Here is a 71,515-nt window from a genome sequence, read left to right on the forward strand (position 1 = left end):
CCCACAGTGGTCCCACCGAAGATGCTCTCAGCTTCCCTACAGCATGGGCAGACCTAGTGAGTGTGTGTTCCCTGTGCCCCCCAAGCCCCCTTGGCCAGGTGACCTTAGAACACAGCAGTTCCAGATATCTTTCTCAGTGATCCAGTTTGTGTGCATATGGGGCTGGGGGGGAGGGGGCTATTATATGAGGAGAAATTACAAGGAAAAGTGTATATATGTGGGATGAATGGAAGAATTTCAATGGAAAGAGTGTATGAGAAAACAGAGGCACAGAGAAGAGGTGGCTTCAGGGAACAAATGGTGAGTGGTTTCATGACAGGGGAAAGTGAGAAGGGAGTGGAAAAAATTGGGACTGAAGGCTGGTGAGTAGAGGACAAATGAGTACGGGCCTCATACACCCTGCTAAAGGAGTGCAGACCAGTGGGGGAGGAGGGGGCTTTGAAGCCAGGGAGTAAACGCATACTTTGGACCCTGAATGGCCCTGGCGAGTGGCAGATGTGCTGGAAGAAGACGAGAAGGGAAGCAGGGACCGTAGGCGGAGGTTTTGGCAGTGCTCTTTCTGGGACACAACGGGGGCCTCTACCAACATAAAGAGCTCTGTGTGGAGAGAAATTAATGTATTTGAAAGCTACGAGGGAGAACCACTCATTAAGATTTGGATTTAGGGAGTGAGTGAGTGGCGGAGGTCAAGGCTTGGGCCCCAGCCCAAAGAGATGGAGAGCACTGGCTCCAGGATGTGGGGTGATGGGTTCAATTTTTTGGACAGGTTGAGTGAGAAATCCTGGAGGACATTCAGGTGGCAGTGTTGAGAGATGCTGGATGTGCTGGCCTTGAACCCAGCAGAGCAAATGGGTGGAGATCCACATTTGGGGTCATAGGAAGTGAACACTGTTGGGGGTGGACAAGTGGTTCTAGACAGAACCCAGAGGAACACAGGCAGCAAAGGAGCCCGAGAGGAGGAGAAGGAGAAAGTGGGCAGGGCAAAGCCAACTGCAGACAAGAGAGCTCTGGGAGGAACAGAAAGTGTCAGTGATGTCTAATGCTGCCAAGCAAGATAAGAACGGAAAAAACATCTCCTGACCCCATGATGCAATCAGAAAGGCACAATAACTTAGTAGCTCCTGCCTTGTCTCTTCCTGGACCAACTCATGGCAAAGGAACATAGAATCATATTTCCTCCTTTCCCCCGAAAAACATGATTTTTGTCTCCAAGTTTTGGGCTCTCCCGAGGGGACAGGACTGGCCTTTGTAGTCTGAAGGTCCTGGTTTACTGGTAGAGGGAAGTGCCTTTCCAATGATCTTTCCAGAGAGTGTGGCTGAATCCTATGGGACAGGAAGGGATGGGACCATGGACTCTGAGGCAGAGATAGGAGCCACCTCAAATAGAGTCCTCGGAGGCCCCAGGGCCTGGAAGGAAATGGCTGCAGAGCCTCTGAGGAGACTCAAGGACCAGCCTGGGGGAGCACTGGGCAGGAGGGAGCACAGCCTGCAGTCTCCAAAACGTGAGGCTCACATGGGCCTTGGCCCTTGGAGGGGCCCAGAGCAACCAGCCAGGCTGAGGACCAAGGCAAACCCTGTCCTGCAATTAAAATCTGCCATGATTTAATTCTGTTAAAGGAACTATTTTTAAAGTGAGACGCTACTTAGTTTATTACCTTTTACCACTGTTTACAAGAAAAAAATTCTTATCTAATTAAGATACGGTTAGTATCCAATCAGTGACTGTCCAACACGACCGACCCTACGAAAGCTGGAGTGTGGCCAGTGAGGTGGGGAAGGAGAGGAGGAGAAGGGAATGTTGGGGGTGGGGGGCAGGAGGGACGAGCCACTTCCTCTTCCACTCTTCTGTTCACACCCTGATGACAACGGTGAGTAGTAGCCAAGGGAACGGTCAAGTGGAGTGAGCGGGCAGTGTGGCCTCGCTGTGCCCATGACTCCTCCTCCGTACCTCGTACACATGGGTTTCACGGTCTTACAACATGGTGGTGTTGAAAGTTTCAGTTTCCATTTCTTGTCATTCAGGGTAAATGAAAGGTGCAGGAAACCAGAACCCTCAGCCTGTGCAGCACTCTGCCCAGATGTCCACTTCAGTCCTGGGGACAGGGCTGCTGCCCCCCTCACTGGGAACCGCCCTCAGCCACCAAGACCCACCTGCCCATGGGGTGGCTGAGGCCGATGACTGGCTGATGTGGGACTGCAGAGGCCGGGGCCCTTCTCTCACTGTGGGGATGGCGCTCAAGGACCACCCCGGAGCTCCACACAGGATCGGCTGAGACCTCACATTGTGCTGAGGTGTGTGCTGTACTCGCATCGTGGTGGCTCCTCCCTCTGCCCGGTCCTGCCTCGCTCACTCCCTTACACGCGTGCCTCCTGGAAGCTGCCCCAACAAGACCTCTGCCCCTGAGAGCTCTGGATTACCAGGAACGCAATCTAAGGCAGTCTGATTCTTGGTTTCAACTTTCTCTTCCACAGAAACTCAATTACAGATGCCAGTAAGTAATAAAATGTCTCTACCTTGAATTGTGTTACTTTCCCTTCCCCTGATCCATCTCTGACATCCAAGTAGATGGTCCCTCAAGGACCTGAAAAAAAAGACACTAGGAGGAAAAGGGAGGAGAGGGGAAGAGGCCTACACACGCCTCGTCTGGCTAACTCCCATTCAGACTGTGGGCTTAGAAGACTCCCACTCCGGGAAACCCTGCCTGGTCCCTCTGGCTGGGCCAGGTGCCCCTGCTGACAGCTCCCACAGCTCCTATGTTCTCCCCTAGTACAGCACATGACTCCCTGAATTATAACCAGGTATGCACCTGACCATCTCCCTCCGGAAAGTCAATGTCACGACGGCAGAAAAGAGGTCTACTTTGCTCGCCATTTTCTCCAGGGACCTGGAAAAGTTCCTGGCACTTGGGAGATGTGTCCTGCGGCGTCCTGGCAGCAAACAAATGGCACATGCAAATAGGGCAACCGAGGAAAATTTGGTAAAAGGACTCTTTACAAAGATTTAGACAGGGCATGGGGAAACCACAGGACATAGTGCAGTACCTGATGCTAGTGAGAGCAGGCCGCCATTCCTGCTGCTAGGAAGAAAGAGCACAGGGCAAAGGAGGGGGCAGGGGCTGCTGTCTGACAAAAGCTGCTCACAGGTCGAGACACATCAGCCCCGCCGGGAAGGTGACGCCTGAGAGCCACCAGGAAGGATCCAGGGAGCTAAATCCCTTGACCTCACTTTCTAATCTCCTGCCTAAAACTCCCCATTGGCCAAACGCAACTGAAACTCAGAGGACAGAGGAGTCTGCTATTACAAGATAAGGCTCCCTGGACATAAATCAAGGTGGAGGAAAGTAGAGAGTACATACCGAAGAGCAAAAGGAAGATTTATGAGACAGTAGACACTAAGTACATGGGAAATGAATAAATGAATGATGTTTTTCAACAAATACGCATTGAAACACTACTCAGTGGATATTTATCATTCTGATCACTGTCTTCATGTAGATAAATCAAAGGCCACTAAGTGTAACCCCAACCTGTGGGCAGACAATAAGGCCTTAGGCTATGTGAGATGGGCATCTGGAACTGAGAAGTCCTGACAAAAAGCAAGCGCTTGGGAAAAGGTGGACCAGAAGAAATTTGTCCAGAGGCAGATAACAATAAGTAAGCTTACCTGTTTTTGCCTAGGCTCTACGTGGTAGGGGGAAAATCTCTGAGAATCCAAAACCTGCACCTCATGAAAATCTGAGGTTCAATTTTACAATACCCTCAAAATGGGAGACCCCAAAACAGGCCAGGAAACCTCATCTCAGGCCATTGATATCTTAGTGCTCCTGGCTGAAACAAATGCAAAACTCCTCTGGAAGGGAGTGTTCCCACTTCAGGTCACAAAAAAGCTGCTGCAGAGAAAATCATCCCCAATAAAGATGAACTCACATTGAGACTACAAAACACACAAGGAAATGGACCACCATGAGTGACAGCTGGCAGGCCTAACAACTATAGGATTAGAACTCTGAAAGAGTTGATTAAATCATGATTTGATTAAAAGTATTTTTATAAGGAATCAAAATCCTAAAAAAGGAACAAAATATTATTACCAGAACCCACTCAGTGTATACAAAGGTATACTCCACTCTAACAGAATCTGTCTTATTGCCCTAACTCAGCACACTGTCTTAGAGTATGAAAAATCCTAGAAACGCTTCTGGAATATGGCGGCTTTTACTCAGTAGGTGTTTCCCCTCTCTTTTCCTAGGGATACATACTCACCCTCTGAGTCCCCTTGTCTCCTAATTGAAGAGTACTGAAATAATTCTCAGGACTTAACGATTTCCCTTCTTTCTTCAGTACCATATCTGTAGTAAGATTAGGTTTAGGTACAGCTCAAATGTACCACAGTTCAAAGTTGTGGTACAAGATTGTACCCTATTTCTTGTTCAGTCGCTACTGGCAAATTTTTAGAATTTTTGTTGAAACTATTTTTCAGTCATTTTACAAGGCAGTGGAGGAGGAAGAGTCCTTGACCCTACTTCACTCTGCCATCTTTACTAGAAAGCCCCACACTAATGTTTTTGAGATTCTATAGGGGTAAGCACTGCTTCAACTTGGGCAGCCCTAGATGTAGCTGTGTTTGTATGCTGACTTCAGAATTTTGTTGGTGGGGTTGGTGTTTACAGTTGGGCGGCAGGGAGATACTGGACATTTGCCCCAACTCAGCAGAGCAACTGATTACATTTCACCACACGATGTTGTTGGTGACCCTGGGAGACTAATCTCAGGGGAACGGTGGGTACAGAAACCAGGCCGGAGGGGACTCAGTAGGGAGTAAACAACGTGAAGCAGCTGGACAACTAATGAAGGCTGCCTGGGAAGAGGGAGAGTAAGTAGTTACAGCAATGTGTGAGGTTAAGGGTGGATTTACAGTCTTTATTTAAGAGAGATACCTGAGCCTTTTTTTTTTTTTTTTTTTTTTTTTTTTTGCGGTACGTGGGCCTCTCACTGTTTTGGTCTCTCCCGTCGCGGAGCACAGGTTCCGGATGCGCAGGCTCAGCGGCCATGGCTCACAGGCCTAGCCGCTCCGTAGCATGTGGGATCTTCCCGGACCGGGGCACGAACCCGTGTCCCGTGCATCGGCAGGCGGACTCTCAACCACTGCGCACCAGGGAAGCCCTACCTGAGCATTTTAAAATTTTGGAGAATCCAATAGAGAAAGAGAGGCTGTAGCTAAAGCAAAACATGGAAACAACTAACGGAGGATAGACAGAATGAGATCCAGAGTGCAGGAGGAGATGCCAGCCTTCAATATAAGAGGAGTAACTCTGTCCGTGGAAGAGGAAGAATGTCAATATAAGAGGAGTAACTCTGTCTGTGGAAGAGGAAGAACGGAGAATTTGAAGCTGGGGACCAGGGAGGTGAGAGAGTTTGAAAACTGTAGAAGGTGAGCTCATCTCCTGAGCATAAATGCAGGTGATGGGAGTGGGCATTTGAAGAGACGGGAAGAGTTTTAAATTGCTCAGAGTAGCCAATGGAAAATGAGAGAAAGTGACAATTTGAGATATTCAGAAGAGTTATGAGGGAAACTAGAAAAATCTCTGGAAGCCAGTTGAGATGGGAGACCATAAATGAGTGATGGATCTTGTCTTCATGGCTAAGTGGTTTTAACCAGCTATTCTCAGAAATACATTCTCAAAGAAAAAATGGCAGGGAGTAGCAGATTAATGGATTGATCTAAGGCTGGTGGTCAAGGTAGCTCAGGGTACTGACCAGAGAATTACTACGTGATAGACTATTAGATCTCAGCTAGACTAGGGGGATGCAACCACAGGAGGGGCTGAGAGGCAGAGGCTGGAGGGCTTGATGAAGAATTACGACAGCCTTGGAGAGAGACCAAAGGGGTTGACGTTGTGATCAGAAGAGTGAGCTATTTTACTGTGAAAGTCCAGTGGTGGATCAATTTAACCTACCTGAAATCTGACCATGAGTGTGGACGATAGTGGAGTGAAACTGAAGGCCAGTGAGGCTGAGTAAATGAGCTGAAAGCCCTGGGCCCTGCATGGGGGTCAACATGGGCAATTAAGTCACCAGGATGATGGAGAAAACTGGGGTGAAGAGAAGCTCCTTATCCAGGTACACTAGTCTTAATAAAAGAAGGGGACAATCAGGAAGACAGTGGTAATGATGAGGTGGAGCAGAGGGTAGTGGCTGGAGACCACAGTAGTCTCTTATATACGTACCTATTAGATCTTATTGGAGTAATGGTCACCAAGTGGCACTGGGGCCAGGGACGTCACCTTCTGATCCCCAAGAGTGAGGCGGGTGAGAGAGAGAAGGAGCATCCTCAAGGGACAACAGATGGTAGGAACATTAGGAGGTGAGGTGAGGTGGGGGCAGAGGAGGCACAGAGGAGAATGGCAATGAGAAATGTGAGAAGGTACCTGACCTGAGGCTCTGGCTGAAGATGGTGAGGATGGGGGCACGACGACATCAAGTGGTCTTATGTGTTCCAAAAAGATTGACCCCGGCAGACCCCAGGTAGACGGTGGTTAAGAAGATGAGAGGGCTTCCCTGGTGGCGCAGTGGTTGAGAGTCCGCCTGCCGATGCAGGAGACGCGGGTTCGTGCCCCGGTCCAGGAGGATCCCACGTGCCGCGGAGCGGCTGGGCCCGTGGGCCATGGCCGCTGAGCCTGTGTGTCCGGAGCCTGTGCTCCGCAACGGGAGAGGCCACAACAGTGAGAGGCCCACGTACCGCAAAAAAAAAAAAAAAAAAAAAAGATGCTGCCGAACGTATCATTCTCCAGTAAGCAAAGGACTCAAGACTCTCTAGAGACTGATGTCTCCCTTCCAAGGCTGCGTTAGCCCAAGTTCTTCAAAATATAGACGCTAAGATGGGACGTGGCATAAAAGAAATGTATCAGAGGAAACGTCTCTGAGAGAGATTGCAAAGGGAGGTGGGAGAAGCTGGGAAAGCTGCCAGATCACAATGCAGGTCTGACCACAAGGGAAGGAGAGAAGGAGGAAGTGAGGTTAGGGAGAAGCACCAGTCCATCTCCCAGGAATGGGCCTGTCCCAGTGCCCCTAATACAGCCACTGACTGGGAGCAGCCCGTGGCCGGCATGGCCTCAGCATGGATGCAAGGACGTATTTCAGAGTGAGGAAGTTGGGATCCTCAGTCAGTTATGCTCATTCCCATGGCCGCCACACAACACAGCAATATTTGTATGTCTGAGGCAACATTTCTTGAAATACAGCCTGCAGAGTCCTTGGTCCATAAGTAACTGCATAAGAATTAAAAGGGGATTCCATGATCAAACAATACTGGGAAATGCTGCATACTTTCTCTAGGATCCTAATGCTTATTAGCACTTGAAGAGTTCTGAGAAGCACTGCAATAAAGAAACTTGCTTTATATTTTCAGTCCACCTATTTTTCAAACCTACTTGAGTGAAGTCCACCCCCACTTTTTTTTTTACACCTTTCAGCACAAAGCAGAATAAACCAGACATGAATTCAGAAAGGTTTTTTAAGGATATAGTTAACTATTTTTCTTCCAGCAAGTACATATAAAATCTGTATTTCAGGGTTGGTCATCAATACAATTGTTTTTTGGAAGTATCATTTCCCCCTCGCTGCCCTCCCAGGTAGCCCAGGTATTGAGAGGACTAAGCACTAAGGTGACATTTTAGGCTTACCCAAGATGTGGGAGAAAATGTGGGGGCAGGATGAGACATTCTCAGAATCCCTAAAATGATAACATGTAGGTATAGGCCCCTTCAATCTACTGCTCAGTACCAAACAACAAATCCAGAGGAAAATTGTTTTCTAAGAGTAGGTTTTACACACTTTCCATTAAGAAGTAGTGCTATTCAGGGAGATCAGCTCGGTGCTTTGTGACCACGTGGAGGGGTGGGATGGGGAGGGTGGGAGGGACAGGCAAGAGGGAGGAGATATGGGGATGTATGTATACGTATAGCTGATTCACTTTGTTACACAGCAGAAACTAACACACCATTGTAAAGCAATTATACTTCAATAAAGATGTTAAAAAAAAAGTAGTGCTATTTAAAAATTATAATAGCTGCTATGTGGGAATATCATTATCATAGATTTTTTTCCTATACTTACCAAATTTTCTGTAATGTAATATTTGCTAATAAAAATTAGTTAGATAGATAATCTGAGAACACTGATATTTGATGAAGCCATTTTAAGGGATAGATAAATTATTGTAATTCTAAAGTTCTGAATACCCATTTCTCAATAACAAGTTAGACCTCTGAAAATGTCATCACACTAGCATTCAGCATTCTAGCACCCTCCCATCCCTTCGCTCAACTAATTTAATGTTGTATCTACCAATCAGCATCCAGTCAAAAGACAGGAATCATACCAGTAATTTGACCAAAGAGCATTTACTACAAAGAATTATTAACTAGTCAAAGGGGATTAACTGTCTAAGGGAGTAGGAAGCAGAGGCAGGAAGCGGCCTCTAGACTGAGGCAGGGCACCCGAGAAGGCACACATAGGAGAGACCCTCCCTCCCAGGCCTGCGATTCACACCTGTCACACAGGGTGACTGCAACCCACTGGATGGTCAGGGAGTCTGTCAAGGGGAGGCCCTTGGGGGCTGGTGAGCAGGAAACTGCCTGCAGGGGTACCAGTGAGACCCACAGGAGGGTGGGCACCACTCGGTCTCCACACAGCACTGTCAGGTCATCCCAAGGAGCAAAAACAAACAAACAAACAATAACAAAATTCTGTAACCAGAATGAGAAGCCCCTGCCTCTTCCTGTGATTCTCAGAGTCTTCTACATCAGCTGGCAAAGGATAAATGTTTATAGGGTTCAGCTCAAGGATCACAAAGCAAGGCAAGGAAGGATGGATTAGGAGCTGAAAGGCAATAAATTACTAACAGGTGCACCGCATCCTTTGCTTGTTTTTTTTACTGAGGGCCAATGTAACATGAAGAATATTTCTGCATCTCCTGTAAAATTATTAATAAAGTCATCACCCAGTGTGTTTTCCAACCTCCCTAATATAAGAAATTAGTAACAAGAAAAAAATGAGATAATGGAGTATAAATGACTGGGCCTAATCATTTGCTGCTTCATCTTGTCAGAGCTCATCTTGTCAGCACAGCTTTCTCTGACTATCCTACGTAAAATGTGAACCCCCAAACCACCCTGGTCCTTCCTAGTCTCCTTCCCTGCTTTGCTTTTCCCCACAGAACTTCTCTCCTACTACCCTACAATTTACTTACTTATTTTCTTTTTGTCTGTAATGTAAGTCCCATGAAGGTCAGGATGTTTGCCTACTGATGTGTCCCCAACACCTGGAACAGTGCTGGGCACATGCTAGGCACTTTACAAACATTTGTTGAATAAATGAATTGAATAAATGCGTGATCTACATGTATGGGGGAATGAGAGTTATAACATGACAGTTTCCTAGAATCAAACTGGGATTGAGCTTGAATAGACATTTTTCCAAAGAAGACATACAGATGGCCAACAGGCACATGAAAAGCTGCTCAACATCATTAATCATCAGAGAAATGCAAATCAAAACCACAATAAAATTATCATCACCTCACACCTGTCAGAATGGCTATCATCAAAAAGGCCACAAGAAACTAAAGTTGGTGAGGATGTGGAGAAAAGGGAACCCTCCTACACTGTTGGTGGGAATGTAAATTGGTACAACCACTGTGGAAAAGAGTATGGAGGTTCTTCAAAAAACTAAAAATAAAACTTCATATGACCCAGCAATTACAGTCCTGGGTAGAACAAAATGAAACCACTAATATGAAAAGATATATGCCCTCCAATGTTCATAGCAGCATTATTTACATTAGCTAAGATGTGGAAGCAACCTAAGTGTCCATAAACAGATGAATGGATAAAGAAGATGTGGTGTGTACACATACGACGGAGTATTAGCCATAAAAATGAATGAAATTTTGCAATTTGCAACAACATGGATAGACCTAGAGAGTATTATGCTTGATGAAATAAGTCAGAGAAAGACAAATACTATATCTTATTACAAATACTATATCACTTATATGTGGAATCTAAAAAATAAAACAAACTAATGAATATAATAGAAAGGTACTCACGGATGTAGAGAACAAACTAGTGGTTACCAGTGAGGAGAGGAAAGGGGAGAAAGGGCAAGATAGGGGTAAAGGATTAAAAGATACAAACTATTACATATAAAATAAACAAGCAACAAGGACATATTGTACAGCACAGGGAAATATAGCCATTATAATAACTTTAAATGGAGCGTAATCTATAAAAATACTGAATCACTATGTTATATACCTGAAACTAATATAATATTGTAAATCAACTATACTTTAATTTTTTAAAAAACTGGGATTTAATTATAGTAATAAAGAGGAACTCAGACCCTCAAAGGTAAGGTTTGTGAGCTACATGCCAAAGCCACAGCATGTGGTAAAGTTTCACCAATAATGATGACCCTATTACAGTTCCAGATATTAGAATGGTAAATAAAACTTTCCTCTTGCCTCAACTTCAGACCTTTAAACCATTCCTCCCTACCAATTTAGAATTTCCAAGAATTCCAGTCTTAGAGATCTAATACACAGTACAGTGATTATAGACAACAAAACTGCATTATAAACATTAAAATTGCTAAGAGAATAGACCTTAATTGTTCCCACCACCAGAAAAGTTGATAATTTTGTTAGCTAACACTATCATGGCAATCATATTGCAATATAAATGTATCAAATCAATACGGTACACCTTAAACTTACACAATGTTATTTGTCAATTATATCTCAATTTTAAAAAAAAAGAATCCCATGGTCTGGGTGTGTATAAGCAGAATGCTGGGAATCAAGCCAAAATAAAATAATTCAGAAAGTGAAGGCCATACAAATATCAGGAAGTTAGGGTGATCCTGAATTTACCAAACAGTGCCTTCTTTAGGAAACTTCAAATTTCACATGATTCTGTGACACAGGTGAGGCGCCTGCTTGCTGCCATTTTCCTCCACTAAACCATATAATGCAGTGTGTATGTTCATGGGGTTTTTCAAGTTTCAAAGTTTGACTTGACCCTCAGTCCCCTGCCTGGGACTGACCAGTGAGTTATCAGGCAATAAAGCACCACGAGCCACCATCACTTCCTCTGTCAAAGTTCTGGGGGTACTGGCGTGGCTACAGATAGATAGCCCAGCCGCAGGGGGCTGAGCCCCAGGAGGAAGGAGCAGGGCACGGTGGCCCTCACTCACTCACAGAAGCCATACTGCGGGGCGGTGGGGGAAGACTTGCTGGGAAACATTCACAGCCAGGTTCCCACCAGCACCAACCCCTCCCAACCCCTCCATACGGAGGAACATCATGAGTTTCCCTCTGAGTTAAATTTAATGCTCGATCACATATTTGTCCAGGCCCTTTTAATGTTTATTTTTCCTTTCCCTTAATAGTTTCCTCAGTTCTACTTCTATTTTGGCAGGTCCACACTCTGCACCAACTACCACCGCAAACATATCTTTGGCATTAACAGATGTCGTTTACCCAGCAAAATGAACGCTAAGCCAACATGCAAGACTGGTCCTCAAATTAGGTCCATCACAGGTACAAAGAGTTGATCCAGGAGGAGTTCATACAGATTTTCCAGTTATTTCAAGTTCTTTTTCTCAGTTCATCTTTCTTCCAAACCGCCCCCATCCCCTTCCTCCTCCCCACGCCCTCCTCCCACCACTCCAAATCTGGACTCTCAGCTTCCTTTCTCTCTGGCCTTAAACGTCACCCCACCCCAGCCTCAAACAGGGGTTGAACTTGTTCCCCTCACATTCTCTGCACGTGACTTGATGGAGCCTCTGCATCCTCACCATGGAATTTTCCTGTGTGGGGCCCTCCTTCTAGGAGCAGGGTCAGCTCCTAACATCTTGCCTAACTCCTTGGTTCCCTCACATCTATTTCCCCCAGGCACTGGTACTGAGGCTCCGTCTCTGCACCACCCCCTTCCCAACTGACATCACTCTGTAGCTTCCACTGTCCCCAGAGCGGACCCTACTGGGGCCCCATTCCTCAGCCAAAGCACACAGCGTCTCTCAAAAGGGACAATGAAAACCCAAGCAGTGGTTCTCACTGCAAGTTCCTGAAGCCCCATATGCTAATGCTGATGAAATGCTACATGGGAGCGTCAGGCTCCTGGGCCTGGACACACAGTCATCGTATGTGACACTTCTCTCCTCTGCTGCTAGCCACCACCTGCTCAGAGTTACACATCAGAGCACTTTCCTACCACTCCCTATCACTGAGAAGCAGCAGTAACTTAGTTCCCTTATCTAGGGCAGCCAGCAGGACGGCCACAGGGAAATCAAAGGCGGGGTACGGGGTGGGGGTGGAAGCAGCAGGAGAAAACAACTTCCCAGTTTCTCTTTGCAGCTTAAGAAACTCTCTGGGGGGTCTGGGGGAGCTTTCAAGTTGCTTTATTTTGGTTAGTCCCTGAGATGTGTGACTGGTGGAACACAGCCACCAAGGGGATAAACAGTGGTTTCCCTTGCCCCTAAGGGTCAGGGGCCAGCTGTTCCAAAGGAAGCCAGCCTTTCAACTGGCCCAAACGGTTCCCACAGCAACTCGGATGGTAGGTCAGGAGGCCATACCCTCCCCGCCTAGGAACTCGGCCAGTGGTAAGTCTTCAATGTATTTAACCAGTTATGTCCATGTTGATGCTTAGGGTGGTTTCGCTTTTGCAAACATTTATTTATATCCTTCAAGGGAAGAACTCAGACCTCTCCGCCTGTCACAGGAAGCTGTTACGGAGGGTGAGCAAACTTTCTAAATGCACAGAAATTGCGACTGACACCAATTTTGTGAAACTAAACCTCAGTACTTGGTTCTCTTTAATTGTGTTTTTTCCTACATTGCTTCAGGTAGGCAAGTCTTGTTTCTACCAAGAGAATGAAGTTATATGAAGAAGGGTAATGCTTACTTTTGTCTGCCTGTGGTAGCTCGCATACTACTAAACACCTAAGTGCTTAATGAAGGGATGAATCATAGCAGCTGCTCTCAGGATATAGGGCGTGTTAAAGAAATGTTTATTTTCAGTCTTCTGTGTTGTAGACCTGCTCTGGCTAAAATCAGACACCAGAAAAGGGCAAGTATGGCTGCCTGGGCTCTAGCTCTGTGTGCCGTTTCCTCCAGGACCACACAGCTGTATGAAGGGAAAATCATCTTTCATTTCTCCACAGGGCAGCCTGAAAATGGCTAATTACACGTCAGCACCAGAGGATGATTATGATGTCCTCATAGAAGACAATCTGAGTAACAACGAAATAGAACCATGTACCCCATATGAGCCCAAGATTCTCTCAGCCCAGCTGGTGCCTTACCTCTACACCACGGTGTTCACGGCTGGCCTCCTGGACAATATCTTGGTTGTGCTTATCCTGGTAAAATACAAAGGACTCAAGCAAGTGGAAAATATCTATTTCCTCAACTTGGCAATTTCTAACTTGTGTTTCTTGCCCACCCTGCCGTTCTGGGCTCACACGGCCTCACGTGAGGGGGTTCTTGGTGACCCCCTGTGTAAAATTCTCGTGGCACTCTACTCCATAGGCCTGTACAGTGAGGCATTTTTCAACGTCCTTCTGACTGTGCAAAGGTACCAGGAGTTTTTCCGCATGAGAAGGCTTTTCTCAGCCTGCAGGATGGTGGCTGGCAGCATCTTCACAAGTGCTCTGGCGTGGGTCATAGCCATTCTGGTCACTTTGCCTGAACTTGCTTTTTACAAACCTCAGATGGAAAGCCAGAAATACAAGTGCTTCTTTACCAGACCTCACTTCCTACCAGCTGATGAGACATTCTGGAAGCATTTTCTGACCTTAAAGATGAACATTTTGGGATTTCTTTTGCCACTGTTTTTTTTTGTATTTTGCTACGTGCAAATGAGGAAAACACTAAAGTGTGGGGCGAGGAACTGTGACCTTTTCAAGCTTGTTTTCAGCATAATGGTTGTTTTCCTTCTGATGTGGGGACCCTACAATATTGCGCTTTTCCTGTCTGCTTTCAACGAACATTTCTCCCTGCATGGCTGTGAGAGTAGTTACAACCTGAAGAGAAGTGTCCATATCATGAAAATCATCGCCACCACCCACTGCTGCATCAACCCTCTCCTCTACGTGTTTCTCAACAAGGCATTTAGGAAACACTTCTGCCAACTTTGCCATCTGTGCAATGACACTGCACCTCAACCCACTGAGGAACCTGCCCAAGGCACATCAAGGGAAGAATATCACCTTTCCACTTAAATGTAAACTAGCTCCTACCAAAGGCGGGATAAATAAACAATAATTTCTCCCTCACTGCATTGTTTTGTGCAATAGTTTTTACACATTTGTACATAAAATAGGCTCCAGGAAGAAAAGGCGGAGGTGAACAAACATTCACCAAGCGCTGAATTTGTCTCAGGTGCTGTGCTAGGTTCTTGACAAACGTGAGCTCCTCCGTGCCTCACTGACTGCTCATGGTGTAGGTGGAATTAGTCTCATTTCCCTGAGGGAGGAAATTGAGGCTCAGAAATTTGTCTAAGATCACACAGCTAGAGAGTGGCAAGGCTGGGACACAAACCCGGTGCCATTCACTCCAGAACCTATGCTTTGTCCAGCATGCCAAACTTCTAAAATTCAGGCAAGAAGACACATAAAGCAAATATGCACTTTTAAAACCAACTGGACCACATTCCAAATTAGAAGCAACCCATTCACACAAAACTAATTTATCAGGCACATTTTCTTTCAGGTAATTGAAAGAGATGGCTAGCTGGAGGCTCTGGATAAAAAGAGAAAAAGGGACTTGCTCTGTGGAAAGTTCTCTGGGTTTTCTTGGCTATTCGCCACACCCCCCAAAGTCCCCAGATACCCCTAAGGCCCCCAGATACCCCCAACCTCTGAGCCTCCCAAGGTTTCTAGCACTTTCTGCTATTTAACAATAGCAAATGTATGATTCTGTCTAGAAATGTTTAACACAAGGCATGTTTTGTCCTTTTCAGTGTAACGTATACCTCAGGCCTCACTGCCTGTGACTACAAAACATCACAATAAGAGTTTGCCTGGGGCGATCCAGTGCCCATTTTCTGTTACATATCCGAAGGAGAGGTGACAGGTGAAATACAGGATGCCTGTGGACCACAATCTCTCACCTCCATCACTGAGGAGGGAGGAGGAGGTGGCACCTGGGGGAGACCCTGTAGGGAGCACAGTCTATACCAGTCACTGGCTCTTCCGTGTCCTCACCGGGTGCTATGGATGAACTGTGTCCCGCCAAACATTCATATGTTGAAGCCCAAGCCCCAGTGAGATGGTATGTGGAAATGGGACCTTTGGGGGGTAATTAGGTTTAGATGAGAGGGAGTCCTCAGGATGGGATTAGTGCCTTATAAGAAGAGACACCAGAAAACTTGCGCACTCTCTGCGCCATGTGAGGACACAGCAAGAAGGCAGCCATCTGCAAGCCAGGAAGAGAGCCTGCACCAGAAACCCCACCATGCCGGCACCTTGATCTTGGACTTCCCAGCCTCGAGTACTGTGAGAAATAAATTTCTGCTATTTAAGCCACCCAGTCTATGGTATTTTGTTGTGACAGCCTTAGCTGAGTAAGACGGGGCTCACCCTGAATGACATTAAATAGCAAATAAAAACACCATGACAAGTCAAGAGCAAGACTTCAGCTGAAAGTACCCCAGCAGACATGAAAAGAAGAGAAGAAGGGACAGAGATATCTTCTTCACACTCATACTCACCAGATATGAGTAGGTCTGGACTCTCCATTCACTTCTACCACATACGGGACAGAAACCTCAGGCAAAATGACATCGTTTTTGGATGTTTATAGACACAGTGATGAATTCACAGAACAAAGCCTTTCAGAATTTTCAGAATGAAAACATGGAGCATATAGAGAATAAACTCTTACAGTGACTGAGAGTGAAATAGTTATTGAAAATCAAACGTTTGTGATGGCTGATCCAGCTACAATAGCCCACACACATAAGTAGTATATCCAGCAAGGTCTTCTTCCCCTGTCAGAAGAAGAAGACAGTTGTCCTAAAGATAAAAATGATTCATGCTTGCACTGTTTACAATAAAAGCAGCCCAAGTGCCTATCAAGTGCAAATCGGATGAATGGATACACACACACAATGGAATAATACTCAGCCATAAAGAAGAATGAAATTCTGACATTTGCAGAAACGTGGATGGTCTACAGAATATTATACTACGTGAAGTAAGTCAGACAGAGAAAGACATACTGTATGATATCACTTATATGTGGAATCGAGAAAATAACACAAATGAATGTACATGCAAAATAGAAAAAGACTCACGGATATAGAAAATAAACTTGTGTGGGTTTCCCTGGTGGCTCAGTGGTTAAGAATCCGCCTGCCAATGCAGGGGACACGGGTTCATTCCCTGGCCTGGGAAGATCCCACATGCTGCAGAGCAACAAAGCCTGTGTGCCACAACTACTGAGCCTGCGCTCTAGAGCCCGCGAGCCACAACTACTGAAGCCTGAGTGCCTAGAGCCCATGCTCTGCGACAAGAGAAGCCACCGCAATGAGAAGCCCGCACACTGCAACGAAGAGTAGCCCCTGCTCGCCAGAACTAGAGAAAGCCCACGCACAGCAACGAAGACCCAGCACAGCCAAAAATAAATAAATTTATAAAAAATACTGAATCACTATGCTATACACTTGAAACTAATAATATTGCGAACAACAATATTTCAATTTAAAAAACAACACATGCTTTTCCACTTTTCTACAAACTACTGCATTAGAAAACTAACAATCAGTAAAAAGCCAAAGAGAAGGTAGCTAGCATATTTAAGAAAATTTGACAGTGTTTCTGTTTTTGCCTGTAAATTATTTTCTAATGCAAAAAAAAATTTCCTATCAGGTCAAGATAATTCTGACTTGGGACATTTGAGAGAATGACTGAAATCTCATGAGAAATCTCTGATTCATCTCAATTTATGTATTTGTGGGTACAAATGGAACAAATTTTAAAATGGTAAACGTGACTGATTTAGTAAATGAGAAAGCAATAAAACCTGAAATTGAAAAAAAAATACAGGATGCCCAGTTAATTTTGAATTTCAGTTAAGCAACAAATAATCTTGTTCTTTTTATTTTTTACAAATGTGCTGTGGCCACATCAGCCCAAGTTATCCTCCCTCCTAAGAGCTGCTCACCCTTCCCTGGTCTTAGGCTCCCACACCAAGCCTGAATTTCAATAGGACTTTATCCTTTACCAACTGCCTTCACAGACGTATTTGCACCACATAACAGTCCTTCAAAGAAAACGGATTATCATCAGCCTCATTTTACAAGTGTGGAAACTGAGGCTTAAATCTCACAGCTCTCAGGGGTCAGAATCTGGGCTTGACATTTTCTGCTATCAAATCCCATGCTCTTTCCTCTCCTCCACCCAGTACTTCCTGGCTTGTCTACAGAACTTGGTTTATAGAGTGAATTCCTGTATATTATTGCACCAGATTTTTCACAACAGTCCAAAGGACTGGGGGAAGGCAGATCCAAGGATTGCTGCTCCCCTAAGCCACCCATTTACAGACCCTGTGAAAAGCAAAGCTCGCCAAAGAACCATCTCTGGCACATCTAACAGAAGAAAATCTTTGATCTAAATTTCAGACTCTGAATCCTTTGATTTTTCCCTGTGGTGTGGCCTTTAGCTATGAGCGGGGCCATGAGTCACCTCCCTGGAGTCCCCTGCCATGCCTGCTCTGGGAGAAGGTAGGAAAGGGTGTCTCTCTCTTCTTGTGGGACCCAACACAGGCCATCTAGCCTCCCTGTGCCTCAGACAACTGGGAATAAGACACACACACACCCCACACACAGGGCTGCTGGCCAGGATGAGGGCTTAGTGAGCAGCACACTGACTGGCCCACAGGACGCTGCTCACACACCACTTTTCCTCACACCCTCCACAGATGCTGCCTGCACCCTAATGGTGCTTCAATTTCAGTTCTGATGGGCCTCCTCGTCCCGTCAGCCTCCTGCTGCTGCTCCAGGTAAATGACTATGTTGACAAAAGGATCTGGGGACATGTGGCTCAGCCCCAGCTTCTTTGTTTGAAAGTGTGGTGGGGAGGATCAGACCATCTCGCTTATATCACCTATGACAAAATGTGTTTTCCTCTGCCCTCAACCACGTGGTCAGCTCAACAATTTTTTCTTGTTTTTTTTAACATCTTTATTGGAATATAATTGCTTTACAATGGTGTGTTAGTTTCTGCTTTATAACAAAGTGAATCATCTATACATATACATGTATCAGCTCAACAGTCTTGCTATGAGTCTGTGAACAGCCATCCCACCAGAGCCCCTGCCCACACGCTCCTTCAGGCGTCCATCTCTGCAGAACACCTGCCACACACTTCCTGGGGGTGCACCCAGCTTGCTCACCATGGCTCAGGACCGTCCCCAGCTGCCCCGTGCAAACAGACGCTCCTTCCTCGGCAAAGCACACAACCCATGTCCCCAAGCTCACGCCGGTTCCAGCAGATGACTATCTGCATGCATACTCACTGTCTCCACTCTTTTGTCTCTGAAGGACTCCAAGGCAGAGTCTGTGGGATTCATCTCCAAATGGACTAGAGGAGATGCGACGTGGTGATGGATGACGAGGTGGCCAAGAGAGAGACTCCAGCCAACACAGGTGCTGTTATTCCCCCAGAGAGGTGATACTCATGCCTGTGAGGGAAGGCAAGAAGGAGGAGTTGACTGCCAGTGGGTAGTGGGAGCACTTCCTTAAAAACGAGGCTTAAAGACATTCCAGAGAAAATTGGAAAAATATGACTATAAACAAAATGTCAGATGACATAGACTTACCATTTTCAAGGGTGACAATAAAATTGCGATTATGTGGGAGAATGTCCCTACTCAAGAATTTAGGAGTGAAATGTCATAGTCACAACTCACATTCAGATAATTTAATCACACACATACACACACCAGGTGCATACAAAAGAAGCAAGGAGGAAAACACATCAAAATGTTAACACCTGTCAACTCTACATGGAGGGTATATGAATGTCCACTGAACCCTCTCTGACCCCCACTGCACAAACGGAAATGTTCATAAGACCAAGTTGACGGGCAAAACTGACTATGATTTTATCTGGATAAAAACAAAGAAGAAAGATTGACCCCAAGTACAAATTTTAAAAGTTTCCTCCCTTCTGGTCCCTCATGGCTGGGGTCAGACTCAATCTGTAGGAGAGTCGTAGAGAGAACAAGCCCCAACCCCTCATTTTACTTACAAAGCTGAGTGCAGAGAAGGTAAAGGACTTATCCGAGGTCACACAGCCACACAGCAGCAGAGCTGCGACTTTGCTCTAGACGTCCTGCAGCACATGCCACTTCTTTCCCACTCAGGACTGACCTGTAATTATTTCTGGAGACAATGGCGGGCTAAATGATTCCGAATACGCTAAGGCTAACAGCTGAGAAAAAAGTATGCAGACTCAGTCCGTTTCCCAACGACCTAAGTACACACGACGTTCCTCCTGACGTGATGTGATAGGAAGCTCCCAGCACCACAAGGTACTGGCTTTTCCCTCAAAACTAAACGCGCTCTGCTAGGGAAGCTGCCGGCGGGCGTACCTTCCCGCCCTCGTGCAACGCCCCACTCCGCGGAAGCACCGCGCAGGCGCAGACAGCAGCTTGGACTCCTCCGCTGCACCAATAGTCCCGGCACCAGGTTCCGAGCGGCCGGGGAAGTGCGGTGGATGTATCGCTGCGCCGGATGTATCGCTGCGCCGGAGCAGCTCCAGGCCTCACAAGACCTGGTGCGTTGGAAGGAAGAGTCGTCCCCGTTGTACTTCTAGAGCACTTCCAAGAACTGGTCCTGCACTTCCGACAGAGGCAGAGCCCACCTTGCAAGAATGGATGAAAGGAGCCAGCTATGTTCCTACGCCAGGACAAAGAGCAGCAGCCAAAGGATGGACGCATGCGCAAAGAGTAGCGTTTACTTTTTTTTTAATAGTTGGAAAAAATCAAAAGAAGAATATTTCATGACATGTGAAAATTATATGAAATTCGAACTTCAGTGTCGAATTTCAGAAACTTTATTTTCAATAAAATAAAGTTTTATTGGAACACGACCACACCCATTTATATATGTATTGCCAGTGGTTGCTTTTGCACTACAATGGCTGAGTCCAGTGGTTATGACAGAGATGCTCTGTGGCACTCTCATGGCTTCCCACTGCTGCTTGGTGCATTGTAAATTACAGGCAGTTATAATTCAATAGCATTTCAAGTACCAGACTGTGATGTTGTGATACAATAAGACATATACCTCCGGTCTTCAGCCCTGATTGATGGGGTGATAGGAGTGTCCTTTGTTATTCATAATAAACCCTCTTCCTGAGTTTCAGTCAGACATGAGTGTATGCTGATGAGGTGACTCTTGGTGCTTCCCTAGATAGCTTCAGGATGGGAGCTGGTTCCCAGAACCAACCTTGCGATGAGAGGATTGGAACTTTCAGCTCTGCTTCCTGACTTCCAGAGATGGGGGAGTGGCTGGATAATCACCAATGGTCAGTGACTTAGTCAATTGTGTCTATGTTACGAAACTTCTATACAAACCCTAAACTACAGGAATCAGAGAGCTTCTTGGTTAGTGAACACATTCATGTACTGGAAGAGTTGCACACCCCAACTCCACGGGGACAGAAGCTCCTACACTCTAGACCCGTCCAGACCCTTAGCCTATGTACCTCTTCATCCGGCTATTCTTTTTCTATCTTTTATACGATCCTTTAATATAAATAGGTAACAATAACAACAACAAAAACAAGTGTTTCCCTGGGTTCTGTGAGCCATTATAGCAAGTTATCAAACCTGAGGAGGGGGTCGTGGGATTCCCCAGTTTACAGCCAAGCTGGACAAAAGTATAGGTAACCTGGGAACCCACTACTTGTGATCAGTGTCTGAAGAAAGAGGGCAGTCTGTGGGCCTGAGCCCTTAACCTTGTGGGTCTGTGTTAACTCCAAGTGGTTAGTGTCAGAATTGAACTGACTTGCAGGAAACCCAGTTGGTGTCCACAGAGAATTAGAGAATTGTTTGGTGTAGAAAACCCACACATATTTGGTGTCATAAGTGTTGTGAGTAGATAGACATAGAGAACAGACTTGTGGTTGCCAAGGGGGAGGGGAATGGGAGAGGGATGAATTGGGAGTTTGGGATCAGCAGATACAAACTATTATCTATAGAATGGATAAACAACAAGGTCCTACTGTATAGCACAGGGAACTATATTCAGTATCCTGTGACAAACCATAATGGAAAAGAATATGAAAAAGAATATCTATATAACTGAATCACTTTGCTGTACAGCAGAAACTAACACAACATTATAAATCAACTCTACTTCAATATAAAAAATATAAGGTTGTAAGTAGAGAGAACAGTTTATCTTTATACACATAGAGCCAAACCACCTTTTTTTTCATTTTTATTACCAGTGCATATTCATCATATTAAAACAAGCAAAGAAGAGAAAAGTGAATTTTGAATGTCACACTAATAAGACACTATGGATTGTGGATTATTTTGTTATCAAATTAGATGCCAAAGCACTGTATTTATTATGCAATGAAACTATAGTTGTGCTAAAAGAATACAATATGTGTTGACATTTCCAGACTAAGCATTCATTGCACTATTCCAAACTCATAGGGGAAAAATGGTCAGGAAAATTACAAATTTTAAAGTGAAATATCTCATCACAACAGAATTTCTTCAAGGGACTTCCCTGGAGGTCCAGTGGTTAGAACTTGGCACTTTCACTGTTGTGGGCCTGGGTTCAATCTTTGGTGGGGGAACTGAGATCCCACAAGTTGTGCAGCACGGCACACACACACACAAAATCTTCAAAACAAAAAATGAAATGAAGCTGCAAGCAAAGTAACTGTCTAAATAGCTCATTTTTTAGCCAAGCAAGAAAAGCCATTTAACTATATTGAGTAAATGAAATCGTTTGATTGCAGCTGTAAACAAATGTGCCCAGAGAAAATTAACTTAAGACTTTAGCCTTTCACTGACAACTCTTGCTTAAAGAGCTGAAAACATTGGGACAATATCAATAGTCAACTAAGAAATAAGACAAATGATTTGGAGTGGCTTTCCTTGGCTTTTGATGAGTAAACAGGTTACAGATGCTGTTAACTATTGTCTATTTGAGGAATCAGTGGTGAGTTTGAAGTGAGTAAAGAATTAGCCTCCAGGAATAGTCCACATGGGATAACTACAGGCAAGAATATTTTCCAGAAAATTGAGGAAACACTAATTCAGTACAATCTGAAGTGGAATCTGCTGAAATGTATTACAGTTGACGGTTGTTAAAATCTGTGTTGGGCAGAAAAAAAGCTTAGAGTAGGGACCGCGCAGAATGCAAGCTTTCCTTGAATACTGTAAGGAACTTGAGGTCTGAGGAAGTAAAAGCAGGGACACCAAACACAGCCCCACACTCAATTCAGTGTCAGGGTGAAAGAATGTGGGACCAAAGACCCCCCTCATTGATGCTACAGCCGCCTGACTTGCTTTGGGCCATGAAATGATGGAAATGATATGGCCTCTCCTAGAAGGAAGCTTTAAGAGTTTTTTTGTGTTACCTCCATATATCTTTTATTTCCCCCTCTGTCTACAGGCCAGTGTGCCCCAGGCAGGGGCTGCTGGTTCAGCCTGGGTCTCAGAATAAAGAGATGAAAAACAGAGTCACTGATGACCCATGACAGGTATGAATGTGAGACAGAAACAAACCTTTGTTGTGTAAGACATTGACATAACTTAGCATGAGTTAACAGATACAGTGATGTTAGATTTTGAAATTTTTATTTCAGCCAGAAAAGGGGATTTCATGGGCCTTTAATTTCACCTAAGTATCTTATTTATACAAGAAGGTTTATATGGTTCAAATATTATGTTTTATCTTGCTGGTATTATGACTAATATGGCTACACCATCAAATGCTCCCTCAGTAAACTTCTAGTTTACTAGTGAGGCTGGACTACATATCTGGGCCATAATTCAAAGTAGCAAAAAAGGGAGTTTTCATTCTAGGATTATGGGACCATAATTAACGTCCCGATCTTTCTTTCCTGACAGATTTCAGAGGCTTCTGCAGGCAGCAGAAGAACTGCCTATCTCATTTTTTTTTAACATCTTTATTGGAGTATAACTGCTTTACAGTGTTGTGTTAGTTTCTGCTGTATAACAAAGTGAATCAGCTATACGTATACATATATCCCCATATTCCCTCCTTCTTGCATCCTCTAGGTGGTCACAAAGCACTGAGGTGATCTCCCTGTGCTATGCCTGCCTATCTCATTGATACTGGTCAATGCTGGCCATTCTTGTCTGCTCTCTGCCTTTGAAAGGGAAGATTCACCCTGATTGACACAGGTTTGTCTGTTGAGTCCAATGAGCCATTGGAAATACTAAAAACAGGAAGATGATCCTTTCTCAGGGAAGAGTTACTAATCTAAGGTAGGACCCCAGTGGGCCCTGTTTACTGGTGGGGAGAGTCTGTGCATTAGCAGCTAAAACCCAGCCATTTGGTTCTCTCTTAATTCCCTTCCCTGGCATCAAGATAGTGGGTCAGAAACTCTGGAGAAGAAAACTATGGGGAACACACTTAAAGGACAAAGCGTGGACCTTCAAAAAGGCAGAAAAAGGAAGGAGGAGCAGCAGCATGGAACCTGAGGAAACAGAACTTCAAGGAGCACATGTCCACAGGATCAGAGACAGTAAGGGGCTCAGGGAAAAGAGATGTGAACCCTACTAAGCTTGGCCATTTGGGAAGGTGGGGCTGTCCTATTCCAGAACCGCTTCAAGGGAGGGAACAGGTTAGAATCAAACTACAGTGGGGTGAAGAGAGAATGACCCAAACACCCACCTGACTTGCTGAAGTGAAGGCAGCTTTAAAGAGCTTGGCTGAGAAAAGTGGGAATAAACTGGTGACCAGAGGTTAACCGGAGGTTGAGGGCCAATAAGGCCAAGGGATAGATGTACAGTTGTCCCCTGTACCTCGGTATTTGCAGGGATTGGTTCCAGGACACCCTGTGGATGCCAAAATCCAAGGATGCTCAAGTCCCTTATATAAAATGGTGTAGTATTTACATATAACCTATGCATGTCGTCCCATATATTTTAAATCATCTCTGGACTACTTATAATACCTAATACAATGTAAATTGCAAATTCAAGTTTTGCTGTCTGGAACTTTCTGTGATTTGTTTTCAAATATTTTCAATCCTCAGTTGGTTGAATTCAAGGATGTGTAACCCATGGACATGGAGGGCCCACTGTGTTCCACATTTTCCTATGTCTATATTTGTACATTTACTATACCTGATGCTATTTACTTAAAATAGCAAATACTCATAAATCTTCTTAATACCCAGCTTCTTCCACTAATCCCTGATTCCTACTCTCTATTCCTTCCCCCGCCTTAGAAACACACACACACATGCACATACACACTCAAACACACACACACACACACACAAACTATATGAGGGACCAACAGGTGCCCTTGAGGAAAAGAGTTGCTTGGCCTGACCTTAGACTCCAGACCATCAGGCACTAAGCCCAAAACTGCCAGAAAGAGTGGGAGTGGGACCGGGAATACAGGGAAGGAAAGGTTCCACTGGGCAGGTGTTTGGTCAGACACATGATTTCAGTATGAAATTCTAGAAAAGATGAATGGCACTTTATAGGGAATGAAAGTCAACATCATTTCTAATTTTATTTCTTGTTAAGATGATAGCAGGGATCTGTGAAAACTGATGGGCTTGGCAAAATCTGCCCTCAGGAAGGGAGAGGAAGGGAGAAGGATCAGGGCTGGAAGCAGGGAGGGGCTGAGGCCCCCGGGGAGGCGGGGCAGCTTCTTTTCTGGTTTCATCTGGTCAGGAAGGCGCAGGCTTCCAGAAGCGCTGTGGGACACAGCAAAGCAGGAGATTCAGAAACTGATTCTTTTTTTTTTTTTGAATCAATACATCAATCAAAGAGGACACTAAAACAGACTTTCCTCTGCCCTTCTCCCACCACTGTAAGTCAAGGCTTGCCATCCCCACATTTCCCCACTGTCTGTCCTGCTAAGAGCTACAGGACCCAAGGGAGCACACAAAAACTCTGGTCCTTATCAAGCTGTGAGATTCCCTGCTCTGGCCTGAGTGACACAGCTGCCACCCACTTGTCTCCAGGTGAATCAGCTGTCACACTCTCAAGTTCACAAGGTATTGATGGTCCTCGAATTTGTTCTGGAATGTGAGCAATTGATCATCTTCATGCAAATCTGCTTGCAGTAACATCCACCTACTCATTCACTCATTCATCCATGAATCCCTCCTGAGCACTGGCTTTGTGTGAGCCTCTGTGTTATGTGCTGGGGATTCAACACAGACAGATAAGCCCTGCCCTCAAGGGGTGTACCATCTGAGCGGGCTGCTCACAAGAGTAGACCTGCAGCGCAATTTCTAAGTGTAGCCCTAGATCCACCTGCATCACAATTCCCTGAGATGTCCGTGGAAATAGCAGGGTTTCTCAACCTTGGCACCCTTGACATTTGGGGCTGGGGAACTCTTTGTTGCGAAGGCTGTTCTGTGTGTGTTCTGTTTAGTAGCATCCCTGCTTCTACCCACAGATGCCAGCAGCACCCCCTATATCATGAGAATTAAAAATACCTCCTGGCATTGCCAAATGCCTCAGGGGCAAAATCATCCCCGGTTGAGAACTACTGATATAGAGATTCTCAGCCCTTCCCCAACCCCTGGACCACCACACAACACCCACCAATGCCTCCAACTCCCCTGGTGAGGGACCAGGAATAGGAACCCAGATGACATCAGTGCACAGAGGAGGCAAAACTTGCCAAAACTCGAGAATCATTGCCTGGAGGCTTACAACACTCTGCTATGTCTTCTAAATGTTTTTAAAGGGTTAAATTATTGTCAATACATTTTCCTGGCTAAAATGTTTTTTGAGAATTTGTGTTCTCTATGGTTAGTACTTACGGTAACTGCCTAGAGACCAGAATTTGTCATTTGTCAATATATATGTATATATATGTATACCTTTGTGTGTATGTATATACATACATACATATATTTACAATCGCTATCAGCATTATAAAAATTTAGCATATTTCTACGGCTTTATTTTATTCTCTAACTCTCTCACCTCATCAACAAGAGTGTAATTTCCCAAAGTATAGAGACATTGTATTGCCTTAGCGTTTTTATACCGCTTCAGCCCTAGAATGTTTGACCCTATGCACCTATGTTCCACTTACGGGAGGTTGAGCATTTTTTCAGGTTAGCAATGGCCGTGACATACTCTGGTCCCAAATATTTTTCATATGTTGTTTTGCCTCCAAGTTTGGCCAGACACTCAGTGTTGTCATTGAACAGAAGGTTTTTGGTTTCAGACTGGAACAAGCAAAACTTGCCCGGGCAGTCTTTTCCATTTTTCCCAAACCGAGCCTGTGTCAAAAGGGCAGACAGTAAGAGAGCAGCGGAGGAAAACAGGAGAGGTTATGGATTTGGGGAGGCCAAGGGCATTTCTTCTGCACAGGATCAGCCACAGGAAAACCGTGGGGCAAAAGGAGCTAAGTTCTGGAATCATTCCACTGTCCTGGCTAAGTCTTCCCCTGCCCCATGTCCCCCTGCTCCACATCCCAGCCCAGTGCCCAGGCCCCTCACCACTTCTGATCTCACCTCCCTCCATCTTGCCTTTCTTTTTAATCTGTGGCCTCTTTCCTTAGAACTTCTTATGTGTGACTAGGTGACAGCTGAGGATTTTGAGATCCACCCCCAAAGTAATCACCTCTAGCATTCTAATAGGCCAGCTCTCCCAGAGAGGCAGACTGCATTGGAAATCCTCTCTGCCACGGACCCAGTCATTGCCTTGGGCAGGTCACTTAGCCTCCCTTGGCCATGGTCCCTCCTCCATGCCCAGGCCTCCCACGGAGGTGAGCTGCAAGAACCAAGCACCTGCATGGCAGCAGACTTCTTACCAGCACCCGTGAGTGTGCACAGTTGGGGGGGGGGTCCATAAATGCTAGTTATTGTGCCTATTTTTACACTTTAGGGCCGCTTTCTTTAACGCACATCTAGAAACATGCCATTTTAATACAGAGCTAGATGTCCTAATAGAGAATCCCAGACTTCAAGGAAATTATAGGATTTCCTTCAAACCACTTCACGTAGATAGCCTTAAATCTATACAAGTTCTGGGTTTGTTGTTTTTAGAGATTACAAATGCAGGGGCCCTGTCTAGAACATCCCCAGTCGGCCCAGGCTCTGGAAACATCAGCAGAGTAAATCACTCTCTACCTGGCTATGGGAGGAAGGCTCAGTCGCCTCCCTCATTTGCCTGAAGAACAACAGAAGGCTCAAGGAGAGAAAGCATCTCCCAGCCAGGCAGTGAGCACACGTCCAGGGCTATGAGACTCAGGGCAGCCCCCCAGCGTGGAGCAAATACTCTCATCACCAGCTTCAAGCAGAGGGACGGGACAGAAAGGCTGGGGATGGGTGGATTCCCTGAGCTCTGTGATTGCCCACCTAACAGGAGCCCCTGCAGGAGGCCCTGGTGACCCATACCTGTTGGAGGAGCAGCACCTGTTCCACATGTGCTGCCTTATCGCCCCGAGACACCACGGCATGATTTGGGGCCACAGCCAGGTAGCAGCTCTTAGCCTCTGTCACAGGCTTCCTGGTGCCATCGAGACACAGCAACCTAAAGTCCTCCCGATTCAATTTCCTAGCCCAGTCTGCAGTGTTCTCTCCTGGAGATATAAAGAAGGCAGCCTCAGCCACGGCTGCCACTCCGAGTCAAAGCATCCTTTCCAGGTAGCTGTGACCATCCACCGGCCTCTTGAAATGCACACACTGGTGTTGCAGTGAGGTGAAGGAGAGCAAATAAAGCTCCACAAGATACACAAACTTCAAACATATCAAGCATTAGTGCTATATCCTCACGATGGAGTATTACTCAGCAATAAAAAGGAGTCAAGTTCTGACACACGCTACGATGTGGATGAACCTTGAAAACATTACGCTAAGTAAAAGAAGCCAGTCACAAAAGATCACATATCGTAGCATTCCATTTATGTGAAATGTCCTGAATACGCAAATCTATGGAGACAGAAAGTGAATTGATGGTTGCCAGCTCTGGGGGAGTGGGGAAGGGACTGATAATAGGTGCAGGGTTTCTTTAAGGGGTTTTGTGAATGTTCTAGAATTGGATTCTGTTGGCAGCTGCACAACTTTGAATGTGCTGGAGATCACTGAATCCCATTGAATCTACACTCTGAATGGGTGGATTTTGGAGTATGTAAATTGTATCTCCATAAAGCTGTTACATTTCTTTAAAAGAAAACCTTCCATGTATGCCATATTTTCCAGTGAGTTCCAGAAAAAGAAGTGCTGGTTTGTGTTCAAGAAGAAATTGTTGGGACTTCCCTGGTGGTCCAGTGGGTAAGACTATCAGCTCCCAAGGCAGGGGGCCCGGGTTCGATCCCTGGTCGGGGAGCTAGATCCTGCATGCTGCAACGAAGATCCCGTGTGCTGCAACTAAGAACTGGCTCAGCCAAATAAATTAATTAAATAAATAAGTATTTTTAAAAAAAGAAGAAGAAGAAGAAGAAGAAATTGTTTCCTTTCGTATTCCAATGCTCTTAGTGTAACCAGAGGAAGGATAGGAACATCTATGGGTTTATCAAACATGCTTTCAGTCAATTCCAATAAAATACAGTTGTGAAATCCCAGAGAAGCTTAAAACTAAATTTGACACCCATCTGATCCCTGGAGATCACTTAGATTCACGGTTCCTGAATTCGAAATGTAATTGTACACAGGTATGCCTGTGTGTGTGCAAATGTAGCTTTCGTGGTCAGGTGGCTGCTTCTCTCCTTTTGCCCTGTCCCCTCAAGAAAAGACTTCCTGCATTCTCTTGGCTTTGTCCATTCGATACTGAGATCACCCCAGATTTACATGTCTGGCCTCAATCGCTCTCCCTGGGGACTTGGAGGAGTGGCTCTGGCCGTGGCTGTCACTGAAGGGAAGAGGCAGAAAGTGGAAGCAGCCCCTTTGAGGGGGGAAGTGGCAAGGCCTCTGCGGGGGGGTGGAGGGCTAAGTGCAGCGGGTAAGGAGAGAGGTGCGGTTTGGAAAGCAGCACACCGCTGGGAATCTTAAACTTGGTAATTAGTATTTTCACCAGAGGTCAGAAGAGAGAGTGACTATTCCTCTATTGGCTGGGGGATTTTACCTTCTGTCATCCGCATCTGCCTATGATTTTGTCCTCATTAACTCCCCAAGGAGTTTCCACACTGAGGGCTCACATGGGCTGAATGAAGGCTCCTACTTCCTTGTTTAAAAGGGGAAATTTAACCTGCATATGTCCAAATTTTTTTTTCATGTATCATCCACATTCAGTTTCCGATAGGCTGAGACAGGAAGATGGTGTGCTTCTGTGGCTGACTAGACAAAGCCAGGGAGATAGTTGCCCCTGAGTATGGCTGGTGTGTGTGTGTGTGTGTGTGTGTGTGTGTGTGTGTGTGTGTGTGTGAGAGAGAGAGAGAGAGAGAGAGAGAGAGAGGAAATTTGGCTTCAAAATCAACGTGACACCTATAGATGTTACTATATTGCATACTGAGGTAAAGTATTTTAGAATTAATTTGATCCAAGTCTGGAAAAGGTTATAATATTTCCCAATTGTAAATTTGAATAGTAATCTGTGTCGTGATGGCAAAGATTCTTCTTTGAAGGGGAAAGGGAAACATCTTTACCTACCGTTAGTATTCTCCAAGACAGTGACATCTTTCACAAATGCAACATCCCCAGCGTCCTCAGCCAGGCACCTAAAATGTTTCAGAGAATAAAAACATTGCCAGGGCTTCCCTGGTGGCGCAGTGGTTGAGAATCTGCCTGCCAATGCAGGGGACATGGGTTCGAGCCCTGGTCTGGGAAGATCCCATGTGACATGGAGCAACTAGGCCCCTGAGCCACAACTACTGAGCCTAAAGCCCGTGCTCCGCAGCAAGAGAAGCCACTGCAATGAGAAGCCCGCGCACCGCAACAAAGACCCAGCACAGCCAAAAAAAAAAAAAAAATTGCCAGAGAAGAAAAACTATTAAGAGTTTTCATAAATATTCATAATACACATTCTAAAAACTGAAACATGGAACTAAACATAGAAAACATAAAGACAAATATTTCCAGGAACTTAGAGTTTAAAATGGTAGATTGAAGATATATGGGTACCTTCCCTCCTTCTAAAATTCCAATAAAATGACATGAATGAGATTTTTTTTAAAGCCATAAATCTATGAGCCAGAGGAAGGCAAGAGGGAAAGAGAGAAGATAATAATGACAACGTTTGGAGGTAGAGGTCAAACGGGTGAGCAGTAATTGACCCAAAAGAGTAAAGAAAGCTGTGACATAAGTTGGAAGTGGGGGGCACCCAGGAGAAAGCTGATGTGCATGGCAGAACTCCAGAAAGACTCAACAATTATAAGTACTAGGCACCACTGAAAGTAGCTTAGGAGAGCAGGACTAGATAGGGCCTATATACATGCAGCATAAATATATATGCCCAATCGATGAATTAAAAGAAGACCCACTAAAGAAATACCATTGTGAAGTTTCAGAACACTGGAAGGAGATTTAAAAATAATTTTTAGAACTATTTTTTATTTTATTTTATAAATCAAAAACTTTTCACAAAAATAGTTTTCAAAGCATTTTACATTGGATGAAACACAAAACTCATTTTTTCCTAAAGAGTATTTTTCATTCATAGTTAAATCTCTGTAAATTTAGAGAGAAATATAAAACATATGTGTCTGATTTATTTACTCTTCACAAAGTATTCTTTTTTTTTTTTTTTTTTTGATATGCGGGCTTCTCACTGTTGTGGCCTCTCCCGTTGCAGAGCACAGGCTCCGGACGCAAGGGCTCAGCGGCCATGGCTCACGGGCCTAGCCGCTTCACGGCATGTGGGATCTTCCCGGACCAGGGCACGAACCCATGTCCCCTGCATTGGCAGGTGGACTCTCAACCACTGCGCCACCAGGGAAGCCCAAAAAAATATTCTTTGTGTAGACCTGTTTGTCTAAGACACCTCATGAGCTTCCTAAAGCTTCTCTCTCAGAATTAGGAAGCCAAAAATAAATTGCTGAAAACTCAAAAAAAAAAATTCTTTTCAAGAAGAAAAAATGTCATATACAAAGAATCAGGGATTGAAAAATAGTACCAGATTTCTCAACAGAAATTCTAGCTTTAGAAGACAATGTATTAATGCTTTTAAATTTCTGTATTTCCTCGATTTTCTGTCTATGTTACATTCTGCATAATTCTTTTTTCACATATTTTCCACATCGCTACTTCTCTTTTTAGCGATGTTTAATCTGTTAAACTGGTCAATTATATAGCAAACTTCAATTGCTGTAATTTTTTTCCTTTCTAGAAGTTCTATTTATTCCTATTTAAAAATACTAACCTGTTTATTCTTCTGTTTTTTGCTTCTGGCAACTTTTCCCCTGTGTGTTTGTTTCACATTGTTATAATTACTTTTTACTGTGTCCTGCTCATTGTTACTGATAGAGTATTTCTGAGCAGTCTTTGAGGCTTAAACTGAAGATGCTGTCTTCCAGAGAGATTCCTAAAGGGACCTCTAGTCTGGGACCATTTTTTAAAAAATTATGAGTTGAGAATTTCTGGACCATCCTAGGGGACACAAGTTGGAGCTGCAAATCCATGCAAGAGCTGGCCCATGGTTTCAATTTTTCAGGGATGGCATGTATTTTCCTCCCTGTTTTCCTCAGCATCCAGGCAACCTGAAGCCTCCTAGGAGTGGGGTGGAAGTTACTTCTGGTTCACTCCTACCTTAAAGGTGTATGTAACCTCTGAGTTCAAGTTTGTCAGAATAGCTACTGTCAGGACAAAGTGTCTCCACCTAGGTCTCTGAATTCCTATTTCCCTTAGATTTTAGTCTAATAATCCCTTGTTACTTTATCAGTTATTCAGTGCTCTTAAGAACACGGGTGTGTGCGCACACGTGTGTGTGTGTGTGTGTGTGTACTTAACCCAACATTTTTGCTCGTTTGTAGTGGGACAGTTGGTCAAAACAGTTAATGCTCCCATTTCCCAGATATGGAAATCCTGTCAAAATTCCTAGGGAAATTGTTTTCCAGCCTGCACTTAGTTATCCAACCAAACTATAAATCACTTCAAGAGTAGACTAAAGATGTTTTTAGACACGTAAATACTCAAAAAACAGAACTCCTATTCACCCTTTCTCAAGAACATGTGTTCTGTTGCAACAAAACCAAGAAAACTAAAAATGTGAGATCCAGGAAAGAGGTCATTTAAGAGGAAGTAAGACAATGAAAAATCCCAGAATGATGCTTAAGGGGAATCCCCAGACCATAGATATGTAGGGGGCCTCGAGAGGACCAATCCAGACTGGGGAGGAGGGTGGAGATCTTCAGGTGCAACATTCCCAGGTAAATGATGAATCTGGGACAACATCCAGTCTGTTTGTGCATGGATTGCTAGATTTGTGCTACTAGTAGAAGGTTTGGAGATGAATGAGTGATTTTTTAAAAGAAGTACAGAAAATTAAGCAAATTTTAAAAAGACACCTATCAACTCCAGAGTAAACAAAAACTCTGTTCAATAAGGGAAATATATTGGGCCTCCCTGGTGGCGCAGGTGGTTGAGAGTCCGCCTGCCGATGCAGGGGGTACGGGTTCGTGCCCCGGTCTGGGAGGATCCCATGTGCCGCGGAGCGGCTGGGCCCGTGGGCCGTGGCCGCTGAGCCTGCGCGTCCGGAGCCTGCGCGTCCGGAGCCTGTGCTCCGCAGCGGGGGAGGCCACAGCAGTGGGAGGCCCGCATACCGCAAAAAAAAAAAAAAAAAATAAGGGAAATATAATTTTATTATGTCACATATTTAATATGAGACTAATATTTACATATTCATAATAAAGTAAGCACTAAATATGTCATACTCTTGTTGGATACTAAAAGGAGGTGAAGTTTGTGGTTATGGGTGGAAGAAGCACAGGAGCAGTATGAGAGGCTAGATCTTCTTCTTTCATAATGGAAAGTCAGCAGAAAATAGCTGACATTTAAAAATCAAGAACCAGCAGTATATAAGGATGTTAGTTAGAAACATAGAGATAAATATGGTTCTGGTTCCAGCTTTCGATTTGAGCAAAAGACAAAGCATTTCCTTCTAGTATAAATAGGAATACTAAAGTGTAGGTGATTCCAGTGAAATAATACCTTACGATAGGTTTGAAAAAGAAAACCACATGGTTTTTTATCAGACATGTTGTCTATTCAATATTTCTGAGTAGAATCACATCACAACTCTTCCATTTGCAAAACTTTAGCCCCTTAAAGATATTTTTGTACATTCACGTAATTTTTTTTATAAGTCACTCAGAGTATAGCAAAAGCTACTTTTATATCATGCCATCACTGGAGAGAAGGCTACTGAATTTACATTAAAAAATTCAAAGACCAGTTTGGGCAGTCATTCTCAGATACATGACGCCACCTGGTGGTGAAATATATTCTTGGAGAATACAGAAAAACGGTTGGGGGAGAACTCTGCCCTTCAAACCCCTAATTGTACCACTGAGAAGTAACATCTGGATTATAAAATGAAGACTGTGGAAAGATACTGTGATTTACTAAGTGTTTATAATTGGTGAATTCTGAAAACTTATTTTTTGGTTTATTTTTCACTAGTGGAGAATAACACTGCGCTATTTTGCCATTTCTAAGGCCAAAATCAAAGAGAAAAGTAAAATGTGAAACATAACAATGACCTAGGTTGGGGTAGAGGGTAGTGCCTGTGAGAAAGAGAATTCTTCCCCATAAACTGAATTGCAGAAAGGACTGATACCACAACCTCTCCCCATTTGACGCTGAGGTTGACCTTGGCTCCAGGCCACAAGGGGGAGACCAGCAGAGCTGAGGTCAGACAGCCCCGGGGCCAGTCCCCACTCTTGGGGTGGTGGGTGCAATGGGAGGAGTCCTTCCCAGCCCGCCCATCAGCTGATCCCCAGGCTGCCCCTTGGCTCTGCTGTAATGGGCCACGTTGGGCCCCTTAGAAATGCAGTGCCAAGATGCTGGAGGATGAGGAGCAAGGCCCCGTCCTGGTGAAGCCTGCCCCCAGCACTCACCTGAAAGCCCCGTTGTAGCCATAGTACCTCTCCTTACTGTTGGGCACACACTTGTCCATGTTCCGGTCATCGCCAACACACAGTGCACAGAGACTGGAGCTCGGGTCAGCCCCAGGGGCACAGCTTTGATCAAAGAATTCATCTGCAGAGAAGAAGCACGAGGAGTCAGCTCTTCCTACCTGAGTCAAGATAAGCGGTCTTAACCTAACAGGTGATGTGGCTTGGTTTCCATTCATCATATTGACCACGGCAGATAGAACACAGTCATTATAACACACAGTAACATGTTACCACCAACCCGGGCCCCACCAAGGTTCAGAAAAACTTGAGGCTGTAGGTACTTGAGACAGGAAACCTGACTGGGGCTGGGGAAGAGAGTGTGTAATTGTACAAAGGGTCCCATCATCACAGCCTCGAGCTGGGGACTCAGCTTGACGAACCTGATGGCCATCTCAGCAGAAGCTGCAAAATGTCCAGTGCAGGATCTGATTTCCCCTTTTCCTCAGTAATGGGAACCCTGCTTTTTACCTGGGCACCTGGTCCCTTAGAACAGAAACAAGCCTTACTCTGTGGCTAGTGAGCCCCATGGCTAAGAATCGCCAGTGAAATATGAGCAGGAGTGTTGGGTGCCAGTGTCCTGACATCCTTAAAAGACAGTTGGCACATGTGTTTTGCCCCTTCTCCTTCCCTTCCTTCATTCTGCACATGGAATGCAGAAGTGGGGACTGGACCCCCAGATGTGACATGGGCCATGAGCGACCTTGAGCACAGAAGCCACATATGTTTCAGAATAGCCAGATGTTTGAAACCTGGGCCCCTGACACCATGTAGTTGTCCTGCCAGCTCTGGACAATCCACCTCTGGACTTCACTCACGTGGGAGAGAAATAAACTTCTATTCACTTCTACTGGGGGTTTTCTGTCCTTGCAGCTGAACCTAATACGAACCAACCCACCATGTGATTTAACCCACATTAAGGAGTTAACATGGATTAATACGGATTAAAGAGAGAGGAAATAAAGGTGACAAGAAAGCCCTGCCCCGACGAGCAAGTAGCACCCATTATCCAACTCGTGCAGCCCCTGCCACTGGAAGAGCCACGCCACGTGCCAAGCTCGGGCTAGGGCTGGGAGTGTCCCACTTTGGTCCTGGCAGCTTGCCCACAACCTGGAGGCTGCCATGGGGTCACAGAGAGCGACACCAGTGTGCACTGCTAGTGAGGAACAGAGCCACATGAGAGCCTGCCAAGCCAGGATCACAGACCCATTCAAAATGCAACAGGGTCCCACTTGAGCAGACGCCTGCCCGGGAGGTGGGCCACGACAAGACCGTGGCACACAGCTCCACGTCACCAGGCCCACGGCAGGTAGGGCGTGGCTCATGTGTGGGGTGTGAGCACGGCGTGCAGCCAGGAGGTGAGGCTGAGCCAGAAGCCTGGAGGTCTTACTCAGTTTCCTCTACAGCTTGGAGTAAGAAGTCAGTTCTGTTTCGTAACAGAAGTTGCCTTTCATGAGGAAGGCAGATGGCTTTTCCCAAATTGAGAAGCCAGTGCCTGGGAGGAATTTAGATCCGGAGCTCCAGGAAGCAAAAAATGACTTTTGTACTTCTCAGGACCTGCATCCATTCTTAGGGTGCAGAGAAACAGACTGATCCTCCAGTTTTGTGCCTTTGTGTGGGGTGGAGGGGGTGTGGGAGGTGCTGTGTGAAGAAGCTGCAGAAGGCAGCCGCAGGGGGATCTTGCTTACACCAGAAAAGGCCTGTAAGCCACGGTCAGCCTGCAAGTCCCCACACCTCCCCTCCCTGAGTTCTACAGAGGACCCCAGCCTGCCCCTCAGGATGGCCGACCCACGACTCCCTCGGGACTCCTACCAAATTTGCAGGAGCCTGTCTGGTTGGCGATCAGGCCCATGGGGATGTTCCAGCCTGCAGTCCTGTCCACGGCAGTGTGGCAGGACTTCTTGCCACTCAGAGAATTCCATGTGAGCTCATCATTTGCCTTCTTGACAACTGCCACGGCAAGATACCCTTGGACAAGAGAAGAGCAAGTCTTAGCCTCCCAGGGCCCAGTCCATGGACTCTACTGCAGCTGTGTGCAACCCAAGCCAACAAAGGTCAAGAAGCATCACCAGGCAATGATTCCCCCAGATGACTGGCCACTGTCCAATAGACCAACAAAGTTTAAGCCGCTGCTCTATGTTAAGATGAGATTGATCTGATTTGATCAATTAAGATCAATTAAGAAATGAAATAGTAAGCTGACCCTTGAAGTCCTTGACCAGCCATATACTGTCCCTGAGTTATAAACTGGCAATTCATTCTGTTTTAGATGTGGGCTACTAAAGCCACAAACACTGACCAAGAAGCATGACCCCAAGAGTGCATAAATCGCCAACTGCAACATGCAATATACCAAATGCATCAGGCCAGAGCAATGATGGCCACCGGAATAAGTGCTGTGTAGATGCAGGGGGTGTGTCCCCAAGGACCTTCCTGTGCTGAGAGAGGGTCAATGGGGTGCAGTCCTCCTCCTGAGAGCACGCACCTGGCAGACTCCACTGCCGGCAAGTGCAGAGCTCTGCCGAAGTTGCGGAAGCACCAGCTCTGGCAGGCAGGTGGGCTGGTGCACAGGGCGAGGGATTTAGCACAAGGGACCTGGTTCCAGGCCAGGATCTGCCACAGTATTATCAATGGCTGTGAGTGAGATCCGGGACACTGTTTCCACATCCATATGAGATGGGGGTGTAACACCCCACCTTCACCGTGGTCAGGACAAAATGAGGAACTCTGATATTTCTCTGCCATGTATGAAGGTCCATAGAAACATAATTATAGTTACTCATCTCTGAATGATTTGCATCTGCAAAAGAACTTACAGCTTCTATGGCTGCATCTCTGTGAGGTTTTTTTAAGTTCCCACCACCTCCTCCTGCAGATACAAAAACTTACCCTTGACTCTGAAAGTGATCGATTCCAACTCACCTTCCATTGGTCTGTGCACACAACCTGAGCTGCTGCTTTTGGAGGATTCTGAAAGAATAAAGACAAGCAAAACGTCATTAAATACATGTTTTATTGTGTTCATATATTTTTCAAAGGTACACACATATCAAAGAACATATACTGGCATGGTTTTGTGTATATGTGTTTTTAATATAAATAAATGGCATTGTATTATAGACTTCACTAAGTTTCCTCCTTTTTTTATTTTCAACCCAATACTGTGTTTTTAAGTTCTTTTTTTTTTTTTTTTTTTTGGCCATGCCATGTGGCTTGCAGGATCTTAGTTCCCCGACCAGGGATCGAACCTGGGCCCCGACAGTGAAAGCACCGAGTCCTAACCCCACTGGACTGCCAGGGAATTCCCTAATTGAAGTATAGATGATTTACAATGTTGTGCCAGTCTCTGCTGTACAGCAAAGTGACTCAGTTATACACATACCTACGTTCTATTTTTTTATATTCTTTTCCATTATCGTTTATCCCAGGAGACTGGATATAGTTCCCTGCGCTATACAGTAGGGCCTTGTTGTTTATCCATTCTAAATGTAATAGTTTGCATCTACCAACCCCAAACTCCCAGTCCCTCCCTCTCCCTCTCCCCCTTGGCAACCACGTTTGATCTCTATGTCTGCGAGTCTGTTTTGTAGATAGGTTTATTTGTGCCATATTTTAGATTCCACATATAAGTGATATCATATGGTATTTGTCCCAATACTGTGTTTTTAAGTTCAAACAGCCTTACTGTCTGTAACTCATTGAGCTGAGTTAGGGCTCCTAAGTTCACTGCTTCCATTGTTGTCACTGACATCTTCATACACGTCTGGGGATGCACCCAGGGGTGGAACTGCTGAAACTAACATCTGGACAGTTCAATCACCACATAAACCAATCAACTATCTTTTTTGTTTAAGCCACTTGGCAATGGGATTGTGTCATTTGCAACCAAAGTACTCCTACCTAATCCTCCCCCGCTGGAGGTGAGGGGCACCTTGTCTCACCTGCCTGACCTCCTCTAGTTCCCTCTGAAGAGGCTAAGGATAAAGTAGCATTTCTTATGTCCCTTCAGCATGGGGAGATCCATGCTTTCAGACTCAGTAACTGGCTTCTCCTTGGGAAAAAGTCGCATCACTCCCGTTTCATGGGATGGATAATGTGAATCTGTAGGTGTTGTTTTATTGGAAAAGTATTTTTAATTGGTTTATAACATTATGTAAGTTTCATGCATACAGCATTATATTTTGACTTCTATATACCTACCAAAAGTTTAGTTTCCATCCATCACCTACAGCTGACGCCCTTTACCCATTTCCCTCTCCCCTCACTCCCCCTTTCCCTCTGGTATCCACTACTCTATTCCCTGAATCTGTGTGTTTGTTTGATTTGGTTTGGTTTGTTCACTTTTTTTTTTAATATTCCACATAGGAGTGAAATCAGAAGGTATTTGTCTTTGCAGAATCAAATCCAAAGAGACTGTCCCAGCAGTTCCATGCAGCAGAAATGCATATATGTGCTCACCAAACGACACGGACACAGATGTTCATAGCAACGCTATCCACAGCAGCCAACTGGAAATTACCCAAATGCTCATCCATAGTAGAATAAATAACTGCAGTGGAGTCACACAATAGAATACTACAAAATGAGGTATAATGCTGAGCAAAAGACATTTTTAAAAGCACATGCTGTGCAACTCCTTTTACATAGAGTTCAAAAACGGGCACAACTGATCTGTGCCATTTGAAGTCAGGAGTCATTACCCTTGCTGGAGTAAGGGGGCTGGTGACAGGAGGACACAAGGAGACTTGTGGAACCTGCTGTGTCCTGCTCTGGGCCCTAGCGCTTGGGGATGTACCAGTTTGTGAAATGTCCTTGAGTTGTACACTTGTGCTCACTTTTCTGCATATATATTATACTTTACTAAAATCTTTTTAAAAATTATAAAGAGGAAACCAATCTGGGCTTTGTCAGTTTCAGTTCTCACTACAATAGGCTGTGTGGGTAACACAGCCCCTTTCATCTATTCTTTCCCCTGATTCTCCTGTTTGAATGTATCTGTCCATTTTAATGTCTCCACTTGGACCCACCGAGTGGGGTTACTCCTCTCTAACCCACCCCCGAAGCCCTGAGGGAATAAACCAGAGACGACTCTTCTCCACTTACTTTGGTTCTCTGCCAGGACAGGCACCAAACCACACTTGCCCGCAGTGTAGACATATCCTCCATCTAAGCTCAGGGCATCAGCTTCTCCTTTCTGCCAAGACAAAGCATATCTCCAGCACCACAGTGAGGCTGTTTCCTGTCCCGCCTGCCTTTACAGCTCTAAGAGAATGGCTGTCAGGTGCCCCAGTAAAGCAGCAAGAGTTGAACTGAGGACCCCAAGGAAACTCCATGTGCACTATTAATTCTCTACCAGTCCTACATGCCTTTCATGCTATCGCTTCCATTGGAAAGACCGGGTACAGGTAGCCCGGTCCTCTGAACAAAATCCCTTTCTGCACATGGAGCACTGTTGGGATGCCCTCCTGGACCAGCCTCCCTCACTGAGGAGACAGATGGGAAGAGCTGGTCTTGTCTAGTCTCTGCTCATTAGCACTACACTCAAAGTGCTACACAGAAGCTATTCAACAAGTGAGCAGAAACAATTAAATTCGCTCACCATCAGAATGAACGAGCCCACGCTCCAGAACTGGAACATGGATTCATCAAGATTGTAAAACTCTCTCTTTGACTAAGTAATAATTTTTTTACAACATTATTAAAGCTAATAGGAGATGTGGATAAAGATTTCTGTTCAAGGCTGCACAGCACAGGGTTATTGCTAACAACAAAATAAGGAGACAAAGAAGAACAGGGTCATGACTAAACTGTGCCACACCATATAAAAGATATCCTGAAATCACTTTTTAAAGTGTTTTCAAAGAATATGTCACGTGGGAAAATGGCCATGATACACTGTTAAGTGAAAAGGACTCAATCTACATAACTGGAACGACCCAGTACTGTTCCGAGCCTAAACTGTGATGAACCGAGAAATCTTGGAGTGGGAAGTTAGCAAAACTCTAACTGTGGTATCTCTGCGTGAGGTCCCAGTGTTTTGTTTGTTTTTACATCACATCTTTCTATATTTTCCAAATTACCTGCATTCATCGCAACCTGTTCTTAAAATCAGATTGGAAAGCCCACAGTAAACACATTGCAGACGGAAAGCTGTACCTGTTCCCACACTGCGCAGGCGCGAGCAGACCCCACCCCCGGGGCTGGAGCGCCTCTAAGGTCCGCCTCGCCTCAGACCGGAGACCTGTGACCTCGGTCTCCTAGGAACGCTGCCCCGCGCGCACCGCCCGCAGGCCCGCCGCCGGCCACCTACCAGCACCAGGGCGATGCAGTCCTCGGTGGTAGAGGCCGTGGCGCAGGCCACGCTCTGGCTGCTCTGGAGGCTCCACTGCTGGCACTTGCGCTGCTCCTCGGGTCCCACCGCGCACCACACGACCCGCGCGCGCCGCGCCTCCACCTCCGCTGCAGCTGCCCGGGGACATGGCGGTCGGCAGGTGCCCTGAGCACAGCGAGGGACACCCAGGCCCGCCGACCTCCCTGGAGCGCGGGCTCCACTCAGAGCGCCCTTCCTGCCCCTACGCTCGCTGGGCGGGAGCTACTTCCTCCAGGGAAGAGTGGAATCAGACACCTGCGCCTCTTCCCTTCCACGTGCTCCTCTCCCCCCCACCCCCACTCTCAGCTTCCCAAACCCTTCTTCAGGCATAGCCCTCCTTGTATCTCGTTTCTGTACCTTTGGAGGCTTCCCCGGCTTCTAATCCACCCTTCAAGCTTTAGTGTAATGAAAGAGATACCGAGATACTGCCTAATATCTGTCCTACGGGATAAAAGCTCCAGGACACAGAAACAGTGGCAGCCCCAAGAGATGGCCTAGGGGAACTTGAGTCCTGTCCTGACTTCCCCTAAGGCAGGCAGTCACCACCACTGACAACAGCGCAGCTTCCCAGTTCACCCAGACTCCATCTGAAGCCTCCAGTAGAGAAGGAGCCATGGCTGATCTGGCCCAATGTGGTATCGCAGCCAAGTTCAGGGCCCAGGCACTGGGCCGTGTCCCACCAGGCCTCTGGATTTATCCCAGGAGAAGCCCTGGCTCTCTTGGTTCATGTTCATACTTCCCACTTCCTGGGAGGCAAACCGACTGTTCTATCAGGGCTGGGGAGCCTGACACACACAGGGACCTGTGGCAGTATTATCAGGAGGCGACACATTCCTTTGGAGACACTTTTCACCTGACTTGGTCCACAGAAGATGCTCACACTCACATCAAACCTACCACGGTGGAGACCTCCAGTGGCTGGGAGATGGCCAAGTGACCACGACAGAGCAGGGCCAAGCTGCCCATGGGGTGGGGGTGAGGTGCTCCCCGAAGGCCTCACCCATGGCTCACCACCCACACCAGCCTGCCCTTGTGGCCTGCCTGGTCCTCACTCACTTTCCCTCAGGCCCTGCAATGCGGTGAGGTAGTGGAAGCCCAGGTACAGCCCAGAATCTATCCTTGAGGGGATCCTCAAAAACCCAAGGGCAGAGTCTTTGAACAGCAGGTCCTTCTGCCCACGAGGAGAGCCAAAGAGCTGGAACCGCTGTAGAGTGCTTTTTCCAAACTTCTCCTAATTAAGGGAAAAGAGAATTATGATGTCAGTGGTAAATAGGAAACAAAAACACGATGTTGAAAAAGAATATCTGGAACTTAGGGATGATTCTGAGAGGAGGAACCTTGGTTGACTTCCTCCCATAGAGGGACTCATGCCATCCCTGTGACATAGCTCAGTTATGGCTTCATCTTTAAAGAGCTGCTGGGTTCCAAGCACCTCAGAGTCCTGAGAATATTGTATTGTCCTCCCCCTGCTTCTACTCCAGCCCATGAGACACCGCCAGTCCGTAATGCTAGAAGGGGCTTCATTGTTCCTGCTGTGTGGAGTATGGCCTAGAGACAGGCAAGCCACTGCATCTGTGCAGTGAGGCTACAGAGGACTTCTACAGTGGCGGGAAGTTAGGGAAGGAAGGAAGGAAACCTCCCCACCACCAAATCCAAGCAGGTTAGGGGTACTCTGGGTGGGGATACCTGTGCCTTGTGGAGAAGCTTCCAGATCAAGTCCTCCTTGCCATCCACACTTCGGGCCACAACAGCGTGAGAAGGGACCTGGGCTAGGTGGCACTCCTTGAATGCATCCACTGGCTTCCGAGTATTGTTTGGGCAGAGCAGCTCATACTGGTCCCTGTCAGCCTTCTCTGGCAGGTTCTCTAGGGAAAGAGGGAGGCGGAGGGGAGCCCAGATGAGGCAACCCCAGACAGTAGCCATGAGCTGTAGTCCCCCTTCCCCCATAGAATTTGAGCTGGAGGAGACATCTTACACAGTTGACAAAACTGGGGGTCAGTGGATTGCTCCAGAATATCCAGAAAGGTAAAGACAGTGCCCAAAAAGCCGTAGGGGCAAGCCCATGTTCCTCTGATTGGATCATACAGGCCCTGGGGTTGCTGCAACTCCTGCCTGGCAAGCCAAGGAGGCTGAACCAGACCCATCTGTTTCCACGGCAACTCCACCCAGAAAAGGGTCACGTGATGGAGACAAGGCCAGGGGGCCAGCCAGGGGCTGCTGCCTTACCCACATCTCTAGCAAGAATAAAAACAAGAAAAATTTTAAAGCAAGAAATACAGTTGAGCCACTTCTCAACACTTGGGTGTATCAAAAGAAGAGAAAAGATTATTTTTATGAGTGAGTTCATCCCAATATGGAACTGTTAATCTATATCACATGTAAATTGCTTCAGAATACATAAAGTGACGGAAACTGACCCAAGTTGTTTTATGAGCTTAGTATAATCTTGATCACAAAATCAGAGAAAGAAGTACAGGAGGGAATAATTACAGACCTATTTTACTTATGAACATAAACACAAAAATCTAAAGTAATTAGCAAACTCAATATAACAGAGTATTTTAAAACTAATAGATCAGGATTAAGGTTTATCAGTTTATTCCATTTACAAAAGAATGGCTGAATGTCAAAGAAGCTAAAGTAATTCATGACAAGAATGGGTTAAAGGAAAACCATGAGATCATCTTAATCCTAATAGGTGCAGAAAAAGCATTTATATGTTCAACATCTATATGTGTTTTTTTTTTTTTAGTTTTGGAAAACTAGTAACATAGAGAACTTGGCAAAGGTATTAAACTTGATAAATGCCACTTATCAAAATATCTACAGCAAAATGATATTAAAAGAAGAAAATGTAAACAGTCACTTCAAAATCAGGAACAAGGCAAAGATGTAAGCTGTCACGTTGCCAACACAATATCAGACAACCTGGATTTCACAATTTACTAAAGAAATAAGAGATATAAACACTGGGAAAAAGACAAACTCTAATTTTTTAAAGATGAGGTACTCACCTACATAGAAAAGCCAATGAAACCAAGAAAAAACTAATAAAACTAACAAGAGAGTCCAGCAAGGCAATACTACAAAAATCAAGTGTTACTCTCATTAGCAATAATAAAACAGAAACTAATACAGAATATGATACTATAATAGCAACTAAAACCATTAAATAGCTGGTAATTAGCCTCATTAAACAATGCAGGAAGGAGTTCCCTAGGGGCCTAGGGGTTAGGATTCGGTGCTTTCACTGCCATGGCCTGGGTTCAATCCCTGGTTGGAGAACTGAGATCACGCAAGCCATGCTGCGCAGCCAAAATAAAACAAAAACAAACAATACAGGAGACCAAGAGAAAAATGTTAAGTTCTATAAGTTCTATTAAGGGACATAAAAAGAGGTGTGATCAAAAGGGAGAGATGTATCATGATAAGGGATTGGACAGTTTGACATAAATCTGTCAATTTTTCATGAATCAATTTAAATTCAATACAATTCTACTTAAAGTGTGATGTTTTTAGAAATTCAACAAAATAATTCTAAAATTTTAGTTAGAAAATAAATAGCAAAGTGTTGGGGGAAGGCGCTTGCGTGCAGGCTCTCTCTCCCCAGACCCCCACAAGCTATTAAGAACCACTACAAGCCAGAGTAATAAAAGCAGAAAAATACAAATAGACCAATGAAACAAAATAGCTCAGAAACTGATCCATGATTATAAACAAGCTTGATGTATAGGAGGCTCCACATATCAGTAGGAAAAGGGTGGAATTTTTTACAGTCGTTAATGTAAGGAAAATGGTCTCACTCTAAAGGGGGAAAATGCTGAAGCTAAATCCATACCTGATTTCCTAGGTAGAGAACGTATGAACAAACAAGTGTGTGTTAGGGAGGGGAGTCTATAAATCTTATTGTAGAAAATCTTTATGATTTGGAGGGAGAAGGGCATCTTTAAAAGTCCCCAAAACACAAACCAGCAGGGCAAAAGTGACCAATTTGACCTTATCAATATCAAGGGCTTCGGTTCAACAAAGGTGCTACTGACAGATTTTTTGACTGAGAAAAGACTTTCCTAAAGTCTAGAACCAACAATGGCTGGATATCTAGAGAGAAGGGATGCCTAGCCTTGAATCAAAATCATGAAGAAACAGACATGAAAATGAAGAGGAAAATAGTCAAAGATCATAAAAGAAGAAAGGGAAGCCCAAACTACTAGCAAGTATATTGAGATGATCAAACTCACTAGACGTCAGAGAAATGCAAAATAAACCAACAATGATATATCTATTGCTTTACAACCATAGATAATAAAATGTGATGTGTGTGGACTTCCCTGGTGGCGCAGTGGGTAAGAAACCGCTTGCCAGTGCAGGGACACGGGTTTGATCCCTGGTCCGGGAAGATCCCATATGCTGCAGAGCAACTAAGCCCATGCGCTTAGCTGCAACAACTACTGAGCCTGTGCTCTAGAGCCCGCGAGCCACAACTACTCAGCCCGCACACTGCAACTACTGAAGCCCACGTGCGTAGAGCCCGTGTTCCACAACAAGAGAAGCCACCACAATGAGAAGCCCGGGCACCGCAACGAAGAGTAGCTCCCGCTTGCTGCAACTAGAGAAATCCCGCACGCAGCAACGAAGACCCAATGCAGCCAAAAAAAAAAAAAAGTGATGTGTGCTTTCCATGGAGCATTTCTCGTCTGTTAGAACCACTGAACCAGACAAGTACAACAACATGGATAAATCTCCAAAACAAAATGCTGAGTGGAAAACCTTGATCACATCATGATCGATAATGATCAGTAAAGCTTCTGTGAGCTTAGAATCCAGAAACACAAACCAGCACTACACATTTTGCAAGACCACATATATTTCGGAGGACACGTGTCAAATACGTTGGCATGGGCATCTTTGAGGGGGAAGAGAAAGACAGCGGGCATGGGAGAGTTGAAGAAAACTGATCGTTTAAAATATAAAATAACATAAAATAAGAGCTATGCTCTGTAGGGAACCTTGATGATCGTGGGCCAGGAATGAGGAGTCAAATTAGCTCACTACCTGGAATTACAATAAAATGAAATGAAATAAAATAAGGAAAGAAAAGGAAAGGAGGCAGTACCCGTGGCTCTTCCTCTCTTACCAAACACTGTACTGTCTTTCACGAAAGCCACATCTCCAGCCCCGTCTTGCAGACACCTGTGGGATGAGAAAGCACCAGAAGGGTCAGCACAGAGCGGTCCTCCCCGACTTCTTCCTTGTGCCTCCCTGTGAGACAGGGTCCTGGGGCTTGTCTTCTGTGGGCTCCTGATCTGTGGAGAGCACGGCCCTCAGGCTTTGGGGCTTCCCCAGTGGGAAAGCTTCAAGGGTCACCTCCAGGTGAATTCTGAGGAGGAAGGGCTCAGGTGCTGGCCGGAGACCCCTGCTTTCTGCTTTAAGGGCTGAGAGGGCCAAACTTTGTCCTTCTATGTAAAAGAGTTTCGAAGCCTCTACACCAGAGGGTAAAAGTAGTGTCCTTGGCCATGTAGCTTTTTTCCCCCAGGACTAAGTGGCAGATGTGCCCTGGCCAGCGGAGAAGCAAGGAGGCCTCCCTGCACAAAATGCCTGAGTCCGAGAGGCAGATGGTGGAACAGGAGCAGCATCAGTTGGGTGGGGGGTTTGCAGAGAGGAGATGGGGCCAGCAAGTCAAGCGGAGCCCACCGCCTCCTGGCTCCGGGACAGGCCAGGCTGCCCCGCCTGGCCAGGAGTCTGGGACTGGTCTTCTCATGACAAGACTCCTTCAGTCCCTCTGTGGTTATGGAGGGGACAGAGTCAGCAGGAGGAACCCAGGACAACAGAGGGACAAAGCCCGATTCAGGGTTCTCTGGGGGGACAGAAGGGGCCGCTGGCCAGGTGGCTGCTCATGGGGCTGGTGCAGAGGTAAGAGGGCACATGTCGGGCCTGGGGGGTTAGAGGGGAAAGTGCACTGGGCACTCTCTTCGGACTCAGTTTCTCTGTCTGCACAGCAGTAGGACTGGACCCCCTCGATGGTCCCCACTAGCTGACTGTGCTCTATTTGGGACCAGAGAAAGCGCTTCCTAGCCGGAGGACATGTGGGCCACTGGGGAGAAGAGGACAGTCTCACTCACTTGAAGGCACCAGAATAGCCAAAATATGGTTCCTGGGAGGAGCAGGCACATTTATTTCCCCCTGTCCCTGTGCACAGTTGACAGAGGTTGGGGTAGTCTTTTCCAACCACGCAGGGAACACAGCTGGCAGAGAAGAATTTGGCCACAGCTGTTGAACAGAGAGAAATGAACCAGAGTGTGAGCACCGGGCCACAGCCAGTGGCACCCCCCAGTGTGCTCTCCCTCCACCCCTGCCTGTCAGCCTTTGCAAAGCTAGCAGCTCAGAGAGATGTACTGTGGCTGAGAACAGACTCAGCTGCCACCTCCCAGGGCTGCTGATGCGGGTAGACCCTGCCCCTGCAGGTTTCACATCAGTTAACTTCACCCCTGCCTTGGAGTCATCCCACATGTCCACCTGGGCCATCCCAAAGTGGCTTGTGTATGTGCCACTGGAGTAGAGACCCCAGCCTGAGATCACCCCCAACACCCCTCCCCAGCCATCTTACCTTTCTGGAGGGGCTCAGGTGGCCCTGTCCAGTTCAAGAACGGGCGAAGTATCCCCATAGGGATGTTCCACCCGGCGGACCTGCCAAGGCCCGTGTGGCAGGACTTCCGGCCTTGTAGCTGGTTCAGCTGAAAGTTGCTGCCCTTCTTCACTACAGCCACGGCATAATACTGGGTTTGGGGCTCTGAAAAAGGGCAGAAAGAATCGAGAGCTCTTAGCCTGGACCGGAGGGAGAGAAACAGCCCACCGTGACCAAGCCCCCAATGGGAAGGGGAATGTGAGCTTCCATTTCATCTGGTCACTGCAGCCCAGAGCCTGCTCTGTTTCCCCGGTGGGTCAGCGACCGGCCCAAAGAGCCCAGGGACTCCGTTCCCTGTAAGTGTGATGCTGCCCGAGACACCACCTCTGTGGCTCATCCACTCTGACTCCACGGAGCCCAGGGCCCAGGCCACCCCAACTTCTGGGTCCCCAGGGACAGCTCACGCTTTTCCGTCCCGTAGACCTCCGCCGCTACCGGCCGCAGTTTGTAGGGGTCCAGGCCTGCCTCAAACACCAAACCACCATCCAGGGTCACAGCATCTGCCTTTTTTGCCTGAAAGCAGAGGCCAGACCGGCTTCAGGAGAAAACCCGCCCTAAGCCACGCAAGCGAATTTCAGAAGGTCAGAAGGCTCCATGGCTGGAAGGATCTTCCAAAGGGTCAGCTTTCAGTCATGTCCTCGCAGGTGCCATGAGAGGTGGCACAAGCCCAAGGCCCCTCTTTTTGGGTAATGCGCCCCAGCGGAACTGCTTTAACTCCTGAGGCTGGCGGGTGGCCGCTTTTTCACGTGGCTTAGATCTCTCCACGGATCGCAACCTTCGCGGTCATTTATATTAAAAGTTGTTCTACAACCCAATCCAAAAATGGGCAGAAGACCTAAATAGACATTTCTCCAAAGAAGATATACAGACTGCCAACAAACACATGAAAGACTGCTCAACATCATTAATTATTAGAGAAATGCAAATCAAAACTACAATGAGATATCATCTCATACCAGTCAGAATGGCCATCATCAAAAAATCTAGAAACAATAAATGCTGGAGAGTGTGTGGAGAAAAGGGAACACTCTGGCACTGTTGATGAGAATGTGAATTGGTACAGCCACTATGGAGAACGGAATGGAGGTTCCTTAAAAAGCTACAAATAGAACTACCATATGACCCAGCAATCCCACTACTGGGCATATACCCTGAGAAAACCATAATTCAAAAAGAGTCATGTACCAAAATGTTCACTGCAGCTCTATTTACAATAGCCCGGAGATGGAAGAAACCTAAGTGTCCATCATTGGATGAATGGATAAAGAAGATGTGGCACATATATACAATGGAATATTACTCAGCCATAAAAAGAAATGAAATTGAGCTATTTGTAATGAGGTGGATGGACCTAGAGTCTGTCATGCAGAGTGAAGTGAGTCGGAGAGAGAAGGACAAATACCATATGCTAACACATATATATGGAATTTAAGAATAAAAAAAAATGTCATGAAGAACCTAGGGGTAAGACAGGAATAAAGACACAGACCTACTAGAGAATGGACCTGAGGGTATGGGGAGGGGGAATGGTAAGCTGGGACAAAGTGAGAGAGTGGCATGGACCTATATACACTACCAAATGTAAAATAGATAGCTAGTGGGAAGCAGCTGCATAGCACAGGGAGATCAGATAGGTGCTCTGTGACCACCTGGAGGGGTAGGATAGGGAGGGTGGGAGGGAGGGAGATGCAAGAGGGAAGGGATATGGGAACATATGTATATGTATAACTGATTCACTTTGTTATAAAGCAGAAACTAACACACCATTGTAAAGCAATTATACTCCAATAAAGATGTAAAAAAAAAAAGTTGTTCTAGATGCTTTCTCCCCTCTTTTTGCTCTATATTTCTTTTAAGTTCTTGTTTATTGAATAGAAATTTTAACTCTTAATATATCTTAAACTTATCATAATAATAAACCATGTTCATTCTCTTTGGCACATTACTCCTCATATGCTTACCTATTTCTCATATTTGCAACCTGGTATAGATAATATTTTGCGGACTGTTTTCTTCATCTAAAACTCACTACATTTTCTTACTTCTGTAGTGCCTTTACTGATTTTATTGACTTCATGATATTTTATTATTAATGTGGCTGTTCCATAATTTATTAAGCTAAATTTAAAAAATTCCCTTCAATGTTCACCAATTGGGTTCCTTTTAACTCTTTGCTGTTAAAACTCTACTTTTATGGACAGCTTTGTCCTCATAGCTTGTTTTTCCTTCTGATGACCTGTTGCCTTCGGATAGGCATCTGAGGGTGGGATCACCCAGACAATAGGCATTTTATCTTCAAGGCCTTGGCTGTCACTGCCATTCTGCTTTCCAGCTGATTCATTTCTAATTTGGAATGCCACTCACTATGAGGATCAATTTCACTATAGAATCACCAGTGGGACAGGGTTTCATTTTATTAAGGGTTATTATTTAGGAAATGCAAGTGCTAACAAATTGCTTAGATTTGTATTTCTCTTGACTATTAAGGGGAACATTTTCATAGGTATTTTTATTCATTATGAACTCCATCTCCTCATATTGTTTTTCTTATATGATTCTACGTTTCTTACCAATTGACTTAGTTCTTTATAAAGTGTAAATGGCAGTCACTTGTCAGAGCTGTTGCATATTCACTCTGGTGCTTTCAAATTTTTTGCTTATTCACAATTTCTGTGGCAATCCCAGTTTCCCTACACGTGGTTCTCCACTTCAGAATGTTAATTTCTGCTTTCAAAATAGCATTGTGTCCTATGAGAGAGGACAGCTCCCAGCTTACAGGTGTCCAGGAAGAAGAACAGAGGGAGCAGGGAGAACACATATTCTATTGCGCTCCGATCCTGTCCCTTTCAGTCTGGTCCCACCCAACCTATGACATGGACTTACTGCAATGGCCTGGATACATTCAAAGCGAGAGGTCCTCTTCACACAGGTGACAGAGGGAGTACCCAGTCTTTTCATCGTCCATTGCCATCGGTAGCATTTTAACCACTCTGGTTGTGATATGGCGCACCATCGAACATTTTTCTTAGGGACAGCCAGACACAGTCCTGGGAGAAAGAGGCCGAGGAGTGAGGGCTCCACCACTGCCCATGGAAGAGACCGCCTCACCCTCTCATGGAGTTGTCCTCCCCTTCCCTCTCCATTCTGTGGCTAAGTCAGGCCACTCTCCTCAAATGGAGGTGTCTTGCTAGCCTAATGACACCACCATGCTGGCCAGAGGGCTGTAATTCTCAACGAATCAGAGGAGACAGCCCTCCTATGACTGCCATACTTCCTATTTCCTGAGAAAAACAATGATGCTGCCTTCTATCAGTTTATGGAGTTCTTCCACCTGCTTTCTCCCCCTGGAACCTGGGAGGCAGGCAGGGAAGGGATTATTACTCCTGTGTTTCTGGTGTGGAATCTGACTCTTGAGGACACTGAGTGATGGCTGCTCAGCAGTGGCAACGTCCCACCTGGAATCTGGGTCTCTCTAGATTGTTGTGGCTATGAGCATCTCCCAGAGGATGCCAAAGGAACAAAGGAAAATACACCGCACCCCTTGTCAGTAGCTGCAGTAGGTGTTGTCAGTTTGGGTCAGTTTGCCTGAGTTATCACCATTCACCAGTGTATCAGAGAGAGGACTCTTATGGGGGGATGGAAATGTTCTAAAACTGATTTACCGTGATGGTTGCACCACTTGGTAAATTCCTAAAAATCGTTAAATTGTACACTTTAAATAGGTGAATTTTATGATATGTAAAATATACCTCAGTAAAGTCGGTACCAAAAACAAAAAACAAAAAACTCTTGGTTGCAAAAGCCACCTCCCCTTTAGGATGTGCTTTGGGTGGACCATTCAGCCCTCTGCCACCTCCTATTCATAAGCAGTCAGACCTCATGAATAGTCAGACCCTGCGCAGTCAGATCCACCAGGGTATTGAGACACCCGCCAAGGGTGTGGCTGCCACACCCTTCCTCCACCAGCCATCATCCCAGGGAAATCTCTGGGGGTGTAATCTATCCTTGGAAACCTTCCTGGAACCGTCCTGAAGTGAGAATTAGCCTTATCAGATTCAGCCATTTGTGACCCAATAGCATTTCCTGGGTGCCCTCTGTACACACAGCACTGAGTGATGTGCAGAGGAACGTGCAAGCAGACAGCACCAGCTCTCACCTCCCATCTGGAGAGGCAAAAGCCCAAAAAGAGGACGCTAAGTATGATGAATGCTCTAGAAGAGAACAAATACCAAGCCAGGAGTGATGTCCCCATGACCTCAGCCAATAATGGGGCGGTGGGGGGGGGGCACATTCCAAGAAGTGGGAACAATGGGTCACGTGCACAACGACGGTTGCAAGCACATTCTACGCAGGTCTTTACTCAGCCCTTCATGTGTTCTGTCTCCTTCAACCCTCCCAGCCCCTCTTTATTGTGGGTTTTGCCGATATCCGCAATTTCCAGGTGATGAAACTGTGGCTTGAACTAGTTATGTGGCTTGCCCAAGGTTTCACAACTAATAAGTTAGGATCTAGGATTTGAACCTAGGCAGTCAGACACCAAACCCCCTGCCTATTTAGGCTAACTGTGTTAGAGATGGGCTGCCATGGAGATGGGGCTGGTAAAGTGTTTGGGGTCAGATAATGGAGAGCCTCCAATGCTGGCCCAAGGTCTTATTGGGAAGCAGTGGAGCAGTGACTCATTGGGAGGGCAGGGACAGGTGGATTGAAACCTGGGAACCAGGCAGAAAGGCATCGAGAATGGAGAACAGGGCAGAAATAAGGAGCTGGTGTGAAAAGTTAGCTTAGTAATAGATGGGACCTGAAGGGAGAGAGCAAAACGAAGACCATGTCTCAAGCTGGGGGGAGGGCATGAGCAGGGGCAGGAATGGGAACATGGAGAAGAGCTCGTTTGCTCCCCTGGGAGGGGATGAACCAAGAAACTAAAGCATCACTGAGAGGTTTTCTGAGATCCACAGTCCCCAGCACCCCCAAACACCAGGGCTGGGTGCAGAACACAGCATTCTGTTCATCCCCTCCACAGCTCCCACCAGCCAGCTCTGAAGCTATGTGTCCCTCTCTAGACAAAATGCTCCCTGAAGCAGGTCTGGGCCTGGCCCCTCCTGTATCCCTAGCCCTGCTCCTGATCTGTCTCAGCCACTCAGATGCTGCCCACCTGAGCCTCGAGGGAACCTTCCTGAAAGTACAAATCCTCAGATTCCTTCTGTGCAGACATGTAGTGCCCCTGTCTCAAAGGCAGGGGCTGGGATGGAGTTACTCTTCCCACCCCACCCAGCCTTTGCCAGCCAGGACACCCATGAGGAGCAGGGCAGGAATCCCCTAGGGCAGCTGCCACTCCTTCCACTGGGTAGGACAAGGGATTCCGTGACACTTTGGGACATTGGCCACCATCCCATGGACTGCAGGATTTAAACTGCAGTCCTCTGTGGGGGCCAAGACAACCAAAGATTCAAGTGAAAATGGAACCCAGTGGTGCAACTCTGAGCCAGAATCCAGACCACCGACCGTAACCACCTCTAGGAAAGCAAGGCTTCCTACCCCTCAGGCCTCTCCCAGGTGGCCCTGACCCTGTGCTGTGGGCCCAAGCAGGCCACGTGTCAGGGAGCAGAAGGGAAGTTGGTCCTGAGCAGTTGGTCCTGGCTAGGCCAATCCTGCCTTAGAGAAGAGAGAAATAACCAATACCCATGGGAAGGAATTTGGAGAAGGGGACCAGAAAAGACAGGGACAGGTTTGGGGGCATAAGCTCATTGCTATCCTTTAGCCACCCCTTTTCATCCAGGAAGCTCGCAGCCCGGAGTAGATGCCCTAGGACAGGAGGAGGCTGCACTGGGCTGCCGCTGGGAGGAGGGGATGACACCTGGGCTTTCACTCTGAGCCCCATGCACACACACTGCGTAGGTGCCGACACCCGCGAGCCCTTACAGCTGCTGCCCTGGACCCTCCCCCTCCACTGCAGGAAGCCCTGCCCTCACATTTACATCACTAATGTCCATCATAGGTGAGTGTCCTCGGAGCACCCCAGAAATTATTTCAGATACTTGGGTACAGAACTAACAATTGTTTAGTCCCTTCTATTTGGTCCCCTTCTAGTCCTGGCACATTAAAAACCAGAAACCAATCACTTCTCTCACACCCTCTGGCAGAAGGGTCCCACCAGCAGGGTCTGTGCCAGCACCCCTGACCTTCTGCAGTGGGATGCTTGTGTACACCTTTGCCTACCACAGAGCAGGTGGCCCCTGCCCCCTCCTCACAGCTGTGTGGGAAGAGGATTGGACCATTTTTAAACGAAACTAAGGTTCAGAAAGACTCTCTCTTGCCCAAGTTACATAGTCCTTGCAGGAGCTGGGATTCCATCTCCAGTCTCCTGTGTATCTTGGGCAAGTCACTCACCCTCTCTGAGTCTCATTTTCCCCCCATGTATACGCATGTAACAGTACTATGGGTAGGACAAAATGGGACAGGGTCCCGGAAGACCCTTCGGGGAGCTCTGCCAGCTCTAGGGAAAAGACCCAACCTGCTTCGCGGAGCCCTGCTCGGGCCCCTCCCCAGGCGAGTGGGCGGGAGCCGGCCCACTCCCGGGCTCCTCCCCCGCTGCAGGCGCTGGGGCCAACCTGGCGGTGGGCGGGACCGGGATGCCCGCACTGAGGGGCCAGGGGACCCGGACGCCCACCCGGAGGGGCGTGCCCCCAGGTACCCGCACTCACCAAGGGCCCCAAGGGACAGCAGGGCGGGGAAGAAGAGCTTCATGTCTGGGCTCTTGAGGCGACTCCGGGAACGAAGGCTCTGCCACCTGCGCTCGCTCTGCACCGGTTTATCCAGCTCTTGGTGACCTCACGAGGTTAGCCACGCCCTGTGGCCCAATAAGCGCACCCTGCCTCCCCCTCCCCCCTCCCCAGGTCTGCTAGTTCCTTGAAGGGAAGCAGCAGCGGGAAGAGGACAGAGGAAGCAGGAATGGTGCCTGGGCTGGGCTTGGCACACCCGAGAGGATACCCAGCCCACACCCACCTCTCAAGTCTGCCCTGGTGCTGCCTGGATTTGGGATGTTTTTCCTCTCCCACTAGTCTGCAGCCCCTGGGGAGTGGCAACCGCTAAGTTTTGCCCTCCCTCTGGTCTCAGTGCTTCCTAGAGAGTGGGACACAGAGAAGCGGTCCTAAGGTGAATCTTTGTGGATCATCTTGACGGTACAGATGGTACCTAAAGTGCTTGGGAGCCAGTTAGGACAGAAGGATGCCCCTCCTTTGTTTGCACGCAGCAGCCAGCCCAGCGTTCGAAAGAGGACCTGCTGCCTGGCCCGAGGGCCGCAGCAGGCTGGCACAGCTAGCAGAGGTAACAGAGGCTGCCCGTTGTCTGAGCCAGGCTGCCCATGGGGCCCTCCTGGCCCTATTGAGACCACAACACAACTCCCAGAAAACAGAGCCAGAGGCCTCAGTGACCAACAGCTGTCTCCCGGTTCCCTCATTTACCAATGTAAAGGGTAGCCTACCACTTGTTTTGTTTTGTTTTGTGGCAGCGTGAGATGGGAGATGGGGTCTCATTTTGATAAATGTCCTACTTTGTCCTCAGTACACAAGCCGAACCTATCTCAGGAAGCTGGTTTTAAATTCTAAAACTAGAATTCTGCTTCTACATCTTTTAAATACACTCCCTTGATGCACAACGGCTCACATACAGGGGTCTCCAGTGCACCCTGCTTATCATTCACTGATTGCAAGCAAACTAAATGTCCATCACGGTGTGTGTGGGGTGGGGGGGGCGGTGTCACACAGAGCAGGGCTCCCTGACCCCCGGGCCATGGACAAGTACTGGTCCGCATGGCAGGAGGTGAGCGGCGACGAGCCAGCGAAGCTTCACCTGCCGCTCCCCATCGCTCCCCAGTGCTCGCGTTACCGCCTGAACAACATCCCTTCACCAGCCCCCTCCCCCCGCCCCGTTCCATGAAAAAATTGTCTTCCACGAAACTGGTCCCTGGTGCCAAAAAGGTTGGGGACCTCTGACATAGAGCATAGTGCTGTGCCTACAGGGGGACACACTGGAGGCCCCAGAAAGAGCAGGCCACCCTGCATGTATTGATGTGAACTTAGCCCCAGGAGATGCTAAGTGAAGACGTCAGGTACTAACAACGAGGGAAATCGCAGGTCATCTAAACATTCCCTCTACTGTTTAGTCTGGACAATATGTTATTCTGAAATCTGCTTGTCCTGAAAAGCTGGTCTTGGTTCTTTGCTTAGACTACTTGGTACAAAAAGCATTTCTTGGAGCAGAGGGGCAAGACCTAGGGGGACAGCACTGTTGAGAGCGGGCGTGCAGTGAGCAGCCCTTGGCCATGGAGAAGCAGAGCCAGCCCAAGTCTTTGAGGCCCTCAAGGAGGCTGTGGGGCCCTTCTGTCTTGGGTGTGGATCCTGCCGAGGCACGAGAGTGTTGTCTGACCAGGGATCCTGCTTGATGGGCACAAGAGTGCGGTCCAAGGTTCAGCACTAGAATCACCAGCCAGGCTTTGGGGTGACAGATCCAGGGTCTCTCATCGTTTGGAAATATAGTGTCGCAACATTAAAAGTTGCTTTCATCAATAATTGCAATACGCGGTTTCAAAAATAATGAAGTAATACAAAACTGGCTAGTTCTCAGGAGCACTGAAACATCTTTTTACGTAAATTAGCAATTTAGCTTTGCCTTTCCATGATTATAAAAGAATTAAGAAATGTCACAACCCATGTCTGTATCTCCAAGTGCAAATCAGAAAAGGGATGTGTTGGGAGGTCAGAGGCCTCTAGATCCTCTTATGTCTGCTGGCAGGAACACAGAGCACCTGCCAGTTTTTGGGGGGGGCCAAAACCGAGAGGCTGAGCTTAAGGGCCGCCCTGGAGGCAGGACAGCAGCAGGCAACAGGGCAGACTGTTTGCATGCTGTGTCTTCCGAACGGCCCAGCCTCAGGCCAGGGATGTGCTCAGCTGAACACCTGCAGAGCAGCCCCCAGGCCATCTGCAGGGGAAGCTGATGAAGGGGGTGGGCCTGCCCAGAAGACAAAGTTCAACTGATCTGTTATCAACGTTCATTCATTCACTCTTTCATGCCAGAACTGGTGGGTGCCATAAGGGACACAGAGAAGAGGGGTCCGTCCTTGCCCTCAGGAGCTCATGGCACAATGGGGGACAGGGGTAGGCACAGGCCACCTGGAAAGAGGCAAGGCAGCATAAACAGAGTGAGGGTGGAAGCCAAAGGAGGGCTGACTGACCTGTTCCCATCATGAGGGTCCCAGAAGACTTTGAAGAAGAGCATTTGATCTGGGTACCTGAAGGAAAGGTAGGGTTTCTTTCTACAAAGAGAATTTCAGGTAGAGGAAATAGCCAAGTCAAGTCTCCGGAGCGTGGATTCGGTGACCTGGAAGAACAACAAAAAGTCGCTCTGGGCTTTCTGGCCTGGAACGTTTATTGAAGAAGGATTAACAAAGTCACCTCCTCCCTCCTCAGCCCCACACGGGTGTCTCTGTGCCCCTGGACGGCTCTTCCTGCAGGTCCTGCAAGCACGACAGTCAGTGTATCTAACACGGAACTCCTGTGCTCCCTCCAGCCCTGCGTCTCCTCCCATATTTCCTACCATGTTCCACCAAACCCACCAGACAAAGAGCCTCGGAGTCATCCTCAAATCCTCTGGCCAGGTAGCCCTACATGTGTGCCGGGCACTTAATGGTTAATATTGGTTGAATGGATGAGTGAATGAGTGAGGAGGAAGGACAGAGCAGGGCAAAAGATCCTGCTTGCAGTGTGTCAAATCTGAAAGACAGTAAGAGCTTGGTCTGGCTATGCCAGTCGCCCCACAGCCTGTGTGCCTGGAGTCATCAATTTACCCGTTAATTCAACATCCGTCTATGGGGCACCTCTGATGTGCCAGATCTTGAAAAGCCTGCAGGGAAGTAGGACGCAGGTTTCTAGATGCCGAGACAGTAGCATGGCATGAATATAAGGAACACAAAGAAGGTGGATGTGGTACAAACCCGAGTGTAATGGCAGGAGCTGGTGTTTCACAGGCAGGTGACGGAGGCTCTTCCCCAAGGACCCCACCCTCTCTCCACTCCCGAGATTCACACAGTGACCCTTTGCCGGTCCTAATCTAAGCCCTCCCGACAAATGGGCAGCAAACCCCACACCCTGCCCTCTCTGGAGCCCTCCAGCCTCAACCCCCAAGAGAAGTGTTGGAAGGAAATGAGGGATCTGGGCAGAATTGGCTCCAGATGGAGTAAAGGAAAAAAGGAGTTCCCAATGGGCTTCCCTGGTGGTGCAGTGGTTGAGAGTCCGCCTGCCAATGCAGGGGACATGGGTTCGTGCCCCGGTCCGGGAAGATCCCACATGCTGCAGAGCGGCTGGGCCCGTGAGCCATGGCCGCTGAGCCTGCGTGTCCGGAGCCTGTGCTCTGCAACGGGAGAGGCCACAACAGTGAGAGGCCCGCGTACCGCAAAAAAAAAAAAAAAAAGGAGTTCCCAAGACATCCACTCACATGAGGGCTTCCAGGCTGGCTGACAGGAGACGAAGGCCTTGTTTCCTGCCAGTGGTGTGAGGTTACTGGCTTGGTAGAGAGCCACTTGTTAAATATTTAGGGATGTCGTGGTGGTTTGTTAAACCATTGGTAGCTTAGAATCAGTCATGGTGGGAATATTTACACCATGGAAATTAGCAAATTTTATAAATCATGTCATTTTTCCCTCCAAGAAAGCCAGTTTACAGCACACCTCTGCCTATGTTTGTCATTATTTGGAGGCATGCAGTGCCAGTGGGGGGGGGGCATCCCAGGAGAGAGAAGATAATAATCCTTAGTGTTTAGATGGCACTTTCAACTCCAAACAGAGCTGTCAGTCACTTGGTCTCCTGTGACTCTAACAACAGCTCTCTGAGGTAAGAAAGTCGCTGTTTCCGCTCTAAAAAGAGGGAAACTGAGGATTGCCTGCGGTCACACAGTGAGTGAGATATGGAGACCAAATGACTAACCCCGAGTCTCCCGTTAGGCCCGCAGCCAGGCACGCTCTTTTCCACTGGGCCCAGAACTCTCTGAGAGCGCTGGATACAGAGACTGGGGCCCAGGGATGGCCTCCGCTCTTGATCTCAGCAGCAGTATTGGACCGTCCTGTGGATCAGGCACTGTCCAGCCCCTTCACACATCAGCCATGGCTTCACAGAAGCACCGTGATGGCCTCATTAGACCTCATTCCAGACGAGGGGATTCAGGCAAAGTAGCTCATCCACCATCATGCAGCTAGAAATCTGTCACTGACCCCTGACTCCTATCCCATGATCTCTTATTGGTTTGGTCAATCCTGTGCTGACCACCCTGAAGAGAGATCAGGAAGTAAGCAAGAATGAGCAAGAGATGGATGGAGAGCTCCCTGCTTTCCAGCCAGTGTGATGACCGTGATTTCTGGAGCAAGGCCTTCGCTGGAGCTGGGCCCTTGCATAGAGCCGAAGGTCCCCGAGAGTCTTCGGACACGTCTGTGGGGTTTGGGGTGCCACCAGGAGGGAGCTCAGCTGAAGTGCAGTGGCAGGAATACGGTGCTTTTGTGAACTAGTAGGTCTTATTGCCAATTGTTGCCCAATTTACAAAGAACCCACAGAGACCAAGAGTTTCCATCTCCATGCACAGACTTCTTCCTCTTCCTCCTCCTCACCTACCCCTCCTCATAGTCAGGACCCTTGTCCCGCAGGGACCCTCTCCTCCCGGGGCCGGGCGCTCCCGGGGCCAGCACCCGCAGACCTGCTGAGGGACATTCTCCCCAGCAGTCGAAGGGGCAGTGATAACACCCCAGGTTGGCCCAATTGCAAGATTTCAGTCTTGCTGGTCAGGGTGGCACCCCATGTCCCTGGCAGAAATCAGATTCCATGAGCACCTAATCATCACATCACTGAGATGAGAATGGGCAGCAGGCCAGGCCCAGGGAGAGTTTTCCAGGAAGGTGTCAGCGAAGGGCAGCCTGGACCATGGTGGAGGCTGGCCCAGGGCCAACCATGCAAATTTCTTCCCAGAAGGAATGAGGCCCCTTGCCCAGGGAAATGCCCAGGCGGGAAGCACCTGAGCCCTGGGGGCCCTTTTGCTGCCCCTCTCCTGGGGCCACATTCTGGGAGGGAGGGGTCCTGCCCAGTGGCCTTCAGCATCTCAGCTCAGCTGGCCGGAGGCCTCCATGTCTGCTGCCTGCATCCCACGAGGGAAGGTCAGATGGGCTTTTGCTGAGAAGGAGCTTGAGATGGGTACTTAGAGGAACAAGGAACCACCATTTCCCTGGGCGAGGCTGGTGCTCCATCTCTCCAGCTCCTCTGGGCCAGGAGTGCTCAGCCCCCAGACCACTGCTCCAGGTGGGCTTCCCTTCCTCATCCCTCCATTCACTTCTTCCCTGGACAGTCTGTCAGGCTGGAGGGCCCAGGGGAGATGTGGTTAGAAGCTCAGGAGGTGGGTTTGGACAACTGGGTTTCAACCTGCTCCGCCCTAAACAGCCACCTGGACCTAGGCCAGTCTCTCAACCTTTCTAAGCCTCAGTTTCCCCAGGTGTAGAAAAGGGACACAAATAATACCCACCTTGTGAAGTGGGCAGAGTTCAAACCTGATGTTTGAGATGCATACACAGGCTCAGTACAGGCTAGCTATTGTCCATATTTGCAGACACTCATGAGTCCTCGCCGTGTGGGGCTCAGCTGGGCACAAGGGTACAAGGGGAGCAGAAATGGCCTCCGGGGGCACCTGGTCCAGCGGGAAGGGCTGTGTGTGCTGAGAGCTGCCTTCCAGTGTGCAGATTTACAGACAGAGGTGTTGCAGGGAGCTTTGACAGCAAAGGGAACAGCGCACCTGGGGTGGAGACAATGGCAGAGGTAGTTTTCCCACATGCCCCTCCTTATCACAGAACACATGGTTGCCCCAGGTGCCCCCATGTTCTAAAGTGTTCAGTCTTACCCCGTCCTGCTCTCCGACCCCTTCTCCGTATCTCTGTCTCTAATCCCGGCCTCCTCCCCTCTCCTTCTCACTTTCTGTCTCTCCCTGTCTTCTTTTTCCATCTCTCCTCTGTCTCTCCCTCCCTCCTTCTTAAACATGTGTCTGCAGTTGTCCTGGGTGCCCCTCCTCTGGGAGTCTGCACTGAGCCTGACTCAGCCTCCTCCTACCACAGTCATTGCAATTACTGGCCCATCTCCGGCACCCACAGCCCCCAGTGCTGAGCTCCAGGGGGAAGGGTCTGTGGCTGACCCATCTCTGGCCCAGGAAGAACCTCACCGAGGGCTTGTTGACTGAGTGAGTGTGGAGAAAGCTGGGGTGAGAAGCCAAGAAACCCCCCGGCACCAAATCCTTTGGTTACAATTCTAATTGATGGCACCCTTCTCATCCCCCAGGAGATGGGAAGAAGCCCCAGCACAGGGTGGTGGGGGGTGGCTGAACCCATCCTTCCTCCTCCCTACCCTGTGCCCTGCAGGGGCCTCCCAGCAGGGGGGACATTCTGGTCCTGCCTCGGACCTTAGGAGGGAGCAGGAACATCAGAGTTGAGTAGAACCCAAGACCTCATTTAATGGAACAGAGGAGGAGGGGCCCTGAACAAAAGCACAGGAGAGTTGAGAAGTGCCCCCACCCTGTGCTGTGCAGCACCTGCCTGCCTGGTGTCCTGAGGAGGGTCGGTAAGAGCATGGCAGCAGGGAGTGGATGGGAAAGGCTGAAGAGGAGATTCCTCCATCAACCCCGGCACCCAGCACTCTCCTACAGGGAAGCTAGGACCTACTTCTACCAAAAGGCCTCTTTCCTCCCCACATCAGCTTCTGAAGACAAAATGAGAGGGCAGCAGGAGAGCACCAGGGAAATGCCAGTGATGAGCTGGGAGAACCGTGGAGGCAGGGTTCCAGACACCCCCAAACCCTCATGTGCCTCCCTTTCAGGGCCAGAGGTGCTTTCAACTTAGTGGGTTAGTTTGCAGTCAAAGGTTTGTTGGAATCTCCAGAGGGGTCCTTGGCAGCCTAGGGCTCCTCACTAGCACCTGCCAGGTGGGTCTTCCACGGGGACATGCCCTTTCCATTCCCTTCCCTTCCCTTCCAGCTCTAGATTCTAGCCAACTCGGTCCTCCTTCTATTCCTATGCATCTTCTATTCAGCTGCAACCAGAGTAAAAATAGCACAAACCCAGGGCCCTTCAGGAGGTGCTTGACCGTGAGCTGTGGCATTTATCCTACAAGTGTGTCTTATCCTGGAAATGACACTCTCCCAAGGTTGCTCAGCAGGCACTAGCCCAGGGTTCCCTCCGGGCATCCTGTCCACTCATCCTTAACCTCCTGTGTGTTCGTATTGAGAGTGAGAGGAGGGGTACGGGGGTAGCAGGATGCCTCCTTTTCTTGATCCACCAAGCCGATCTTGACCCTGAGCAAAATCTTCCTCCAGCGAGAATTAATTTCCAAAAATCCATTCAGGAAAAGACTCTTAAAGTTCAGCCACCTGGTTGGCCCTCTTGAAAAGACAGCTGACCCCCTGGAGCTGTGGTGTTTGTGGGGGACTCTGAGGGGAGGGGGCTGGGGGACAGGAGAGCAAGGGCTCTGAACCAATAGCGCTGTTGCCCAATGTTGCCCCATTTGTAAAGGAAACTCAGCAATCAAGAGCTTCTCTGCTTGTCCTTCCTGCCCTTTCTCCTTGTGCCCACACCCCGTGCCCCGGAACCCCTGCCCTTCCTTGTGGTCTTCTCTTCACTCCAGTCTGGTAGGGCTGGGCCCATGTTCTCAGTCTCTCCGGGTTGATACTTGTGTGTCTTTCTGATTCCCTTTCTCCTTCACCCACTATGTGTGATCCAGGGCCCAAATGCACCCATTCTTTCTTCATTCTGCCCTTATGTCCACATGTTCCTTTCTCTTCCATGGTCACAAGATGGCCCTGGGATCCTGCCTGGGCTCCTGACCACTCCCTTGCCTCACGGCTCCCCCACTGTGGTCCATCCCTGAGGGAATCTTTCAGAACCACAGAGCTAACAATGGTTCCAAGTCATCTCCCCTGCTCCCCCCCGCCACTACACTCTGTCCCTAAGGAATCTCATCCCTTTCCCCCTTTGGATTAAACAACCCACTCTCTGTGAAAACCCCCAGAACTGTATTGCCCACCCAGATCTCATGGCTACTTGGAGGTGTGCTCAGCCATGAACCAGACAACTCAGCCTGAAATCCCACCAGCACCCCAAAGCAGCACACCCAACTTCCAGTGCTGGACAAAGATTGAATAGGCACATATCTCCCTGTTCCTCCTGCTAAGTACAGCTTAAACCCTGGAGATGATAGATATAGTGGTTTAAACAATGTGAATGAATCATCTTAAAGTTGTAAAGGTAGAGGTTCAAGTTATCCTCAGTGGTCTAAAGAACACCAGGCTGTGCTCCTTCTGGAGACTCCAGAGGAGCCCACTTCCTGGCCTTTTCCATCTTCTAGAGGCCCACCATATTCCTTGCATCTTGGCCCCACCTCACTCCCACTTCTGTTTCCATCATCGTATCTCAGTCTCTCACGCTGACTCTCCTGCCTCCTTCTTATAAAAACCCTTGTGGTTACATTGGGCCCACCAGGATAATCTCCCCATCTCAAGATCTGTAATTCAATCATATGTGCAAAGTCCCTTTTGCCACGTGAGGTAACATACTTATAGGTTCCAGGAATCAGGACATGTACATCTCTGGGGTCCATATTCAACCTAACAGGCCAGTATATTGTGATAAATTGTGTGTGTGAAGTAATACCTAGAGCAACCACTACATAAACTATACAAAGAGATACACTCAAAAACACTATAGATAGGGACTTCCCTGGTGGTCCAGTGGTTAAGACTTCACTTTCCAATGCAGGGGGTGAGGGTTTGATCTCCAGCTGGGGAGCTAAGATCACGCATCCTCCCAGCCAAAAAACCAAAACATAAAACAGAAGCAATAATTTAACAAATTCAATAAAGACTTTAAAAATGGTCCACATCAAAAAAAAAAACAAAACACTATAGATAAATCAAAATGGAATTCTAAAAAGTGTTTAAGTAACCCACAAGACAGTAGGTAAAAGAAAACAGTGAAAATGTAAAAATAGGGAAAACAAACAAAAATTAAAATAAAATGACAGACTTAACCCTAATATATCAATAATTATATCAACTATAAATAGTCTAACTATTCCAGTTAAAAGACTGAGATTGGCAGAGTGTTTTAAAAAAACAACCCTGCATTGGCTGTCTACAAGAAACTCACTAAAATATATAAAAACATATCTAGGTTGAAAATAAAAGAATGGAAATATAAATACCATGTAAATGTTAATAAAAAAGAAAGTAGGAGTGACTGTACTAATATCAGATAAAGTCAAATTCAGAGCAAAGAAAATTATTAGGGGCAGCTTGGAATATTACATAATGGTAAGAGTCAACCCACCAAGAGATCATAACAATCCTAAATGGGTATGTACCAAAAAACAGAGCTGATAGAACTAAAAGGGGAAACAGATAAATTTATAATTATAGTTGGAAGCATCAAACTCCTCTCTCAACAACTGATAGAACAGGGAGACAGCAAATCAGCAAGGGTAAGGACCAATCCAACAACACCACCAACAAAGATCTAATCAACATTTATGGAACACTGCCCAACAACAGCAGAATACACATTCTCCTCAAGTGTCCACAGAACATTTACCAAGATAGACCACATCCTGGGACATAAAACAAACTTCAACAAATTTAAAAGAATTTAAATCGTACAAAATGTGTTTGATCACAATTAAATGAAACTAGAAATCAAGAACAGAGATAGGAACACCTCCAAACACTCAGAAACTAAGCTTCACGCTTCTAAATAATCAATGGGTCAAAGAGTCAGAAATGGGGATCTTGAGTTCCTCCCAAAAGACAACGAAGTCATAACTTTGAATAAGAACCTAAGTAGTTTTAAAACAAGCAGCCAAGCCAACATTTTGAGAAACGCAGGTGTGAATGTTCAGATATAGGGGAGACACACACAGAGAGACAGAGATGGAGAGAGAGAATGAGAACCCATTATTCTTTGCAGAAGCCCCCTGTGAAATGAGATCACTTTCTTCTGGCTCTCTCCTCCCCCACATCTCCCTTTTCCCCTCCCATACTGTCCTGCAAAGGGCTATTCTTGAATCCCATGGCTCTTTTGATCTGGCTATAGCCAACTGACTTAAATTGTGGATCACCTACTCAAGCTGGCCAAGGAGTCTTTTTTTAACTTTTTAAAAAATGACTGTCATACAGAAAAGTGTAAAACTGTAAGTGTACAGCTCAATAGATTATCCCAAAAAGAACACTTATGTAACCACCACTCAGGTCTAAAAAGAAAACATTGCCAATTTTCAGAAGCCTCTTTATACCTCCACTCAAACCAACACCCTCTCTCTGTCCCCAAAGTTAACTACTATTCTAATTTTTAACACTATAGTTTACTTTTGCCTCTGTTTGAACTTTATGTAAATTGAATCATACAATATGTATTTTCTTGTATCTGGTTCCTTTCATTGAACATTATGTTAGTGAGATCATCCTTTTTTTTTCATTTTCTGATTTTTATTTTGTTTCATAATATTTGCTAGTATTACAAATACAATCTATTTTTGGATATTATCCTTATATCTGGCAACCTCATTAAATTCATTTATTAATTCTAAGGCCCCTCCTAGCAGCCTCAGTGGCTCTTGGCATTTTCTAATCTGTCTTCCAGTCAGCTGTCTCCTGACTCTTAGGAGAGTCCTAAGAGTCTCCTACCTCTGCTCCTACCTCCAAAATTCTCTGGGCTACAAGGAACGATTTCCCAGAGCCCATGTGGTCACTTGGCCACTTTCTCAAGAGCTGAGGGTCACTATGTTGGTGACTAAGGACAGGTGATGTGCTTTGCAGGGGCTGCAGAGAGTGCCACAGACTGAGGGGTGAGTCCAGGACTAGCTTGTTCTGAACCATCATTCCCTAGTCATTGGGAATGGTTCACCTTGTTGAGGAAGCAGCAGCAGGATGCAACATGGATGCCAGATGGCCAAGATGAGGGTTTAAAGGCAGAAGATGATTCGTAGAATGAGGAACTGGTAGCAAAGCCTGGGGACGTGCTAGATGAAGCAGAGCACGATGGCTATTTGCAAATGGAGGAAAGAGTCAGAGAAGTGAGCAATTTCCTGGATATTTGGAAATATTCTGGCTTGAGGTTGTTCCTATGAAATAACTTGAACCAAAAAAATCAGACACTCTCACAATTGAATGTTTCCTTTGATGCTATTTTACAAGTAGGGTCTCTAAGCCCAGAGGGGGCATGTGGCCTGCCCAGACTCGCCCAGGGAGGGCTAGGTAGAATCTGGCTTCCTGACTCCTTGCACTAGGGGAGGAGTAGGGTTGCTTTCAGTTAAAAACATCCTCACTGAGCATTTATTCTGGTCCAGGCACTTGTCAAGGGCTGTGTCACCAAAATGAACCAGACCTGGTCCCTGCCCCCAACGGCAACAAACAAGTGAGCAGGCAGTTACCATGATGGGAGATGAGAATGTCCAGGAAAAGGCATGGAAGACCATGCCTGTGCTCAGTGCCCTATAAATGGGAGAGGGAGTCTGCCTCCCACCTGTGGCAGCTCTGAAAGGGGCAGGGAAAGTCCCCACACACCCTCACTCTGGCATCTTCCAACAACTTCCACAAGGTGGCCTTGCTGGAACCAAGTGACTGAGAGAGAGAGTATAGGGACCAGGAATTGTGGGGCCTTGTGGGTAAGTGGAGGAACTCCCTCTTTTACTCTGGGAAGGTAGGAGCCACTGCGGGGTGGGGGGCTAAAAATAGACTGAGAGGGAGCAGAGAGGCAATTGCCGAGGCTCAGCGATAATCAGAGACAGAGATGAGACAGCTTCGCCTCGGGTGCAGCAGCGGGGAAGTGGAAAGACAGGTTGAATTCTAGGCACATTTGATAGGTGGACACCATGGGATTTGCTTACATTACCAGGGGATATGGGGTGTGAAGGTCAGGAGTGGAAGATGACTCCAAGGTGCTTGGCCTGAGAAGCTAAAGGATGGACTTCCATTAACTGAGATTTGGAAGACTGTGGATGGAACAGATTGGGAGGGGGTGGACCAGAAGTTCCATTCTGGACACCATCAGATTGACAGACCCCTGGACCTCCAGATGGACTTGTGAGAGAGGAAGCTCCCTGACTCACCACCACTCAGAATGCACTGGTACTGCAGGAGTCAAATGCAGAGGTCTGGAGCTTTATTTAAAATTATTTTGGGGGCCATGGATCCATTTTCTCCCCAGGATAATGCTGATGTCTAATTATCCAAAACACTGTCCAACTCCAGGGCCTCATGAAACACTCTGTATCATGTTGATGGATCATTCTTACGTGTTAGGAGCCTGGAACAACTTTCCTAATGGCCCCTCAAGCCCCACTCTGACCCTTCTGCCTCTGCCCTACCCATGCCTGCAGCAGTGGAGTGCAGAAAATCTCCCATTCAAGCCTTCAGCTTATCGGCACTGTTCCATGCATGTCGGTTCCTTCCTTGCACAGGGACCCGGAAGGGCTGAAGTGTTTCTCTGTATGGTCCACATCTAGCACAGAGCCTGCCTCTGCGAATTTCATGACTAACACTGCTTTGTGATTGATTGTTGACCACTGCTTTGTGATTGATTGTTGGCTTATCCCTGAGCGAAAGAGAAGGAAACATCTACCCTGGCTGCAGGGAGAACAATGGGTGCATTCACAAGCTTCAGAAGGGCTTGTGTGCATTTTTGGACAGTGTTTATTCATCATTTTATGGGCCACTTTGTGTTGGCCACAGATTTCAGTGCACTAAAGAATTTACTGAGATCAGAGCTGAGCAGTGATCCATAAGATGTGAGAATTAAACCCATGAGAGAAGCCTTGAGAAGGAGCGGAGCTTTCTCACGCTGGGCTTCTGCCCCAGGGACAGCCTAGTTCAGGCTTCCTTCCAGGTGGGCCATGGGGCTGATACGTAAAGGACAGGAGACCTGGACAGTAGGGATACAGCTACCAGTGGAGTTGTCCCCAGCTCTGTGCCCTCTGCCATTGTTTATGGGAAGATACTCCAGCCATACTCCTTGCCCTGCAGTGCTCACAGGCTGTTCCTGCCCTGACGCCTGGTGCCTCCACTCCTCACTCAAATTCTCAGAGCCAGCAAAGGGCAGCCCCCTCCAGGAAGCCGAGTAGCTGCACCTGCGTGAACTCTTCCTTCCTGCAGCCCACCTCCCTGCCCAGATCACACGTCAGCAAGTGGCCCTATGGAAGTAGCGTTTGCTTATGGAATCTTTTGCGGATAATTATCACCCAGCCTGTGTCAGCTAGTTTGCTCCGCCAGGGCCTCAGTTTCTAGGAAACTGCTGGTCCTGAGATAGGACTACAAAGTACAACTGAATTTTGTTTAGAACCCCACAAACAGACATATGAATGGGTACAACCCATTTGGAGAACCATTTGGCAGTATCAGCTAAAGCACAATAAGCCCCATGACCAGGGCTGGGCTGCTAAGTGCTTAATAACGGGTTCTGGGAGTGTAATTCCAGCATGACTATTGTTTGATGTATTTTTTCATGTTAAAGAGCAAGATGAAAGAGAAACGACTAGAAGCATGTCAGAACTTCACTTATTTGTCGGTGATGTGAGCAATGTCTTTCCTGAATCAGATACATAATCGTTTTCCAGTACTATATAATTGAAAAATATTTTCTCAATTGTTTGTGCTATTTATGATGTTATAGCTACAGAGATGACACACTTATTAGTTTAATCTGCATTGTGGACATTTTCTCTATCACTTTCTTAAGTCTAACTCTAGACAATCAATAAAAAAACAACAATCTATTAAGCCCTGATTTGTAGCATTTGCCAATTTCCAAGGTGACTGATTTCGCATTGCCAACGTGGATGGACATCACTGAATCTGGAGTCGGGAAGAGATGAGTAATATCATGTTACACAGTGTTCCTGCCAAACAGATACAATAGACATAAATAACATCGAGAACGACAGGAATGCAAGGGAAAAGGGTCAGAGTGGGGCAAAATTCTGCAACCTCCTGGCAATCTAACAGCTGGTTTTCATGAACCCAGATGAGCCAGCTCCTGTGCAGCACTGCCTAAGTGTACACCTAATAGAACTGTGTGCACACAGGCACCAAAAGCACAAACAGGAATGTTCACAGGAGCATTACCCCTAACATTCAAAATGTCTCTTAGTGGTAGACAGGAAAAATAAATTATAAAGCAACAAGAATTGCTGCTACCCACCATAACAGGGCTGAATCTCAAAAATACAATGCTGAGTGAAAGAGGTCGGACACAAAGGTGTGTCTACCTTTGTGCATAGCTCTGACTGTGTTTATATAAAGCTCAAGAACACGTCAGATGAGCCTATGATGTCACAAGATAGGAGAGTGGAAACTTTAGGCAGAAGGGGTGGGAAAGTGATCGGTGGGGCAGGAGTGGGGCTTCAGGGTACTGGTAATATAGGGTTTTTTCTTTTTTTTTTTGCGGTACGCAGGCCTCTCACTGTTGTGGCCTCTCCTGTTGCGGAGCACAGGCTCCGGATGCGCAGGCTCAGCGGCCATGGTTCACGGGCCCAGCCACTCCGCGGCATGTGGGATCTTCCCAGACCGGGGCACGAACCCGTGTCCCCTGCATCAGCAGGCAGACTCTCAACCACTGCACCACCAGGGAAGCCCCTAGGGTTTTTTCTTGATTTGAGTGGTGATTACATGAGGGTGTTCATCTTGTGATAACTCACCTAGCTGTACATGTATTAACCATGCACTTTTCTACACGTAGGTTGTACATCCATTAAATGTTTATTTTTAAATGCCACCAGCATGAAGGCAAACAACTGCATCTCCCAAAGGGGATGTGTCAAAAATGCTGCGCTGGGAGGCCCTCTGGAACCTGCAGGGCAAATCTTTCCTTGATAAACAACCTCCTCCCTCAAAAGTCAACCCTTGACAGTGGCTGAAGAGAGAAAGGGGAGGGGAGAGGAAGGGGATGGATATTTGTAAATGGACAAAAGTTGTGGTTACCCAAGTCACAGTGGGATGGTGTTTGAGCTGGGCCTGGGCTCAGGAGAAGGACGGAAGGGAGAGAAGGAGGGAGGGAGGGAGAGGAAAAGAAACGAGCATGTCTGGCAGACTCTGCCCGACACCTGAGCACAGTGACAGGTGCTGCTCTGGACGCTGTGTGTGCACAACACATTGGATCCTGAGCCACCCCTGCGAGGTGGGTCCTGCCATCACTCTGCCCATCTCACAGATGAGGACACCAAGGCTCAGGGGCGAGGTGACACCAAAGCGCCCTCTAGGCAGCCTCAGGCCCCGGGAGCTGTGCTCTCCTCACCCCACCCCACCCCACCCCCATTACTCCCCTAGGAAACTTTGTGTCTCTGCTGCAAAGGCAGTGCCAAGAAGGGCCTGAATGTTCTGCCAATGTTCACCTCCCTCCCACACTGGCACTGAGCCTTCATAATCTGGGGCCCCCAGCATATTGCTGTTAATCGAAATTAGCTGTGGCTGACGAAGCAGGGACATCAAAGGGGTCCACAGGAGGAATAAGGAAACAAATGAAAAATCGAGTCAAATGTTCCCAGCAAATGCTGACACCTCGAGTTCCACAATCTGTCTCATCTCTCGCCCCCAGCCCCACCCACCTCGAGTCAAGCAGGGCAAGAACTTGCCGCCTTGGGGCAGAGAGGCCAACTTTTCCATGCCCTTGGGGGCTGCTGAGCTAGCTCCAGACTGGAAAGAGTGTCCATGACCTCTGGGTCTGGCTCCAAGGCCGTGCTTCCTCCCTGGCCAGCCTCCTGCTCTCCCAAGCCCCTGCCAGCCCCAGGAGGAGCAAGCCTTCTTCCTTTCCTTTTGTGGATTAAATTCTGGATCAAGTCAGACCTCAGTCCAGCGCTCAGCTGGATCGGGGACCAGGGAAGCTGGGAAAAGAAAGCTCAGGGGTGCAAGCTGGTTGAGCCAGAGGCAGGCAGCCTGGAAGGTGATGACAGGTCTGCTGGCTGGGCTCCAGGCTTTGTTCTCCTGGGTTCCGGTTGTGCTCTGGGCCCAGACCAGCCATGAGGCCTGCAAGACACTGTCCACTGGGGCGGGAAGTAGAGCTTTCTGCTGGGGAGAAAGAGAGAGCGGGAATGGGGTATGGGGCAAAGAAGGAGAACGGGTGGCAAGCAGGGAGCCCTGCAGGGCAGGAGGTCCCCACAGTTCCTGTGACAGCTGCTGGTGGCAATGGAGGACCACCCACTTGCTTAATGTCAATCACCAAGCAGGGATGCCAAGGTCACAGGCTGAGGCTGGTGGGAGTGGGGTGGGGTTCTGAGGACCCACGCGGCTCCTAAGGAGAGTAGGGGTCCTCCTCAGAGGAAAGAGACTGCAGGAGGTACCTGCCCCCTAGGAAGCCCTCAAGCCACACCCTTTCTGTGCCCAGCGCCTCCTCCTTTAGAGAACCCACTTATGCCGACTGGCTCCTTTGCTCCCATGGGTGTTGGCCGTCACACCTGTGAAGTGGTTCTTCCTACGTCATCTCCCTCAAACTTTTGGGTCAGGGTTCATTGCTGTGATGCTGGCCATTTGTGGTGCATTCATTGTCGCTACCATTGGCTATCCCGGGCTCTCTTCCCCAGGGAGGTTGGGGCTGAGGCAGCGGGAGGACCTCAGTGAGATACAACCAGAACTGCCACCCGCCATGCAAAGGGCTCAGGAAGGAACTTAGAAGAGAAAATGTCCTGGGGAACCTTCCTCGGAATCTTTTAAGGCCTGTCACAGCCAAAGAAGAGGGCTGGCCTGTCCTCTAGACGTGAGAGAAAGAGTGAGCACAGGTGTTTGGGTTCTGTGAAGAGAGCCTGCTGCTACAAGGAGCAGCTGTGCTCCACCTCGGGGGAGGTCCTCTGCAGGGAAAGCCCACCCTCCTGTGGCCCCTCTGACAGACCCCCATCCCCACTCTCAGGCTGGGCAGGAACGAGGAAGCAGCCTGGTTTCCTGCTTTCTTACCCACAGCAGTGCCCTTTCACGCTGCAGCGGGAGGAAAGGCCCGAGGGAGAAATGATGCCAAGGTTGGAAAGGGATGGCATCAGACGGGCCAGGCACCTGGAACGTGGGGACGACATAGACCAGCCACAAGATGAATGGCAGCCTTCAGCTTCCAACAGTG

At 47.3% G+C, this 71,515-nt stretch overlaps 2 protein-coding genes across 4 annotated transcripts; one reads left to right on the forward strand and one right to left on the reverse strand.

The window, feature by feature from the left end:
* The first annotated feature begins 13,230 nt into the window (after window positions 1-13,230).
* On the forward strand, window positions 13,231-14,283 carry CCRL2 (C-C motif chemokine receptor like 2). Its single transcript, XM_060110935.1, has one exon. It carries the CDS (start codon window positions 13,237-13,239, stop codon window positions 14,281-14,283), a length of 1,047 nt encoding a protein of 348 aa, XP_059966918.1. The 5' UTR covers window positions 13,231-13,236.
* A 10,675-nt stretch (window positions 14,284-24,958) lies between these two features.
* LTF (lactotransferrin) lies at window positions 24,959-54,106 on the reverse strand. 3 transcript variants are annotated; one of them, XM_060110887.1, is made up of 18 exons: window positions 54,060-54,106; window positions 53,869-53,873; window positions 50,246-50,409; window positions 47,767-47,875; window positions 47,285-47,467; window positions 46,800-46,947; window positions 45,815-45,870; window positions 42,367-42,545; window positions 41,737-41,911; window positions 40,621-40,775; window positions 39,414-39,504; window positions 37,233-37,280; window positions 36,123-36,278; window positions 34,254-34,395; window positions 29,851-29,918; window positions 27,661-27,845; window positions 26,352-26,541; window positions 24,959-24,993 (listed from the first exon to the last, which is right to left on the reverse strand). In XM_060110887.1, exons 1-18 carry the CDS (start codon window positions 54,104-54,106, stop codon window positions 24,959-24,961), a joined length of 2,136 nt encoding a protein of 711 aa, XP_059966870.1. The 3 variants fall into 3 exon arrangements, with proteins under 3 accessions (XP_059966870.1, XP_059966873.1, XP_059966871.1); XM_060110890.1 differs by lacking the exon at window positions 53,869-53,873 and having other exon boundaries at window positions 40,627-40,775; window positions 54,064-54,106; XM_060110888.1 differs by lacking the exon at window positions 53,869-53,873 and having other exon boundaries at window positions 54,064-54,106.
* Between the last annotated feature and the right edge of the window lie 17,409 nt (window positions 54,107-71,515).

The sequence above is a fragment of the Mesoplodon densirostris genome, chromosome 10 (assembly GCF_025265405.1).
Source record: "Mesoplodon densirostris isolate mMesDen1 chromosome 10, mMesDen1 primary haplotype, whole genome shotgun sequence".
NCBI lineage: Eukaryota > Metazoa > Chordata > Mammalia > Artiodactyla > Ziphiidae > Mesoplodon > Mesoplodon densirostris.

Bases quoted from the DNA above. Each gene is read 5' to 3' on its own strand.
- LTF (XM_060110887.1), bottom strand. From the start codon at position 54,106: ATGAAGCTCTTCTTCCCCGCCCTGCTGTCCCTTGGGGCCCTTGGTGA. The intron at 47,876-50,245 runs GTAAGTCCATGT...CTCTGCTTTCAG, and splicing joins AATGTATCCAGGCCATTGCA to GCAAAAAAGGCAGATGCTGT. The intron at 47,468-47,766 runs GTGAGCTGTCCC...GCCCTTTTTCAG, and splicing joins GGTCTACGGGACGGAAAAGC to AGCCCCAAACCCAGTATTAT.
- CCRL2 (XM_060110935.1), top strand. From the start codon at position 13,237: ATGGCTAATTACACGTCAGCACCAGAGGATGATTATGATGTCCTCATA.